At 36.4% G+C, this 72,089-nt stretch overlaps 1 protein-coding gene across 1 annotated transcript; it reads right to left on the reverse strand.

Moving 5' to 3' along the window:
• Positions 1 to 4,846: 4,846 nt before the first annotated feature.
• Positions 4,847 to 32,216, reverse strand: LOC131029749 (gamma carbonic anhydrase-like 1, mitochondrial). Its single transcript, XM_057960393.2, has 2 exons — positions 31,713 to 32,216; positions 4,847 to 5,410 (listed from the first exon to the last, which is right to left on the reverse strand). Exons 1-2 carry the CDS (start codon positions 32,104 to 32,106, stop codon positions 5,034 to 5,036), a joined length of 771 nt encoding a protein of 256 aa, XP_057816376.1. The 5' UTR covers positions 32,107 to 32,216; the 3' UTR covers positions 4,847 to 5,033.
• Positions 32,217 to 72,089: the final 39,873 nt, after the last annotated feature.

Consider the following 72,089-nt stretch of genomic DNA (forward strand, 5'->3'; position numbering starts at 1 on the left):
TAGAAGCGTTAACATGGAGATCAACATTCTCAACCTAGAAGAAAATCATGCAACATGCAATCTTCTTTTATAGCAATGAGCAATCATTGTCGCTATTCTAATGAGACTAGTTTAAGAAGAAATGAGAACTATGACTTACTACATGCTCCTCAAGGTCTCCTCAACAAGCATTTGAGCTAAAGCTCCAAGCTTCACTCGCAATGTGGTAGTACAAGATATTCAAGTGGTGAATGACTCTATGGCAAGCCTTTCATTCATAGGCAAAGGAGCAACAATAAGAGGAAAACTTACTAGAAACTTCCCAAAACACCTTGCTACAAACGATTAATGCCCCCCAAAAATAATCAATGCACAAAGTTGGATGCCCCAGTTTGTCACTACCTGTGACATGTGATTGCACATTCTCTAAGTCATCCCCTTTGCTCTCTCAAAACATAATGCCCAAGCTTGGCTTGTAAACATGAACCCAACAATTAAATGTTTTTACAATATTGAATGCATTATGAAATAATCCCAATTCATTAAATGCATTCCTCCAATGAGCCTAATTGACCATATGCTCATTGAAAACCATGACCCCCAAATGAGCCACCCATATCAAATACATTTTCGAAGCCAACTACATTTTGTACAACATTCGTTCCTCCAATGAGCCTAATTAACCATATGCTTAATGTAGCATGACACCCCAATGTGCCACCCATATCAAATACATTTTCAACACCAACTATCTTTTGTACAACATCCCCTAGGAAAATATTTCACAATCCCAATGTGTGGTGTCCCACAAAGACTTGGACCACATCATTACAAAGAATTAAATAGTTTTATCAATGATGTGTAATAATACCTCCCCAATGAAATAATTTGTAAATGAGAAAAACTTTGTTTTATATTTAACAATTATCTTGTCCCATAGCTTCTTGGTTGATACTTCCCTTAAGACATTCAAGACCATTGGACTACAAAGGTAGTATCTAATAGTATATCTAGTGTTTCTATCAAGTTTGGCAGACATCTCCATTAATAAAAGAAATCATCACCATCCATTGATCATGGTTCCTCAATAGGTCTTCCATACAAAGCTTCAAAGCTCATTATTTGTTGCATTACACTTCTCGATCTCCACTCTAGAAGTACCAATTGTTTCTATACTTGCAAACAAAATCCACCTACATAGAGCTCCCACTCAAACTAAGGTTAATATCAAGGTCAAAATGTCCTCTCCTCACATGGACCTAAAATCAAGGTCAAAATAGCATCTCCAACGAATCTAGGGAAAATATTCTTATACTGATTGAAAGGAAACTACACTAATCCTATAAGAGAAATAGTGCAAATAGCTATAAGATCTAAACAAATGTTAGCAACATAATAGCATATAACACAAGTTTTACCTTAGGAAACCATTTCATGAGAAGACCTAACACCAATACCTCACTTAAATAGTATTAATCAAATTAACGAGGTTATAACACTATTTCTCAATACTATCAATAAAGATCCTCAACACTATCTTGAGAAATCAATTAGGTAACATATCATTTAAGTAAAATTCTCATACAATCCCCATCCCAAGTTGTCAATATATAGACCAAAGAAAGCCAAGAAACCACCAATGGTTTGCCAAAACCATAAACTAAATCTTGGTCCAACTTGTCCAATTTGAATATGTGCAACCCTTCTGTAAGACTTAATCCTCCTAGAACAAAAAAGTAACTCCCTGTGAATACTTTTGATTCCTGTGACCAAGGGTTCATATATAACTTCCAAGTGCTTTGCATTGTAGCACTAACCAAGCTTACAACTCTCTTCAATGTTCTCTTGCACATCATAGTACAGCTTACAAGTGGCATTGCATATCATACAAGGAATATTATGAATTCCTCCAAGGATGGTGCCAAATTCCATGAGAGCTTGAATATTATAACACCTTGCCATTAAATAATTACATTGTTCCTAGGATTTGCAAGGTGTCCAACTACCAACCCTAACAAATGTAAATGTTCTAGTTTCAATACAAAGCCTTACAAGACACCCAACAAAAGTAATAAACTTGAGTGGTTGAGATAACCATATTCTAAAAAATTAAAAAAACAAAGTAAGATTTCGCAATAGAAGAAAGTGGCTTCATTATCCAAAAGGAATGATTTTTCTCTACTACTCTTAATGATGTGTTCCCATAAAGGGGGCACAAAAACCTACACAAAGCAAAAGGTATAACCACAAATCTTCAAAATTTCTCAACAATTGATCCACTTCCACATATTGGCCTAAACCCAAGAAGGAAGAAGTAAGAAGGATTCTCTATAACACTATTTTGTATCCATGAATATTTAGACCTAATGCCAAACAATGAGAGTCAAGAAACTTCAAGGTTTGTTTATATCCTCTTCATCATCAATCATGACAAGGAACAAATCATTAACAAAATGATAATTGGCAAGTTGTTTTGAGTTATCATGAAGGAGAATCCATAAGCAAACTTTTAAGAGATTGCATTTGCTACGAGATAACCAAACTTTTCAACACCCAGAACATGAAGTGTTGTTGCTAAGAGCCATCCTTGTATGATAGAACTAAATAGTTCAAATTGGTCTAATCGAGTGTCATTCATAGTCATACAAGCAACTTTTGTTGATTGGCTTACCTTAGGACTTTGAATGAAATGCCTTTAGATAAATGTGGAATAAGTTGTGGCCAACTATGTCCCCAAACAATTTGTAAAGGTCACAAGAAAATCAATTACTAATATAAAACTATAAATGTAGAACAATTATGACCAACTTCATCCCCAAACAATTTGTAGAGTTCGCAAGGAAATCAATCGTTAATAAAAACTATCATTGACCATGCTAAGGATTTTGTGGAGGTGGATCTAGGAAAATAATCTTATCACAAACAACTCATCAAGTCATTGTTGAATGCTTAATTTTGCGCCTAAAAAGGCTATTGAGCTTGAAAAACTTTCTAATAATGATACAAAAGCTTGCAACACTTTGCCAATCTTGTCAATTGCTTGTCAACTACTTATGTCTTTGAATTTTTGCACAAATTTCCTAGCCTGAGGGGATTGAAAATTTGTTTGGATACTTTATTACCAATCTTTAAATGAAATCTAGCTTTGATATAGGCACCTCTACCATTATGAGTATCTAGCATTCAAAGTTGGTGGCAAAGCTTTACCCCTTAAATTTGCAATGGCTCGGGGAAGCGTTAATCTTTACATTTAGTAGAGGTGTGGTTGAACTAATAGACCACGGATGCAGAAGATTGATACATATACAAGCTAGTTGGTGGTCATAGATGCAAATGAACCAACCGATGCAAACAATGTCATACAACAAACAAGCAATCCAACTAGTGTCACATTACAAACCCAACACAAGATTCCTAACACATTGAATGTGTGCAACCTTGGTCGCATGGCAACTCCACAAAGAGAGAATAACATGTAACTAAAGAAAAATACAATTGAGATGAACTTGTGGCCCTATCAAGCCTCTTGATTACACTTTTTATCCATGGTGGAGGTTAGACATGGTATACCACACCATGTATTCTATTTCGTAGCCTAAATTAGGATCGCAATGGTTGAATTTTAGCACATGTAAAAATCACGCCTCTCTCTCTCCCTCCCTTTGTCCCACTATAGACTAACTTTTTATCATTTGTGTAGCATCATCTTTAAAGAAGTGGACCTCAAACCCTATATCTAGACGTAACTTACCAAGTAAACCAGTGTAAAAATAATCGTCTTACTAAGTCTCTCCCTATGATTTGAACTTTGTTAATGGGCCTCCCTATGGTAGATGTATTAATGTTCAAGGTTTAAGAAAACTTGAAGTTGTCTTCTTTACTCTTAAGCTTTCTATCATGCAAATTTGTTAGTTCTTTTTGGTATAATACTTTTTTTAAGCATTAAAAACGCAAGTTCCAACTCCAATACTTACTATTGGATACCGATGCTGGGAAATTCTTCTTTGCCACTTATAAATAACAAAGCAGACAACTTTCATGATAATATATTTATCTTATAATGGAATTTCAAACTGCATCAACAAGTAGGCTATAGTTACAATCTGCTACAAACTATAGATTATCATAAGCTCCAAAATAAGAGTTTGACATTAGTTGAAAGTCAAAATAACATCCACGGCAGCTGAGGAAAAACAATTAATTTCCGTTGGAGAAAACCACATGGATTAGGTAACAAATGATAAATAGTACAAATTCACATCCTTTTATGTAATTTTACTTGTAAGGAAAATGTATTTTCAAGTTTTTTAAACATGAAGAATTGGTTAAAAACGATATTATTAATTTTCCCAGCATTATTTCAAAAATAGAATCCAGAAATCATTGTCACACCCATAAGCTTTCGTGCAATTACATATTGCATTTTCTAAATTGTGCCTGTATGGATCGTTGCTTTGCACGCAACTTAGCCAGCTCTTAAGATATTTGAGGATTTTTAAAAGAATCCACTAAAACAAAGATAGACGAGTTGTGGTTAAAAATCCTATTTGGTTTCACAAGGCTCAATGGCTCAGTTCCCTTAAAAAGACTTATCGTTCATTTAATAAAAATACTGTAAATAGTTGACCATAAAGAAACCAATTGCTTGAAGTTAATATATCTTGACTGGGCTACTACGGTTGTCATTCAAACATCCAGCAGGCTATCCGTCAAAAAAACTATGATTTGTGTTCAAGTACTGAGAAGATACAATTAGTCATGGAATAGAGATGTTTGCAGTGTCCCAAGAAAATATCAACAAGATATTTTTATCTATTTCCAGAATATTAAAAAATATTATGAATTCTTCCCTAAGTTGAACTCGTACTAAATACTAAATGGGTCTAATAATTTATTGTGGTTTTCAAAAACTTCATGGAAAGATAAACTTCTACAATCACTGACATGTCTAGCAAAAATTCTGCAACTGAATGGAAACACAAACTTAGTTAGAATAAATTCAATGAGCATATGAGCTACCCATCAATTATCGACATATCAAACCAAGCAATTACTCAGAGAGGAATGGAAAGGGATTTTTTCAACTTTTCCACCTCCAAATATGCTGTAGAGTAGGGCAAAAATTCAGAGGCATGATCTTGTGCAATATAACTAACAGCTTTTGCAATCTTAGGGATTTCTGCAACTTCATCAGGTGTTAACATCCTTACAAACCTTGCAGGATTTCCAGCCCAAAGTTCACCTGAAGGAATTCGGCGTCCTGGAGGAAGAACCGATCCAGCTTCCAAGATTGCATGTGTTTCTACCAAGGAACCTTCCATGAGAACACAACGTTGCCCTATAATGCTTTCAAACTCAATATGGCATGATCGTAAGAGACTGTATGCACCAATTGTAACAAACCTATCAATGAATGTCTCTGCAGGAAGGCCTGATTTTTTCTCCAGACAACAAAACACAGTTTCACTCAAATCAGGATACAATATAAATTTATATGAAGCAACTGAGCAGTAAGCAAGATTTAATTACTTCCCATTTATTCTTATACCAAGAAATCTTAACAGGTTAAGTGTATGCGTCAGCTGGTTCCAATTAAACCTGCATAAAATTATCAGAATACTCGAGTGTACCAGTGAATAAGCCTTGTATACAAGCACATGCTCGAACACCACATGTCTTTCACGGGTTTCAAACTCAATATGACACAATTGCAAAAGTTTGTATACCCTAATTGTAACAACCTATCGATTTGCTTAGCTATGACCTTGGTTGGACAGTTTGCTGGGTTTAGACCTAACATCGATGTCGTTAGGAACTTTATAAGAAGAAAATGGGTTCTCAAAGGTCAAGTGGATGTGGCGGCTTTGCCTAGGGGTTTTTTTTCCTTTGCTTTTAACAATGAAGAAGATATGAATAAAGCGCTCTGTGAAGGGCAGTGGATGTTTGGCAAGTCAACCTTGACTTTATAGAAATGGGCTCCTAACCTCCCTTTGAATGATTCATTTTTTGTGTCAGCGCCTGTGTGGACGCGTTTTCTTGGCCTTCCATTGGAGTTCTGGAATGAGGAGGTCTTTAAAGGGATTGCAGGATCATTTGGTGAAATTCTATCGATCGACCCAATGACTGCAACTAAATCTGGTTGGTTTTTGCTCGTATTTGTGTTAATGTTAATCAAATGACGGATATGCCTCAAACTATTGAGATTTTGTCCAAATTGGGAAAATGGACCCAAGTGATTAAATATGAATCTCTCCCGTTTGTTTGTTTTCATTGTAAAAAGTTGGGTCATTGGGCGAAATCCTGTCCGCTCAAGAAGGGTAAGAATGGTAAAAATGATAGCAACTTGAAGCAGAAATGGCAAACGAAAGGGAAGAATGATGATCCACCCTCAGAGGTTGTCCCTGAGAAGGAAGTGACCGAGATGGAAAACAAGGAAAAGAAGGGTGTGAATAATAACAATGAAAAATCAATTTGTGCCTGTTCTAACAGTCAAAAAGAAAGTAACAAGGAGGAAGAGTATGGGAATGAAGAAAAGGTTCAAAAATCTGAATCAGAGGATTTGAAGGTTGGTCCTATCATCTAGGGTAAAGTTGATGAGTTTTCCTATGATGATGCTTCAGCTTCATCTAATAATAAGGAAAATGAGGAAGACTTTAATGAAGTGCGGGACTGTAATATTTCGGATACTGTGCCTTTGTTGTTACTAACCAATGGAAGTCCTAAGCAGACTGGAAATATTATCCTGAACTCCAAATGCAAAACTCCTAAAAGTTTGGAAATGGTGGCTCTTGAGGGAGATCTTAGGACTTTCGGTATTAAAGAAGGCAAGTCAAATAATGGAGGACCCAACGGAGGTATTTCAACCAAAAGTAAGAATAAGAAGGTGGCAAATGTTGGAAGTCATAGCAAAAAGCAGGGCAGACCCTCTCTAAAGAATCAGAGGGAACAGGAAAGGTGGAAGAACCGAGCTGATGGAACACAGAGCTCCATTGAGTCAGCCTTATCCCCGGTTAAAGTATGAAGATAATTTCATGGAATATTAGAGGGTTGAATGCCCCCCATAAGCAGGATGTGTTGCGTAATATTGTAAGAGACCATAAACTGGATGTAGTCCTTATTCAGGAAACTAAGATGTGTAAGTATAAAGTGGAAAGGATTAGAATTTTCAAAAGTAATGGGGTAATTGGAACAAATTCGGAGGGTGCCTCTGGAGGTACAGCTATCTTTTGGAATCAGAATACTATTAAAAATAAGGAAATTGCTTCAAGGGTTAATAGGAGCTCAGTTTTGCTTGAGCATATTAAGGATAACTTTGTATGGGTTATCACTAATATCTATGCGCCTAATTCTAAAGCTGGAAGCACTAAATTTTGGAGGAGCCTGGCTGAAGACAGACTTAGTTTTGCTGATAAAAGTTGCATGATTATGGGAGATTTCAATACCCCTTTAAAAGAGGATGAAAAGATGGAAGGCCTTCTTTGCAGTTGGAGGGAAGACAAGACCTAATGGATTTTATTAATGATCAAGCTTTGATGGATGTGGATCTCCAAGGGATTAATTACACCTGGACCAATAGAAGAACTGGTTCTGATCTTATTCAAGTCAGGTTGAATAGATCCTTGATTTCTCCTGATTGTCTTTCTAAGTATAATTGTTCTTCGGAGTCTATCATTAAGATTGGTTCTGATCATTACCCTATTTCTTTCACTGCCAATTCAATTTTCGCGAAGCGAAATTTTCCTTTTAGATTTGAAAAAGCTTGGTTTTCCCACCCGTCTTTGGAATTCTGTGTTGCTGAATGGTGGAATTCGGAGGTTGAGGGAACTGCCTTATTCAGAGTGGCCAAAAAGCTTAATATCATCAAAGCCAAAATTAAAATCTGGAACAAAGAGACTTTTGGAGATATCTTTAAAATGAAAGCTCATATTAAGACAGATATTAAAGAAGTTCAAGATAAAATTCAAGAGGAAGGGCTTTCTGAGGATTTGAGGAATGTTGAAAATGGGTTGCTGTCCAAATACCATGAAATTATCTCTAATGAAGAAACTTTTTGGAGACAAAGATCAAGAGCGTTGTATTTGAAGGAAGGTGATCAAAACACCTGGTTTTTTCACATGACTGCTCTTAAGCATAGGGCGGCCAACAAGATTTCCAGTTTATCCTACAATAGGGGGATTTTGTCGGATGAAAATGAAATAAGAAAGGAAGCTAAGGATTTCTTTAGTAATCTTTTGGGAGGTGAGGAAGTTCTAGATATCAGAAATCAAAACCTTCTAGCTCAAGCTATCCCTTCCATTTTAAATGAGGATGACAATAAAAATCCTTCTCAGATCCCTTCAAATCAGGAAATCAAAAAGGCTGTATTTTCCTTTCTTGGAGACAAGTCTTGTCTCTTGGTCCGGATGGTTTCCCTATGTTCTTCTTCCAAAAATTTTGGCATATAGTGGAGATTGATATTTGTAATGGAGTTAAAGAATTATTTGGTTCAAGGCGGCTTCTAAAAGAACTCAATGCTACCTTTATCGTTCTTATTCCTAAGATCTCTGGAGCTGACTCTCTAAATAAGTTCAGACCTATCAGTCTTTGTAATTTTGTTTACAAGATTATAGCTAAGGTTCTTACTTCTAGAATGCTGGATATTCTCCCCCTCATTATTTCGGCTCAGCAGAATGGTTTTGTCCCTGGCAGACAAATTCTGGATTCTATCATTTATGTTCATGAGAATATTCATTCTTTAACAAATGCTAAAAAGCAGGGCTTTTTTCTTAAGTTGGACGTGTCCAAGGCCTATTACAGAGTGAATTGGCAATTCCTTTTCAGAATTATGAAAGCTTTTGGGTTTGGGGAAAAGGTGATTCAGCTTTGTTCTCAGTTGACTGGCACTTCAACCTCTGCTGTTATTATTAATGGATCCCCTTCCAGTTTCTTCAAAAGTTCTAGAGGCCTAAGACAGGGGGATCCAATCTCTCCTATCTTGTTTACTATTCTGGTTGAAAATTTGGGTAGATTTATTATAAGAAGTGTGGAAGAAGGGAAACTCAAAGGCCTTAAACCTTCTTCATCCAGCTTAACATGTACTCATGAACAATTTGTTGATGATTCTATCACTATGGGAGAAGCTACCATAAGGGAAGCGAGAAACATGAAGAGTGCTATGGATTCCTATGAAGCTGCTTCTGGTCAAAAAATAAATTGGGATAAGAGTTCTTTATTCTTCACCAATACCCCTATGGATAGACAAAGAAGAATGGAAAGAATTCTTGGATGTAAAATTGTTGAGTTCCCATCTACTTATTTGGGTCTCCCTCTGTGCTTAAAGCCTTCGGAGAATTTCTGGATGAAGCTAGTTGATAGATTCAATTCCAAACTGGTTGGATGGAAAGGAGCCCTCCTTAGCCAAGCAGGTAAGGTGGCGTTGCTTAAAGCTACCCTTCAAAATTTGCCTATCTATGCCCTTAGTCTGTTCAAAATCCCCAGGAAGTTTGCTCAGGCCATTGAAAGAATTCAAAAAAAATTCTTATGGTCGGGAGTGGAAGATAAAAATAGAATCTCCCTTATTGCTTGGAATGATATTTGTACTCCTAAAGCTTTTGGGGGTTTGGGATTAAGGAACATTATAACTATGAATAATGCCTTGTTAGCTAAACAAATTAGGAGAATGAAAGGGGAGGAAAGGGAATGGAATTCAATTTGGAAAAAGAAATACCTTTAAATGCAACCATCTGAGGAAGAATTTATGGAAAATTCTTTTTTTGTGGAAGGCTCTGCAATTTGGAATGCAATTCAAACGGCTAAAGCTTGGGCTGCAACTGGAAGAAAGTGGAAATTGGGGAATGGGAGAATTATTAGATTCTGGGAGGACAGATGGCTAACAGATAAACCGCTGGAGGAAATCCCCATTCTTAAGGAATGGAAAGACTAGTTCAAAAGCAGGTTTGGAGTCTTTGTTAGAGACAAGTGGAGAAATGGGAAGTGGATTGAGTTCAGCCAGCTTTGTCCGGGATTAAAAATTTTAGAGATCTTGCTTTCTTCCAAAATCTTTATGGACAATTCTGAGGATTGTTTGATTTGGAGGGAAACTTCTGATGGGAAATATTCTGTGTCTTCAGTGGTGTCTATCCACAACAAAGTTCTGGAAGAGATCCCTTTGTGGGCTAAAGTGTGGATAAAGAAGTTGACGCCCAAAATTAATATCTTCTTTTGGATTTTTATCCAAAATAAGGTGCTAACTCTTGATAATCTCCATAAGCGTGGATTTGTTTTTCCTAACAGGTGTTCTCTTTGCTGCAGGGAGGAGGAGTCTACTTGTCATATCCTCTACCAGTGCAATTTCAGTCAGGAAATTTGGAATATTATTTTTAGTAGGTGGAAGTTGAGTTGAGTTTTCCCGAACTCTCTGGAAGAGTTTTGGCAGCAATGGTATTGCCCTAGTTCCAATTCTAAGAATGTTGAGCTTTGTAAACTAACTCTCCCTATTGTCATATGGAACATCTAGAAGGAGCGCAACAACAAGATTTTTAGGGATAAAAGTGTGAATCCTGAAATGGTGGTGGATAAAATCTATAGAGGTATCTTTGAATGTTTATATGGAATTGATAAAGGTTTAGCTGCTAAAGAAGACTTTAATGAAAGTTGGAACCTCTCCAATAACAGAAACAGTAAGGATGAGGGTAGGGATGGTCTTTTCTGGTGCTTTCCTTCTCAGGGATGGATTAAGGCCAACTTTGATGGGGCTTCTAAGGGAAATCCTGGGAAAGCTGGTTATGGGGGCATTGTCAGGAACTTTGTTGGAAGTTGCCTTGTGGCTGTTGATGGCCCTTCGGGTAACCAAACTAGTCATTATGCTAAAGCCTCGGCGGCTCTGAATACTTTGATTATAGCAAAAAATCTCAATCATGATAATCTATGGTTGGAGGGAGACTCACTTAACATTATTAAATTCCTTAAGGGAGAAATTGAGCCTTCGTGGACTATAGAAAATATTATTTTTAAAGCTAGAGAAATTATTTCAAGCTTTAAATCAATTATTATTGAACATGCTTTCAGGGAAAAAAATGTCGTAGCGGACGGCCTTGCGAACCTTGGCGTAATTTCTGAAGCTCAAAGTATATGGAATGGGGAAGTTAACATTGATTTTAATATTAAAGAACTCATTAGAAAGGACAGATTTATGAGGAAAGAAGGATCGCATGTTAATCATGGAAGTATTAATGATTAATCTTCAAATTTTTAGAAAAGTGATGATAGCACGTCAGAAAGGCAGAGTCCTAAACAAGAATATTAATTTTCCGCACGCTTTGTGGGTGTGCATTTTCAAAAAGCCAAGTGTCATTTGGAAAAAAACTCTGAAGTTGCAGAAGCAGAGAAATTGTAAAACGAACTCTAAAATGGGGGGGGATCTAAGAAAAGAGGAACCTGATAATATTTTCAGATGGCGGGAGATGCCTAAGGTATGGACAAAGCTGGAGAAGGGATTCATGACGCATTTCATGGAAATTGTAGCTGACTATGATAAAGGCAAAGTAAACCTAGCGGTCACCAAAGTTACTGAAAACTGGATAAATGGCTCCTTCAAAATTCATGGTGTTAGGTTTAAGTTTGATGCGGACCTCATTTTGACGATCACAGGTATGCCCCATTCTGGTCTTAACTTCTTTAGGGACCTGAAAGTGTCTAATAATGCAGTAAAGCTTTTTCCGCGTAAAGAGAAGGAAAGAGCGAGATTAGGAAAAGCTATGGGGAGGTATTATGATGCTTCTAATATCAAAAAAATATGGGGTTGTGTGCTTAATGCAATTATGGAATATATTACTGTGAAGGGTCGTTTCACCAGGGTCCACACATACCATTTTGTGCTTTTAAATCACTTTAGACATGAGAAGAGGATTTCTCTACCCTATTACCTTTTCAAGTCTCTGTCGCAGTCTCTGAATAAGCATAGCAAGAATCCTTCTTCACTTGTGCTTCATTACGGCCTTATTTTGCTCATTTATGAGCATTGCAAGATTCTGGCTATCCAGGAAAACAAGAGGTTGTCGGTGTCGCCGGGGAAAGGAAAGAGGAAGATTGAGGAAGGTGGGCCCAGCAAGGATGAGTTGATACAGAGCAAAAAGGGTAAAAAAGCCATTGTGGAGAAAATTCAAGAGGACATGGATAAACAAAAGGATGCGGAGGTGGATTCTGAGGACATTGGAACAGATGGAAGCGAGATGGAGACCGATGAGTCTGACGGAGAGGAGAGCTGGAAAGAAGAGGAAGTGGGGGAAGAGGAAGGAGGAGTTGAGGATGTTTTTTATCAGAATAGCCCTACCTACAACGTGAGTATGGGTAATGTTAACAACCAGCCAATGGAGGAGCAAAACAATCAGATTAATAAGCAGGAAAGGGAAATGGAAACTAAGCAGGAGAGGGATAAGGAGGAAACGAGCAGGGAACAAGATAAAGCTGGAGATGGGATTATTCTGGATAAACTCAAAAATCAGTCTGAGGGTCGAATGGGTTTTGATAGGTGGGTATATGAAAGAATCAAGAATCTAAAAAAAATTGATAAGTAGCAGAAAGAGCAGGGAAAGAAAGATGAAAGTAACCAGGAGCAGTGGAAAAAGGGTATGGAGGAAAAAGTGGAGAAACTGGAAGCTCAGATTAGTAAACTGGAGGAAGGAAAAACAGCCATGAAAAACTTTTTGGTTATGATTCCGGATATCCTCACCTCTGTGACTAAGAATATAGAGGAAATTGCCAAGTTCCTTGATGGCTCCAGTACTTCCAAACCTGTTGTGGACCTAGATATTGATGAGGATGCTACTGAGGCAGGAACAGTAGAAAGTGCTCCTGGTGGTGCCGCAAAAAGGACTAGGGCGAGTATGAAAAAAGCTGCTTTGGCTTCTTCCAAGGAAATCCCTATACTCAGGGATAATATTAAAGATTTGCAAGGGATTAGCAGAAATTTGGCTAATGCAAGAATATAGCAACATAAGAAAAGTTATGAGAGCCCCCCTAACCTGACTAACAAATGTATACATGTATAGTAGTTTTGGCTATGGGACATGTATGACAACCATCTTATATCAGACAACAATAACAAAAAAATTATTGAGTACAGCAATCATTCAGCTACAGAATAAAGCATAAAGCAGAGATAATAAAAAAGAGGTCCCTAGAAAAGGAGGGGTCAATGCAAAAGGGGTGACTTCTATTTGGAGTGACTGTAATGCTCCAAGCAAATAGCATACATACTAGAGTACAGGGAGATAAGAAAATCTATCAGAGCTACCCTAACCTGACCAATAAACATATACATATATAGTAGTTTCGGCCAGGGGGCATGTCAGACACAGCCATCTTATACCAGACAATGATAACAAAATAATCATTAATTACAGAACTCAATAAGCTATAAAGTAAAACAAATGAATATGGCATTAGGGAGATGGAAAAGTCCCTGAAAAAGGAGGGGCCAATGTTGGTGTGAAAGAGTTATTTTACCTAGCTAATTCATCACCTAGGTCTTATTCACACTTGTTACTTAAGTTTACTTAGGATACACATAGGATAGTTATCACTTTATGTCTCAAGTCATAAGATTCAAACACGTCATAATCTTAAGCAATGAGCAATTCTATGTTCACCTTGGCTTATATTAAATCAATTTATCATTCACTTCCTTTGATAGAATAGCATTATTCTCTCATAGCAGATCTCTCTTATGCTTTCATAGAAGTTCCTAGATCATGGGTGGCTACAATCTTCAACCAAATATTCCATAGTATAGACTATAGAGTATTCTATACAAAATCTTACATGGTAGCATAACTTGTGGGATTGCTTCTTGTTGGTCTTAATTGAGAGATCTAGGTTGCAAAACTTGGTGGATTTGAAAAGTTGAGTATGCTCTTGTCTTTCATTGAATGATGACATGATGAATCAGAAAACTTGATAGAAATACCGAATTCGGGGGCTTCCTCCTTGTGGCTTTGTATTGCAAGTTCATTTTGGAGCTTCTTGGTGTAGATTTGAGTTCACGGTTGAGTTCAGAGGGTCCAAAAAAGTCGGTTTTGTCTTTTTTTGGGTCCAAATTGGACACCTGAAGCTAGATCTACAAGGCTTTGAAATTGGCAGGTGGTTGCCAAACCTAGAAGGTAGCTGCAATTTTGGAGCATTTCGAATCAAAACAAACTTTGCCATTGCATCCAAAAGGCTCAACAACCCTAAGATAAATTGTCAATTCGACAAAATCAAAAACTTTTGCCTTAGGCCCTCAAAAAAACTTCAACCCCCCCATGTTGTACTGTCATCCATGCAATCGTACAAACGCTAATGTCATTGTAGCCGCATGATTAATCGCAGCAAAATATTTTTTTTTATTTTTCAGAATTTTTTAAAACTAAAATATAAAAAAATAAAAATTAAAAGTTCGCAAACCATACCTATGCAAACAGGGTTGCTTACAGACACAGGTACAGGCGATCCTTAAAACACCAAATGGTGCATCAGAAACAAGACACACATACCCCAGCCAATTTCCATCTTCCACCAACCTTTTGAAGCATATTTTGATGGTATCTCAAAGATTTTATTGACTGCCAATAGAAAATTGGGGGAATCTACCGAATATTCCAATGCAACGAGAAAAAGAAATATTCTGAACATCTTCATAGATTATGCCAAACGTGTCGAGAATATTCTGACAGGAGAGGCGAATATTTCGTCTGGTTGACTGCTGATGTCAGCAGCCCTTTTCAAATTTGGCCCCCCTCACCAATGACAATTTTGGTTTCACATTTCAACCTCAAACAACCATAACTCAATCGTTGACATCCTTATTTCAAATTTTTTTATTTGAGGTGGAATTTCATGCTCTTCACTATGATGGAATCGTTTTTTATTTTGGTGCCTGGTTTTTCCAGAAATTGCAAATTCTCAGACATGGCAGACATGGCTGAGTGGTTCTCATATTAAGAACTTTCAAGGATCCATTCTTGCTCCTACATTAACATTTTTAGGTGCAATTTTTTTTAAAAGTGCATAATTTTTCATGTTCTTTACAGTTGTGTTATCAAATTGATCCCATTCTATGTGAAAATTGTACTTTGATTCTATAGCCTAATTTGGCATCTGTAAGCACTAAGATCAAATCTAATTTGTTGTTTTTGGAAACTAACACCTATAATCACACTAAGCATAAAGAGCCAAATCAAATATTGTTGGGGGATCCTTGAGTGAGTAATTTGGGGGGTTAATCTTGTGGTGGTTGATTGCATTCTTTTGTTTGTTGTGTGTTAATGCAATGGGAAAATTTCAAATTGAACTCCTAACTCCATATAATTATGCTTCATGGAGAAAAACAGTATGGAATTTTCTCATGGGAAAGAGTTATCTAGACTATTTAAAGAAAACCTATTGATGTTAAAGAACTGGCAATGTAGGAGATTGATCATGAAAAAACACTTGGATGCATATGTTCATTAGTCTCTTTTGATTAACAATTTCATATTGAATCATGCGAAACACCTAAAGAAGAATTGGGAATCTTTTGAAAATTTGTGTGGTAAAACTAATAAGATTAGGGGATATCAAATTGACAATGATTTGATGAATCTTGATTGAAAAGAATTTGCCCACATCCAAGACTACATCCCCAAGATTAAGCAATTAAAAAACAGCTCAAAGATTGCAATATTGTTAAAGAGGATATACAATCGATCCTTAATGTGTAATCCAAGCTCGGTCTTGAGCATTTAATGTTTGTTTCTAGCTTTCATATCCATTGGCTTTCTATGGGAGCATCATATGTTAAGTATAAGTTTAATGACTTTGCAAATCTCCTAATCCAAAGAGGAAGGAAAGTAAATTCAAATGGGTCTAATCAAGTCTTCTCAACCATAGTAACATTAAATGTTTAGGGAATTAATCGGCAAATCAAAAGTATAAGATTTTTTGAAAAAATTAGGAAACAGTCGGGAAAAAATCGGATTTACAAAAAACCATTAAAAATTGAAGAAAAACAATCAATAACTACTTTTTTTTAATATTTAAGGACATTTCCATAACATAGAGATATTGTAAGCAAATAAAAAATAGACTTCAACACATGAATTGCAAAGTTGCATGGAGAAGGATACCAGTACAAAAGTATCCATACGAATATTTTTCAAGACTCTCTTATTTATATATATATCCTAGTAGCAAAAATCTTTTGGGGAAAAATTTGGCAAAACAAAAGTATAAGATTTTTTCAAAAAATGGGGGAAAAAAGGAATTGTCCAAAAACATAGAAAAAGAAGGAAAAACCTACTATTTTTCAATTTAAAGGCATTTTAAAAGCATAAAGATATATATAGAAAAATAAAAAATGAACGCATAGGGTGGCAACTCCTAACATGCCCAGTGGCTTTTCATTGAAGACTAATGAATAATGTTCTAAATTAAAATTAAATAATTTTGGAATAAATTAAATTCTCATAAAATAGTTTTCAATAAAAATAAAATAAATAATATAATTAAAATAAAAATATTTAAATAATTTTGAAATATAATAAAACAATTCAGATTTTGCATAGATGTATATAAGTTTTTATATTAATTTTTATTTTACTTTAAAATATTTAATTCTTATTTTATTTTATGTATATTATTTATTTTTGAAGAATAATTTTTATTTATTCAAAGCTATTTATCCATTTCAAAATTATTTTATTTCAATTTAAAATTATTCAAATATTATTTTACTTTACAATAAAAAATTTGGCGATAATTTTTATTTATTTATAATGTTGTAATATTTTTAATTTTTTTAAAATATGAAAATTAATATTAATTAAAAATATAATGTATCTTAATTTATAAATATTAATAAATATTTTAAATTTAAATTTTTTGGGAGCCATATTAAAAAGCTACAAATCTTATTTCATATCTATAAAAATAAATAGGTAATTAAATAGTTTAGAGGAATACAAAGCTATTTTATTTTATTTTGGAACTAATTTATTTTATAAAATGACACTTGTAAAATCATTATGAAAAACAAAACAAAATATTTTTACATACTATATATTCTTTTTATAGAACCAAAGACACTAGCGGGAGAAAATAGATAAATAAATTTTAAATTAATATATTTTTATTTATTATTAAATGTTAATTTTATGAATATATTAACCCATTTAGACCAAGGAAGCAATGATCGGCAAAAAATCGCGATTAATCGGGAATCACGCTGAGTCCCGATTTTTTCCCCAAAAAAGTCGTGAAATACGCGTTGACCGCGGGTCAACGATTTTTTGCCGTTTAAACGCGATTAATCGCGATTAATATCTGGCGATTAATCCGAAAAAAATAAAATCGCACGAAAACCCTAAAAACACGAAAAAGGCGCCAAAGTTTTGCAGAAAAATCTACAAATGGACGCCGCCTCCCTATTGTTTTTCGTCCAAAGTCTGTAGGTCGAAAATTTGAAGTCTTTGTTCGTCATTAACAAGGGCCAAAGAAGATCACCAAGCCGACTGCGCAGAGGGATTTCTTACGGTGATTGAAGAAGATCACCAAGCGGGCTGCGCAGAGGGATCACCAAGCTGCAAGCCAGCACTGCATTCATCCAGCCTTCCGGGTATTTACAAATTATATTTTTGTTTTACAAATTTTTTTTTTATAGAATTTAATTAATATTATGTTTGTTTTATTTAATTTCTTAGTTTGTTTTATAGAATTTATTAAATTTAATATACTGTGTAATAATTTAACTGTTAAATTTATTATACAATATACAATATATTTAACTGTTAAATATACTGTATATTGTATAATAAATTTAACAGTTAAATATATTTAACAATATATTTAAATTCTTAACTATATAATAAATATAGTTTAATTTAATTTATTCGTTTGTTTTATAGATAGTATAAATTTAACTTTTAAATTTAATATACTGTTATATTAAATTTAACTTTTAAATTTAATATACTGTTATATTAAATTTAACTTTTAAATTTAATATACTGTTATATTAAATTTAACTGTTACATATATACAGTTAAATTTAATATACTGTTAAACATATACAGTTAAATTTAATATTAAATTTAACTGTATATATTTAACAGAATATTAAATTTAACTGTATATATATTGTGAGTTAAATTTAATATACTGTTAAATTTAATATTAAATTTAACATACTGTTAAACATATACAGTTAATTAACTGTATATGTTTATATTAACTGTATATGTTTAATTTAACATACTGTTAAACATAAACAGTTAATTAACTGTATATGTTTAACTGTATATGTTTAACAGTATGTTAAATTTAATATTAAATTTAACAGTATATTAAATTTAACTCACAACATATATATTTAACATTAAATTTAACATACTGTTAAACATATATAGTTAATTAACTGTATATGTTTAACAGTATGTTAAATTTAATATTAAATTTAACAGTATATTAAATTTAACTCACAATATATATATTTAACAGTATATGTTTAACAGTATGTTAAATTTAATATTAAATTTAACAGCAGTATATTAAATTTTAACTCACAATATATATATTTAACAGTATATGTTTAACAGTATGTTAAATTTAATATTAAATTTAACAGTATATTAAATTTAATTGTATATATTTAACAGTATATTAAATTTAACTGTATATATTTAATATACTGTTAAATATATACTAATAAATTTAACAGTTAAATTTAACAGTATGTTAGTATATATGTAATAAAGTATATTAAATTTAACTGTATATATTTAATATACTGTTAAATATATACTAATAAATTTAACAGTATGTTAGTATATATGTAATAATATAACAGGTTAACTAATCAACCCCTAGCCTAAGCACATGGTGTTGGAAACGTTTAGAGGCTTTGGAGGAAGCCATGCAGCAGCATAATATCAGTGCACCACAGCCTCCTTCACAGCCCACAGGGAAAGGTCATGCTCTTTCTGCACGAGCATTGTCCTCTGCATCCACTTGGATTCTAGATTCTGGTGCTTCTCACCATATGACACACACAGAGGATTTGGTCACCGCTCTTGCCCCTACCGGCACTCGACATATTGCAGTTGGTGACTCAGCACAACTTTCCGTTCAGGGTTCTAGTACTGTTTCATTGGATGGTGGTTGTCTTCAGGATGTGCTTTTGGTTCCTGACATTTCGACAAACCTTCTATCCGTTTATCAGATTTGCCACTCTGGCTCTGGTAAGACAGTTGAGTTCTCACCTCATGATGTAGTTATTCGAGATCTTCATGATCCTGACTTGGTTGTGGCTACTGGGAGTGTGGATTCTGCATCTCACTTATATAGTTTTGATGGCTTTGAGAGTTCAGACACTGTTGGTTCCTCTCTTATAGCACATGCAGATTCAGTGAGCAGGCTTTGGCATGAGCGTTTCGGCCATGTCAATTACAGATATCTACAGCAGATGAGTACACAGGCACTTGTGATTGGGCTTCCATAGATTTCTTGTACAGATGGTGTATGTCGTGGTTGTGTCCTTGGCAAACATCATCGAGATCCTTTTCCTAAGGGTCGAGCCTCTCGTGCTAGGGCAGCCCTAGAGTTGGTACACAGTGATCTTATGTCCTTTTCGACTCCTTCCTTTTCAGGGGCCCGTTATGTACTCACTTTTATTGATGACTTCTCCAGACGTACATGGGTGTACTTTCTTAAGTACAAGTCTGATGTCTTTGACTCATTCAGGATTTTTAAGACATTTGTGGAGAAGCAATCTGGACTTTCTATCAGGCGGATACGCACCGATAATGGGGGGGAGTATGTAAATCAGGCTTTCAGAGATTTTTGCACTGAGCATGGTTTACAGCATCAGTTTACAGTTCCTTACACCCCTCAGTAGAATGGTGTTGCTGAGAGAAAGAACAAAACCTTACGGGAGATGGCTAATTGTATGATACAGTCTCGAGCTATGAGTTCTTCATTTTGGGCTAAGGCAGTCAATTGTGCCAATTATATTCAGAATCGGATGCCTCATAAGGCATTACGACATATGACTCCTGAGGAGGCTTGGACCCATGTCAAGCCTGATGTTTCTACATTCCGAGTTTTTGGTAGTGAGGCTTGGGCATTTATTCCTGATGCTCAACGGATAGCCATGGAGAGGAAGAGCCGACCACTCATATTTGTTGGCTACTGTGAGGATGTTAAGGCATACAGGTTGTTTGATCCTGATTCCCGAGAGGTCCTGTTTCGGCGGGATGTCCAGTTTGATGAGTGCTATCCTCAGATGGATTCTCCATCCCCAGCTTCTCCCTCATTGCCTACTCCTTCCTCTTCATCTCTTGAGGATTACTTATCTCTTGAGAATGATGTAGATGATGATCCACCATCTCCACCACCACCAATTGCTCCATCTTTGCCGAAGTGGGCCTGTGATACTGTTGATGCAGCTGGTTCTTTGGCAGGTGATCCTTCAGATACTCGTCGCACTCGTGCTCAGACATCTGGTTCTAGTCTTTTGAGTCATGCCATTTCAGATGATCCTCAAAAGTTTTCAGAGGCGACCGGACACCTTGAGTGGGATAGGGCCATGGATGAGGAGTATTCTTCTTTGATGAAGAATCATACTTGGGATCTTTGTCCACTTCCTAAGGGAAGAAAGTTGGTTCGGTGCAAGTGGGTGTATCGTACCAAGTATGTTGCAGATGGTTCTATTGATAAGTATAAGGCCCGTCTTGTTGCGAAGGGGTTTTCTCAGGTAGAGGGTATTGACTACTCTGAGACCTTTGCTCCTGTTGCCAAGATGAATTCTATACGCCTGGTACTTTCACTTGCAGCTTCACAAGGATGGACAGTGTTTCAAATGGATGTGAAGAGTGCCTTCTTGCATGGAGACCTACATGAGGAGATCTATATGGAGCAGCCTCAGGGATTTGTGCAGGACACTTCTTTGGTTTGCAGACTTCGTCGTTCATTGTATGGTCTCAAACAAGCCCCCAGGGCTTGGTATGAGAAGATGGACTCATTCCTGCTTTCCTCTCACTTCACACGCTGTCATTCCGATCACACAGTGTATATGCAGCGTCAGGAGGGTGATCTTTTGATTCTTGTGCTATATGTAGATGATCTCATCATTACAGGTAGCTCATCCTCCATGATTCAGAGTGTTCAGAGAGCTTTGATGGAGCAGTTTGAGATGACAGATCTTGGTCTCTTGCACTTCTTTCTGGGTCTACAGGTTATTCAGTCTTCGGATGGGATTTCCATATTTCAGGAGAAGTATGCTCTTGATATGCTTCACCAATTTGGCATGCTTGATTGCAAGTCTGCCCCCACTCCATTTCAGTCAGGTGTTGTTTTGTCTTCCACTTGCTCTACTCCTTCAGTAGACCCCACTTTATACAGGCAGTTGATTGGCAGTTTGTTGTACCTGACACATTCTCGTCCGGATCTTTCCTTTGCGGTTGGTCTTGTCTCTCGGTTCTCCCATGATCCTCATGAGAGCCATTGGCAAGCAGCCAAACGTATTTTGAGGTACATTCGGGGCACCACCCATTATGGCATTCACTACACTTCAGGATCCCCTCACATCATTGGCTTCACTGACTCCGATTGGGCTGGTGATGTCAATGATCGGAAGTCTACTTCTGGCTTCGTTTTTTGCCTTGGTTCTGGTCCTATTACATGGTCTTGCAAGAAGCAGTCTGCTATTGCATTATCATCTACAGAGGCTGAGTACCGTGCAGCACTGTTAGCCAGTCAGGAGGTTTTATGGCTTCGGCAGTTGATGACAGAGTTTGGGTTTCCACCAGGTTGTCCCACTCTTCTTTGGTGTGACAATCAGAGTGCCATTCATATTTCTCGCAACCCAGTGGAGCATCAGCGGACAAAGCACATTGAAATCCACATGCACTTCATCAGACAATTGATTCAGGATGGTTCTCTCATCTTGGAGTATATTCCTACAGAGGAGCAGGTTGCAGACATCTTCACTAAACCTTTGGCATCTCCGCGCTATCTTCAGTTGCGCTCTATGCTTGGGGTGAAGGAAGTTGTCCTTGGGGGGTCTCAGTGAGGCCTTCCTTCCTTCATGTTTTCTTTTCAGCATGTCTCTGTATCTCTTTTTGGAGAGGAGTTTTTTTCCCACTGGGTTTTCTCCTTTACTCCGCTTTATAGAGATTCTCTTGTATTAGGGTACCTGATCAGGCCTTGTTGCCGGGACCCTCTTTTGCATTGTAGTTCCTTTGCTTTCTTCTGCATTGTTTGTAGCTGCATTGTAGCTCATCTTAAGGGGGGGTGTTAGAGTAAAGTAATTAATTAACTTTGCTCTCCTCTTAAGATTTCCCTTTATGCACATATTAGTCATTTAATAATTAATATTTAATTATTAAATGCACACACCTTAGGGTTAGGTTTTCCTTTTGGTGTTGATCTCCTTTATAAGGATTGATCTCTTGTATTATTCAGATTCTTGATTCATTTTTCTCGGATGAATACATTTTTCAGCTTTCAGAGCACCCTTGCTTGTTTGTCTCCATCTCTTCTTTCTGTGACAGGTTATTTGCATGCAGGTGATCTTCGGGGTCTGTGAAGTTGGCTTTCTCAACTTCTACAGTTATTTCATACTAGATTTCATACTACTTTAGTATTACTATTTCTAGAGACCAACTTTTGAATCAGAATTAAAATGCAATTATTATACACAAGCCCAACCCTAGATCCCTCAAAATTTTAAGACTGAGTGTAATGTTTTTACAGATCTGATTCTTGATCAGAATGTTGCGTCAAAAAGACTTTGCGTGGACACATTGCATAGCAGTTCCTGGTAGCACGAAGGTCAAGTGCAATTGGTGTCTAGAAGAGATCAGTGGTGGAATTTATCGTTTCAAATGGCATTTGTCCAAAGAACGAGAAAATAACACTGTGATATGTAAAGCATGCCCTGCAGATGTCTCGTATCAGGCAAAGCAATCTCTTGACGGGATTGCTGAGAGTAAGGCCAAAAAGGCAAGAATTGGGGTTGACCTAGGTTCTAGTTCTGCAGATCCCAGGACAAACCATTTGGGTGAGGAGGATGGCGAAGATGGGAGTTTCAGGGAATCTGGGTCAACTCCTAATTCTATAGCACGTGGACTAAACACAGGTGGAGGAAACATTAATTCTTTCTTCCAACCTCGTACTACACCAGGATCGCAAACCACTTTGGAGAGTACAGGATGGAGGAAAACTGTCACTGAACAAGCAAAGAAGGCAATTGCTAATTTTTGGTACGCCTCTCACATGGCATTCCATGCTTCGAGAAATCTATATTGGCAACCCATGGTAGATGCTATTGCAGCTGTAGGACCTGGGTTTCAAGCCCCATCCTATGAGTCATTGAGGGTTGGTATGTTGAAAGATGCAGTAGAGGATGTTCAAGATGTTGTTAAACAACATCGGTTACAGTGGGCTAGAACTGGTTGCAGTATCATGTCAGATGGTTGGACAGATAGAAAGAACCGAACTCTCATTAACTTCCTTGTCTCTTGTGAGATTGGCACTGTTTTTCTAAAATCTGTGGATGCATCTAATATGAAGAAATCCACAAATGCATTGTTTGAGATGTATGACGTGGTAGTTATGGATGTAGGGCCACACAATGTGGTTCAATTTATCACAGACAATGCTGCTGCTTGTGTTGCTGCAGGGAGACTTCTGACAGATAAATACCCTTCTGTGTTTTTTACACCATGTGCAGCACATTGCCTTGATCTAACCCTAGAGGACATTGGAAAAATAGAATGGGTTAAGGCGGCCTTTCAGAAGGCTCACAAGATTACCAAATTTGTTTATAATCACACAAGGGTTTTGGCTATAATGCGTTCTTTCACAGGAGGCAAGGAGCTAGTTCGACCAGGGGTGACAAGATTTGCAACATATTTCCTTGCATTACAAACATTATGTGAACAGAAAGGTAATTTGAGGCGAATGTTTGTTTCAGCTGAGTGGATGGAGTCTGGCTTCACAACTCAAACAAATGGCATAGCAGTGGCAAAGTATATGTATTCTACCACCTTTTGGGAATCAATTGAGCAGATTGTAGAATTTTCAGAGCCTTTAGTAAAAGTCTTGAGACTAGTGGATGGGGAAAAACCCCCCATGGGATATGTGTATGAGGCCATGGATAGGGCCAAGGAGGTGATAAGGAGTAAGCTGCAAAATAACAGGGATAAGTATATGCCATTGTGGGACATAATTGATAGGAGATGGGATGGACAGATGCACACTCCTCTCCATGCTGCAGGATACTTTCTCAATCCTTTGTTATTCTATAAGACTGACTTCTTGGAAATTGATGCTGAGATCAAACGAGGATTCTTCAAGTGCTTGGAAAAAATGTTTCCTGACTTGGAAAAATGTGATGCAACTACGATAGAGTTGGAAGTGTACAAGCATGCTAAGGGTTTTCTCTCTTCTAGGACTGCTATACAAAGCAGAAAGACTATTCAACCAGGTAGACTATAAACTTTTAACAATCTCTTTATTTTGCCAGCATGCTCATTAAGCTCGTTAAGATTTTAAGATATTAAATTAGTCTTACAATATCATCTCCATATGATGTGTTTTTCAGCTGCATGGTGGGCTTCTTTTGGAGACGAAATACCAAATTTAAGGTGGATGGCAGTGCGCATTTTGAGCCAACCGTGCAGCTCATCAGCTTGTGAGCGTAATTGGAGTGTTTTTGAACACATACATTCCAAAAAACGCAACCGCCTATCACAACAACGGCTGAATGACTTGGTATTTGTTCATCACAACCTTCGCTTGAAGATAAGGAAAGCTCAAGGTGAGAATATTAATATATAGTTATAGTTTTTGAAATTCTATTCACTATTCACTTTTCACTATGTTTTTCACTTGTAAGGGAAACACTAATTTCTACATGGGCAAAATCAGGAACTATTGTAATTGACATTTTTTTTGTGCAACGTAATCGGTGATATGAATATAAACAACAGAAATCTATTTCCTGCAATTCATGTGTTCAAGTGTCTATTTTATTTGCCTACAATATCTCTATGCTATGGAAATGCCTTAATATATATAAAAAAAGTAGTTTTTGATTGTTTTTCTACAATTTTATACGTTTTTTTGTAAATCCGATTTTTTCCCGATTTTTTGAAAAAATCTTATACTTTTGATTTGCTGATTAATTCCCCAAACGATTATTGCTTCTTTGATTTAGACCATTACACTTCACACTTGCCATTAAAGAAACATCTAGAAATAATAAGACTTCTACAATAAAATAAAATCTCTTGATAAATAACTGCTAATTAAATAAAAGAAAATAGATAAATAAATTTTAAAATAATATATTTTTATTTATTATTAAATGTTAATTTTATGAATATATTAACCCATTTAGACCATTACACTTCATACTTGCCATTAAAGAAACATCTAGAAATAATAAGACTTCTACAATAAAATAAAATCTCTTGATAAATAACTGCTAATTAAATAAAATAAAATAATTTTTTTAATTAATAATTAATATCAGTTATTTTTTTGACCTTATTTAAAATTTATTAATATATATTTTGTATATAAAAAAATATAAATTACTATTACCTATAAATAAATATTTCAAAAATACTTTTACGATAAATTTTCCCCTAATATACCATTTAACTTTTGAAAATGGGCAAATGGATATTTCAGATTTATATACCATTTAACTTTAAAAAATAGGCCTTTTCGTGAAAATCAATCTTGGACCATTCTGTAAAACGAGAGTTAATTACATTTGCCCTATCAAACACGATAAAAGCCTACTTCATGACGCATAAAAAAAAACCCTACTTTCGCAATTCTGGAGACTTTTTTATAGGTTATCGTGTTTTTATTGAGAGGCGTAAACTCTACTTCGTGGCGCAAAAAAAAAACCTATCGAAATTTATAAAATATGCCAATGAAATCTGTTAAAAACATTAAAATCATGCGTAGATTTTAACCTGCAGAAGAAACCAGCGAAAATCGTGTTTAATCGTAAGCATATTGAGTTAAAAACCAATCAAAATCGTGAGTCAAACATTTATTTAAAAAATCGCGACTTTAACAGGGAAAAAATCGGCAAACATGCCAATCCGTGATTATTCCCGTATAATCGCATTTTTTTCGCGATCTTTGCTTCTATGTTCTCAACCACAAGCATTGAGAGTATTTTGTTTTCATATCTCTTTTGGCAAGGAGTTTTGTCGCACTGGGTTTTCTACTTTTTTCTAGTTGTGAGCGATTGCATTTGTGCATGGCCATGCAAACAAGATCCATTTTTTGCATCTTTGAATTAGGTGCATTATGCACTTCTCCCTAAGTTGCACTAAGGGGAGTGTTGGTGTGAAAACGGTGTTTTACCTATCCGTTCATCACCTAGGTCCTATTCACACTTGTTAATTTTATTTAGGGTACACATAAGATAGTTATCACTATATGTCGCAAGTCATAAGATTAAGACACATGCATAATCTTATACAATCCTATGTTCACCTTAGCCTATATAACCAAGAGGTTCCCTTTGTAATCTCAATTCATTCAATCAGTCTATCATTTGCATCCTTCCGTAGAATAGCATTATTCTCTCATAGTGGGTCTCTCTTGTGCTTTCATCGAAGTTCCTAGATCTTGTGTGGCTACAATATTCAGCCAAATTTTACATGGTATAGAGCATTTTACAGCCAATTCAAAAGGAGTGGCTTCTAATTAGAGTGGCTGTATTGCTCCAATCAAATCAGACATGTTGTTCTAACTCCGACAACTCTTACCTCAAGCCACTTCACCACACCTGAGTGCTTGCACTTGCTCGATCATCTTTTCCAAATGCTTCACTGGTATTAGTCCCTTCTCTTGAGTGTGCTAGACCCTCTGCATGGACCGATTAGTCTTTCCTTGTAGATTTTCCTAGTTACTGTCAACCTGATCTCATGCATTGGTCATTTCATCAAACTGAGCTTGCACAGCTGCCAACTTCTCTAAAACACCACTTCCCTATCCTTCTGCCCAGTGGGCTGAGTTTGTCACCAGAGCTGCTCCTTAAATCTTTAATTTTGTTTCTCCATTTTATTGTGCATCTCATCTCTTTCCCTCACAGCCTTGTCCATTTCTTGTGCCAGTTGTTCAGACGCATACCTTCCTCACTGTAAAAGATTAGCAGTCGAAATTGCTACTCATCACATGCAATTATTTAAGAGCTTTTCACAGGGACAGATGTAGTGTAGTGTGTAACATTGCCATAAGCCATTCCTCAAACATCACCATATGGTGTATCAGCCAACCTTTACTTTCATAAACACATGCAAGTTTTCTATATTGCAATCCTTGAATATAAATTTCCAAACCCTCAACACCCTCATGGAAGCATGGACCTTAATTTTTTTTCCCTGATGAAGAGTCCAGTTGAGAGACCCAAAATGTCAGAAGCTAATACAACTACATAGTTTATCCCGGAAGATCACAAATTGCAAATTGACACACTGCAAATAAAACGCTCTTAAACATAAAAAAGAGGTGGGTGTTTATTTTGCTAGACTTACCAATCAAGGATTTTTTGCTACAGATTCAATATCTACCACTGCATTGAATGTTGGTCTAATCTTCTTCACAAAATAGTGAAGTGTGTCGTAGCGATCCTTGTTCTTGTTCATGGCAAATACATATATGCCTACAATAAATCAAGCCCTATTGACCCTTGTACCCTCCTGTGTTGAAAATAATTGCTAGCTCGGATACCTGATTATTGCATTCTAAATACAGATGTATTATCTCTCATGAAAATCGAATTATTTTGGGCTAGACCCAAACATGTAACGTGGAGGCACTTAATTGCAACTTTGGGCTGGACCCAAACTTGTAACGTGAAGGCACTTAAATGTAAATAAATCAATTAATTAAATACAAGCCGACTTGAGGGTTGACGCCAAAGGTGATATATAAATCCAGCAGCAAATGAAGTCATTACATCATCAACATCTCATACAAATGTTATCTGCTCTCCAAGCAGCAATCTCTCCTTAACTCATGCGAATTTAAATAAGCCCATTGTGCGAACTCTTCAAGGTTGATTGTGTGTGGCGAAGTTGTCAAAGATCTTCATGCGAACTTTGATAAAGACTCCTCTTGTGCGAATCTGATCCTCCTAACCATCTGCTGTTGATAAGGGCTGCAATCTTCATTGATATATTGAACAGCAATCTGAGATAAGTTTGTTGACTTGTAATTGCCTACATTTGAGATAATACATATTGTATTTGAGGCTGGGTTTTTCACCTCCAAGAGGGAGGTTTTCCCAGGATATTGGTGTCTTTTGTCTTGTGTTTTATTGCTGTTACTGTTCATTCACAGTCTGATTATAATCTAATTGCTTAAATTAACATCTGATTGCTTAAAATTAACATCCTGCACTGTATATGCATATGAAGAATCATCATCCAGGTTCCAAATTATTCTCAGCCCCTACTCTTGCAGTGGACCATCCTCTTCAATATCACCCTAGTGCTCCTCCAGGTGTCACTGCCAAATCATCATCAGCCAAGAATTCTTCTATAAGATCACCCGATTACTGAAATGAATTTTAACTTGAATAAATCCATCTCTTTGATGAATATGGTCTCTAAATGGGAGCCTAGTTTGGAGCAGCCCCCAAATCAGTTAAACAACCATTAAAATACTCATCACCTGTTATGCTGTGTGAATCCTCTGCTATGGGGACACATAAAGAGGAAGTATATTGCAGTTTTTAGTTATGGAACAGTGCAAACTGCAAACTATAGCCCCTCTGGGAGCCTCGCTATGCTCATCATCTGACACCACCATGTCTTTGGCTGCAGCCTTTGTTCCCTTAATAATTGTCTTTTTCTCTCCCACCACTTTAGACTTCTTGAACAGGATACACAAGTGTGTTCACGTATTTTGGCTAACAACAACTCTCCACTAAAATAGATTTTATGGTTCCCCTTACAAATACTTATCTAGTTGGTCATCCAGGTAGTTATGTCATGCGGCAATCTCACTCCTATAAGCTGTAAACTGATCATGTCAAGTATGCATCTCTATACTTCATTCGTATAAAGTTCTTTATTTATGCCTATATTTCCTTGCCATGTATGCTAGCCAAGTCATCTGTGGTCAAATCCATAAACAATTGTTGTATGGCATAATCCTTCTGCGCTACTGTGCTTAATAATTGATTGTTTGACACTTGTCACTCCAATCACTCATGTGGTCTATAAGTGACAGTTACCACTTTGTTACCTTAGTCTTTTTGTTGGGCCTTGATCCTCATGTCTAAGGTGCATTCTGGACCTTGATCCTCATATCTAAGATGTTTTATGGACCATGATCTTTGTGTCAAAGGATTTGTGGGACCAAAGATGTTTGCACCATTTTTTGAGAAGGCTCAACTGTTGAAAAAAGGATTAGTCTTCCCTGCCTAAGTTTTCCAAAACTTTTGAAGACCTAAATCCAGCAAATTTGTTTAAAAAAAAATTGTTCTTACAGTTTAAGCACCCCTGCCTTCACCAGAGGATTTTGTGTCAATCTATTCTTGTCAACCATGGTTATTGTTGCAAATTCTAGCTTAGTTCTTGTTCTGAATTCACTTAACCAATCCAATATTGCTCAGGTTTCACCACAAATTTTGGGTCCTCCATTGGCCACCAATGATTTAAACAGCTGTATGAAATAGCTCAATTTCTCACCTTTGTTGCCATCTGAATCAATTTACCAAATCATTGCTCCTGAGATTTCACCTCTCATAAATGTGAATCTTTGAATTTATCTTGTCTTGAATGAATAAAAGAATCAGTTTTCTCAATTGCTGAAACAGTTGTTTCTTCTTCAAAGCTAATAGCCAATGGATATTTGTTTCAACCTGGTTAATACCCATGTTCTGTGCTCAGCAATTTATACAATATTATTTCAATAACTGTTTCTTTGGTGAAAATATATTTGAAAGTTTCAACTCTGCTCACGTACAGCCTATATATGCAAAACTAAAAATATTATTTTATGAAAACAATTGGAAAGATTTTTTGTAAGATTTAGAGGCAAGGATCATACGATCTATAAAGTTCTTCACACATTGTTAGATTGTACAACCTATCACAAAAGCATTATACAAAGGTGAGCTGCACATTATGGGAGCAAACTAACCAGCCATCAAAATCATTTTGTAGAGTAGTGCTTATGAGTGGATCATACAACTCCCAAACTGTTTGGTGAGAACCTAAGGTGCAGTACACCTACTACGTACACATTGTAAATATATGTAGTGTTTACATAGTCAAATTATAAAATAGAACATATAATCTGATAGGTAAGAAAGAGCGAATGGATGACAGATTATTTATTTGCATAAAAAGGGCGCATGTGATATGACGTGCCCTTTCAAGGTGATAGGTTGCATCTCTTGGAGGCAACTATAAATAAGTAATAACTAATCAGCCTTAATTAGGTCTACAAAACATAGTTTACTGGATCTGTGATTCAACAGTAAAGCTGCTACTAGAAGCCATATGGCATCTATGAAAGCGTAGGCACATTATCCATAGCAGTCCCCAGGGATGTCAAATCAGCAGCTCATGGTGTCTAATGAATTGAAAAGGGTGCAACAGAAGTTGTCTGCTGTCTATATGCAATTATACAACAGTCTAGATGGGTATTGTATAAAGAAGAGATCTTGGGAGCATAGAATCATACAAGAGGGGCAATCGTACATTTCTCCTTGAATAAGATTTAAAACCTTTGACTTTCTTTTTTCTTATTTTTTAATAATTTTTCATTTCGTCAAGTATATGAAGGCATTTTGTTAGTTCTTTCCACTTAAGACACTCTTATCATGGACAAGCCAAACTTTCAGAGAATATAGTATTGCAAAGAAAAGCGAGGGAGACCAGAATAGGTCTCAAGAGTCTTGGAAAGTGGGACTTAAAGGCCAGGAAGTGAACAAAACAAAGTGATACTCCAAAGAAAGAAAAGATAAACTCTTCCCCCGCTTAGTGTTTCATTAAGCTTTTGTGGGACCAAATGCCTCAATAAGAAGGGAGATGTGATCAATAAAGAAAAATCAATTCTTGAATTTTAAGTTGAATTCGAAAAAATGAAAAAAACAGAGACTTCCATAAAGAGCGGGAACATTTCTAAACTTTTTAGGTCACACCTGCAGGGACGAAATCTGCACTTGCAGATTTGACCTCTGACCATTGGAAACTCAAAATTGGAATGAAACAATGTCCTTTCCAGTTCCATCTTCTTGAGGATTCTTCTAGGGCCCTAGGGATGCTCCAACATTACCAGCAACTACAAATAGAGGTCGAGAATCTGGGATTAGGGATGAGTTAATAGACTTGAGTATAGTATTAAGGAGAATTAGAAGAACTCAGTTGTTCATAATTTGTGAAGCTTGACAGAGTAGTAAAGGAGTACTATTGTTGTATCCACTTTTTGTACTTGTTCTTCAATTAATAAATCTTGAATTTTTCATTTCATTAAAAAAAAGATATAATTATCGGAAATCGCTCGATGGATCAATCTTTGGCGTCTCAAATTGTATAGTGGGTGAATCCCCAATGTCCATAAATTGTGTCATTGATTTAGGGTTGTTACCCTTGCAGAGGACTGAAATTATGAAACAAAAGGCGTAGAAAAAGTTGAAACAGCATCCGGGCAAGCGCAAAGCCAGCCCAAAAAGTAAGAAGGAAAAAAAAGAGCACCTGTTGGCGAAAAGGGAGCAGCGTGAAGAACGCATTTTTCCTGTACATTGGAGCAGAAGCCCACAAAAATTTTGTTAAGGTCGCCGCGGAGAACGGAACCGTACCAGATGGAGGAGGAGTCCTGCACCTCCACTTGCCCGCAAACCACCGCATTGGGCGCCACATACGCATCCACTGCGATGTCGGGCACCAACGGCCCCAGCGGCAGTGCCTTCCTCTGCCCTCTGTAGTCCCATTTTACCCGCCGCTCTACTACTCCTCCTCCGCTCTCAGCTGCCTGGGCGTTCGCTAATGCCGCTTCCCCCCTCCACTGATGATGATGATGATACTGCGAACGAGAATTCGCCAGCATCTGCGTGATCGCATTTCTTGCTAATCGCATATGCTTTGCCATACTTGCGCCCCCTCTTCAATTTCTAGGTTTGCCTCGCAGAAGAGAACCCCTTTGTTTTAATGAAAACCTTCGCAGTGAAATAAGTGCCAAAATATGATTATATTGTTCTAAACTAGCACTTGTAGCATATAAAGAGGTAGAATGGTTATATTTATTGTTCATCATATCTGTATTAGAATATTGAAAGAACAGAGAGATTGCAATGGAAGTTATATAGGACTGTATTATATAAAATAATATTTAAAATTAGATAAATGGTAAGATAGTTTAGTTTTTTTTAGTGGTACATTTATTTACATTTGAAATTATCTCGAAGATCAAGAGTCACTAGGGGAAAGGATCCAGTAGTTGAGCGCGTTTCAATTCTTGTGATAGAAGTTGTTGATTTAATACCCCCATACTTGTTGATTTAATGTCCAACCTTTGTATAACATTGCACCAATAGTTGTATGATAATTACCAATAATTGAATGAAATATACCATTTGTTGTGAAAAGTAACCAATCATGTGATGCCACATCAGCTGCACAAGTATTGGGACCCTTTTGCACACCTATTGGTCTCACTTTTTTTTTGGGCTGTTTTGGACACCTTGGCAAAAAGCATGCTGATGTGGCATCATATTTGATGATGTGGCCTTGAAACCTTAGTTATAAGCAGGGGACTTGCCAACTAAGCTGTTGTAAAAAAATTGGAGTGATTTGAAATTTCCATGTAGGATTTTGAGAAGCACGAAGTTAGGTTGCACAACTACTGGGTCCTTTCCCCTACTTAGAAGTTCACTTTTATTTAGAAACCACTTCCATATTAGAAGCCAATTATGGAATGTCAAGAGTCACTATTAGACGTCAATTATGGAATGTCAAGAGTCACAACTTAGAATTCCACTTTAGATGTCCCTATGGGAAATTGAACTTGAGTCTCCACAATGATAACCCAACATTTTAACCAATTAAGCTCAACTCCTTGGACGCTTGGAATATTTTTTGTTCTTATGTATTAAAACATAATGTTATTTAACCAAAGTTATTAATTTTTTTAGTTGTTTTTATTGTAAAATTTTATAGTGTAAACAATAAGAAGGTATTGTATAATAATTACTTTGAATAAAGTAAAGAAATTATAATTTGGATAAGGAGGACAAATCTATGTGTATTGGGTTACTTTTGACAAGTTTTCACCTATACATCACAAGGGTTTCAATGAACTAGTTAAGAATACATATTTTGTAAGTTATAAATCATAAAGACAAGAATGAAAAGAATAATCCAAAAAGGATATTTGGAAGAAGTTGGATTAAAAGTTGGTTAATTCTATTTGTCATAATGATTTGTTGTAAGTCATCTTTTTCTTGTGATAATTGTGACTAGACTACTTTGTATTATAAAGTGCAAATGAAGGAGAATATCGGTTCTACATTGTGGTCATATTTAACCCTAAATACATTAATAGTGTTATGCCTTGTATTTTTGTTTTACCAATAATGGTTGTAGTAGTGTTAGGCCTTGGGATTTATGTATAATAATTGTGTATGCCATGGATAATGGTATTTATGCATGGTTAACTAGTGATATAAGTGTGAGCAAAAAATTGTGAGTGAACAAAAGATTAGGAAAACAAATTGCAACATACACTACACAATCTATCAAGCCTACACTAATGATAAAGACGCTTACAAGGAAAACTAGATAAACAAAATAATAATCAATAAAAGATGCAAACTCTCAAGTTCTCCTTTGATTTGATAATCCTTTGCTTTGATAATCCTTTGCTTTGATATGTGCTCAATTGCATGCTACAAAGGGTACTCCAAAGTGCTCCATGATCATGCAATTAAAAAATCTATGCTTTAATGGTTAATGCAAAAGTGGATGATAAAAGTGATTAAACTGGCATTATAACGATGTTATGCAAGTGTGAGTGGTGATTAATGAGGGAAAATGAATGAGTTAAATAGGCATGGATGAGTGAATGAGGAGGCTTAGAAATATGTCACTCGTCTCACTTGAGGACAAGTGGCAATGCTAGAGATGAGACATGTCCTCTCAAAGGCCAAGTGTCATTGCCCAAGATGACAAGTGTAACAAGGGACATGTGTCCATTTGGGAGAGAAACACCCAAATAAATTTGATTATTTTCCAAATATTTGAAAAATAGGGAATGTGTGCACATGTGACAAGGGTGGTTGAAAGGAGAGGGTTGGTTAGAACCCAAGGTTAGTTAGTGGACTAGGCTTAGGAGATGGGTTAGAAGGGGGCTTAAAATTAGGAGCCATGTGCTCTAATTGAATTATCTGAATTATTTAATTCAAATAAAAAAGACTGAGAAGAAAAAGGTGACATGAACTAAATAAAATAATTATTTATTTTATTTGGTAGAAGAAGGGTAGGGGAATTACTTAATTAAAATATTCCACATGACATATTAATTAATTAATTGGGTGTGGCTTGATTAATTGAATTAACTTAGCCAAAGATGATGCAATAATCAATTAAATGATATTAACTATGAAGGAACATGATTAGGTCATTGAGGGGGGAGGGGGGCAATTTAAATCCAATTGTGCAACACTAATTATGCAAAGATATTGAAGACATAGACACAAAGGCAAATCACACAACACAAGCTATATGAGGAAAACCGACAGTGGGGAAAAATATCAGTGAGAAAAGTTGCTGGAGTCTACTGCTCCAATTCACCCTCACAATGAAATGTCTAATTACAATATATTTTTGGGCACCAACCCCTAAATTTTGAACACCTACTTAAGGAGCACCTACCCCTACTCTGAGTACCCACTTAGAGAAATACAAATACTTACAAGGTTAAATTTGAATATAATGTGTCTCCTTACAAATGAATTTTGTAACCCTTTGAGTCCAAATGAAATACACTCTTTGCTACTCTGAAATGTTGTCCCTTTGAAGTCTCTTTTCCCTTTTGATCTTTGCAACTCAAAAACAATATTTTGATCACTATCTTCAATTTCTCTCTCTCCAACTTCTTCTTTCTCTTCTTCTTCTCAAGCACCTCACCCTTTTGCACACACTTAACAATAGCTTCCAAGATATTTCTTTACTATTATTTGCCTAAGCAATTAGAACAATAACTAGACTTAAATTCCTAACTCAAGGATTGGTCATCCATTTTGAGTAGCTATCATTTCAATGACTGAGGTTCATTTACTTGTCAACCCAGGGACATATTACTTGAAATGGGCTTGCATTGTATATGCACTAAGTTCTAGTAAGAACCATTCTACACTACCTGCAGCAACTAAGTCTATCTGAAATAACAAGCAAAAATATAACAATTGAATGGCTATAGGAAATCTTAACATTAACAAAGGATTCTAACTAAACAATTGTTATCTAAGTTCAGAGCTAACAAACAGGAATTACTCTGTCTACTTCAGTTGTTCTACCCTCTACTCGTGATCTCGATGTATGCCTAGTCCTATTCTGAGGACAAGGACATTGATGCAAAGGGGGGTCCTCTGCAATAACAAATAAATTGGTTAAATTCAAATCATTTATTTGTTACAAATATTTCATTAATTTAAAGAACATAACCATGACGCTCTTTACCTGGTGGGTCCACATCATCTTTGAAATCATTTTGTCTAGCCTCAACCTCAACATGTTGAGCACCCTCTAGATCCTCTGGAGTTGAAATACGAAAGGTTACATTAATCAATACACCAATTGCAATTAAATATATTTAAAGGAATAACAGTGGTTCTCTTTACCTGACTGGGGAACATCACGTTCCTGATGTTGTCTACCCGAATCATGCTCCACTTGGTCACCACCAAATTACACTATATGTAATAATAATTTTAAAGTACCTGGAACCTTATGTATCTTCAAGGGAATCAATTCTTCATCGCATACCACCAATGTGGTCTGCAACATTCCCATACTAGCAATACAAAAAGATCCAGGAAATGATGGTATGTTATCACTAGTATTCGCCTCTGGCGCATCCTCATGTGCATCTCCTACTATAGAAAATGAATCCACTATGAAATGCCCCCAAGAAAGAACACTTCAAGGAAAATAAACACATAACAAAAGAGAGAACAAAAGAGGGATCTACCAACAATGGGCGTGTCAACATGATGAGCAGTAGAGGATGTCTGCATGCTGCTTGTTTCTAACATTGTAGTCGGCAATACAGATGGGGATAACCTCGAATGAGGCGACCTTTCCATAGGAACATTGACAACACTTGAAGAATAATATATTTAATATATGAAAATTACAAGAATTGTAACACAAGGATGAACCTTTATTAAGAGTTGTAAAGAAATATGAACCTTTATTAAGTGTTCGATGGTAATCTTAATGATACAACAGTATGAAGGAGAATAAGGAAGGTATGTTTTGATGCAGGACAAAGGTGTGGAAATTTGTGACAAGAGGGTAGTGTAAGTGATAAACTAGTAGAGTCCTTACAAAAGATAGTCCATGGAATCTATTTATTTAGATTGCTTCAATGTGCTATCTCATGTTGTCAAACTTCACGCTATCTTATTGGTCTTTGTAATGTCCCTACTTTGAAATATAATTTAATAATAGTAAATTAAAATACAAGTGATCAGATCAATTCAAATGAGAACTTCTAATTGTGCAACTAAATACTTTATTAACAATTTCAAATTGGGAAATGGCGGAATCCCTGGGAACAGCGAATCTCCTGGAGATTGCAGTTTTTCTGGGATCGGAACTGGCGATCAGGTAGGGGGTCAGGCGCCTCAAGGGTCAGAAGAGGACAAGGAAAAAGAAAAACTGGGAGAGGACAAAGATTCAAACCCCAGGGACCCACTCGACAGAGGTAAAAGAAAAAAATGGTCTTCGCTCTTCGGAGTGAAACCGCTGGTTAAATCTGGGCTCCCGGAAGTAACAAACATTTCAGACCATGCCTCTAGACAATTTGTTATTTCTATTCCAGACAAAGTGGTCGATATGACTGCTTCTGGCCTTTCTATGACATTAGTAGGATGATTCTTTGGCTTTAGGCCTAACATTGATGATGTTAGGAATTTCATAAGGAGAAAATGGCTTGTGAAAGGACAAGTGGAAGTGGTAGCGCTGCCCAGAGGGTTTTTTACCTTCGCTTTCAACTCTGAAGAAGACATGAATAAAGCTCTTTGTGAAGGCCCTTGGATGTTTGGCAAGTCATCCCTGGCTCTTCATAAATGGGCCCCGAATCTCGTCCTCAATGAGTCCTTCTTTGTTTCTGTGCCAGTTTGGATGCGTCTCTTGGGTCTTCCATTGGAACACTGGAATGAGGAAGTCTTCAAGGGTATTCTAAAATCCTTCGGAGAACTCTTGTCAATCGACCCAATGACGGTGGCTAAATCAAGGTTAGTCTTTGCTCGCATCTGCGTAAATGTTAATCAAATGACAGATATGCCTCAATCCATAGACATCATTTCTAAACTTGGAAAATGGTCCCAAGCTATTGAATATGAATCTCTACCGTTTGCTTATTTCCACTGCGAAAAATTGGGGCATTGGGCTAAATCTTGCCCGCTCAAGAAAAACAAGGAAAACAAGATTGATAGCAACAACAAGAACAAAAAGACCTGGCAAATGATAAATAAAAAAGGAGACTCATCAACATTTGAGAGTAACCAAAATAAGGATATGATAGAACTTTTGAATGAAGCCAAGAGGAATGGGAGTAGTAGCAACAACCAACCAGAGAGAACTAAAGAAGCAAAGCATGGAACTGAGTTGAACAATAAAAAAAACCCAGAGGACCAGGAGACTAGATCTATTAGTCAGGAAAAGGAAGAATCCACTCTAGACCAAGAGGCTGGATCAGTGAGTCAGGAGAAGGAAGAGACCATTCTAGCCCTATCTCTATCAAAACCGGCTGAGGAAAACTTTTATGAAGCTCAAGTCCCTTCTAATTCTGAGCCTTTACTGCTTTTAACCAATGGAAGCCCAAAGCCCAACCTCTGTAAAACCCCTTCTCATAGTGTGGATTTGCTGGATGGGAATCTCCGGATATTTGGATCGAGAGAAGGAAAATCGAACAAGGAGGAATCCAATGGAGGAATCTCAACTAGAAGCAAGATCAAGAAAAAGACAAATGTTGGAAGTCAGAACAAAAAGCAGGGTAGGCCATCCCTTAAACATCAAAGGGAACAGGAAAGCTGGAAGAACCCGTGCTGATGGAACACAGTGTTCCATTGAGTCAGCCCTATCCCTAGTTAAAGTATGAAAATAATATCCTAGAATATTAGAGTGTTGAACGCCCCTCATAAGCAGGATGTGTTACGGAACATCATCAGAGATCATAAATCGGATGTAGTCCTTGTTCAGGAAACAAAGATGTCTAAAGAAAAAGTTGAAAAGATTAGAATTTTCAAAGAAAATGGAGTCATAGGATCAAACTCGGAGGGAGCTTCTAGAGGAACTGCGATTTTTTGGAACCAAAAAACCATTACTGGAAAGGAAATCATCAATGCTACTAATAGGATCTCTATTCAGCTTGAGCATATTAAGGACAACTTTGTCTGGGTGTTATCTAATGCCTATGCGCCTAATACCAAATCTAGGAGAGCTAAATATTGGAAAAGCCTTGCAGCTGACAGACTCCAGTTTGCTGATCAAAGCTGGATTATTATGGGAGACTTCAATACCCCACTCAAAGACAAAGAGAAGATGGGAGGTATCCCCTTACAACTTGATGGGAAACAAGACCTCATGGACTTCATTAACGACCAAGCTCTCATTGATGTGGATCTTCGAGGCATCAATTTCACTTGGACCAATAGAAGAACCGGAGCTGATCTAATTCAAGTCAAGCTTGATAGATCTTTAATATCTCCTGACTGGCTTTCTAAGTATAATTGTTCCCTTGCCTCTGTTATCAAAATTGGTTCTGACCATTACCCCATCTCCTTTATTGCCAACTCTTTTTCGGCAAAGAGAAATTTCCCTTTCAAATTTGAAAAAGCTTGGCTCTCCCATCCTTCTCTGGAAGCTTGCATAGCTGAATGGTAGAACTCTAAAGTGGAGGGCAAGGCTCTTTTTAGAATCGCCAAAAAGCTCAATATCATAAAAGCCGAATTTAAATCCTGGAACAAAGAGTTTTTTGGGGACATATTCAAGAACAAAATTCAAGTCAAAACTGAAATAAAGTATGTTCGGGATAGAATCCAAGAGGTGGGGTTGACTGAAGATCTTAGGATGGCTGAAAATGATCTTTTATCTAAATACCATTCCATCATTTCTAATGAAGAGACTTTCTAGAGACAAAGATCCAGAGCTTTATTTCTAAAGGAAGGTGATAAAAATACCCGTTTCTTTCACTTAACTGCTCTTAAGCATAGGGCAGCCAACAGAATATCCAGACTAAATTGCAATAAAGGCATCTTAATAGAGGACTGTGACATAAGGAAGGAAGCTCTCGAGCATTTCAGTACCCTGCTGGGTGATGCGGATATCCTAGATTTCAGCAAGCAAAACACCCTTTTACAAGCTATCCCTTCTATCCTGTCGGAAGCTGACAACCACCTTTTATCCCGCATCCCCTCTAATTTGGAAATCAGAAAGGCAGTGTTCTCCTTTCAGGGTGATAAATCCCCTGGTCTGGACGGCTTCCCCATGTTTTTCTTCCAAAATTTCTGGCACATAGTGGAGGCTGACATATGCAATGGTGTTAAGGAATTATTTGGCTCTAGAAGACTCCTAAAGGAACTGAACGCTACCTTCATTGTCCTAATCCCAAAGATCCCCGGAGTTGATTCTCTTAACAAGTTTAGACCCATCAACTTGTGTAACTCTGTCTACGAGATCTTATCTAAGGTTCTGACTTCCAGGTTACTGGAAATTCTTCCAAGGATTATATCTGTCCAACAAAATGGCTTTGTCCCCAGAAGACAGATTTTGGACTCCATCATTTTCATTCATGAAAACATCCACTCCCTGAAAGTGGCAAATAACCAGGGATTCTTCTTAAATTTAGACATGGCTAAAGCTTTTGATAGAGTGAACTGACAGTTTCTCCTTAGGATCATGAAAGTGTTTGGTTTTGGTGACAAATTTATTCAGCTCTGCTCTCAACTTATGGAAACTTCCTCCTCTGCTATTATTGTCAATGGCTCCCCATCCAGTTTCTTCAAAAGCTCTAGAGGTCTCAGACAGGGGGACACCATATCCCCTATCCTGTTCACTATTCTTGTTGAATACTTGGGAAGGTTCATCCTTAAAAATGTGGAAGATGGCAATCTTAAGGGCTTGAAACCCTCTTCTTCCAATGTTGTCTATTCTCATGAATAATTCGTTGATGACTCTATCACCATGGGGAAGCCACCATAATGGAAGCTAAAAATATGAAGATTATTCTGAACACTTATGAATCTGCCTTTGGCCAAAAAATCAACTGGGATAAAAGCTCTCAGTTTTTCATCAATACCCCGGCTCAAAGGCAAATAAGGATTGGTAGGATTCTGGGCTGCAACATCTCTGAGTTTCCCTCTACCTATTTGGGGCTTCCTTTATGTCTCAAGCCTGAGGATTCCTTCTGGAACAAGCTAATTGACATAATCAACTTGAAACTTGTTGGCTGGAAAGGGGTTATCCTAAGTCAAGTAGGAAAAATCACTCTGCTCATAGCCACTCTCCAAAATCTTCCTGTGTATGCTCTTAGCTTGTTCAAAATCCCCTCAAAGTTTGCGGAAGTCATTGAAAAAATCCAAAAAAAGTTCCTTTGGTCGGGAGTGGAAGCTAAAAACAGAATTCCCCTTATTGGCTGGAACAAAATTTGCTCCCCTAAGGCCTCTAGTGGGTTGGGCTTAAGGAACATCGGTTCTATGAATAAAGCTTTACTAGCCAAACAAATATGGAGATTCAAAGGGGAAGAAAGAGAATGGAACTCTATCTGGAAAAACAAATATCTCTATATGCAACCTTCTAAGGAAGAATTATTTGACAACTCTTTTAATGTTGAAGGATCTGCCATATGGAATGTTGTGCAATCAGCTAAAAGTTGGGCTATTGCTGGCAGAACTTGGAACCTTGGAGATGGGAGGAAAATAAGATTTTGGGAAGATAAATGGATCCTGGATAAACCTTTGGAAGAAATCGCAATCATTAAAGATTGGAAAGATCGATTCAAAAGCAGGTATGGAGAAATGGTAAGAGATTACTGGAGAAATGGGAAATGGATTGACTTTAGCCAGCAATGTCTAGGACTCAAGTTCCTTCAAATAGCTCTCTCTGCCAAATTCCCTAAAGACAACAAAGATGACAGATTGATATGGAGGGAAACTCTGGATGGGAAATACTCTGTTTCCTCTACAGTGGCTATTCACAGTGCCCTGATGGAAGAAATTCCCATCTGGGCTAAAGTCTGGAACAAGAAGTTAGTTCCTAAGGTCAATATCTTCTTCTGGATTTTCATCCAAAATAAGGTATTAACCCTCGACAATCTTCACAAAAGAGGTATTATTTTTCCTAACAGGTGTTCTCTTTGCTGCAGGGAAGAAGAGACAGCTTGCCATATTTTGAATCAATGTACTTTTAGCCAGGATATCTGGAAAATCATCCTTTCCAGATGGAACCTGAGTTGGGTCTTCCCGAACTCTCTTGGTGACACCCGGCTTCAATGACATTGCCCTAATTCTAATCCTAAAATTGTGGAGACCTGGAAACTTACTCTGTCAATTGTTATCTGGAATATTTGGAAAGAGCGCAACAACGGGATCTTTAGGGATAAAAGGGCTTTTCCTGAAGTGGTTGTAGATAAAATCGTTAGGAGTATCTTTGAAAGCCTCTACTGCACTGATCAGGGACCTGCTGCTAAAGATGATTTTAAAGACAGGTGGAACCTTTCTACCACTACCACTAGTAAGGAGACTGGAAGAGAAGGTCTAGTCTGGTGTTTCCCCCCGCAGGGATGGATCAAGGCCAACTTTGATGGGGCCTCTAAAGGGAACCCAGGTAAAGCTGGATATGGGGGCATTGTTAGGAATTTTGCTGGAAGTTGTCTTAAGGCGGTGGCTGGTCCTCTGGGGAATCAAACTAGTCATTTTGTTGAAGCCTCTGCAGCCTTGAATACCTTAATTATTGCCAAAAGTCTAAATTATGATAAAATATGGCTTGAGGGAGATTCACTCAATATCATAAAGTGCCTAAAGGGGGAATCGAAGCCTTCCTGGTCTATTGAAAATATCATCATGAAGGCTAGGGAGATCATTGCCAGTTTCAAAGAAATCATTATTCAACATGCCTTCAGAGAGCAAAACAACGTGGTGGATTGCTTAGCGAATACTGGAGTTAACTCTGACTCCCAAATGATTTGGCGTGAGGAGGATCTCAATTTAAATATCAAAGAGTTCATTAGAAAGGACCGTATATGGGGAGAGAAGGACAATTTAATCATGATAAGTAAAAAGCATCATTTATGCCTTGCTGGAAAGGCCATCATTACTTGGCACCGCGACAGATCCTCCATTATCTCTAATAAAGTGTCACACACTTTGTGGGTTACCCAATTCGAAAACTTGAGCAACATCGAAAAAGAAGGTGATAACTTGCAGAGAAACAGAGCAAACAACCCATATCCGAAGATGGGAGGAGACCTAAGGCGGGAAGAACCAGACAATACGTCGACCTGGAAAGCGATGCCTAAAGTTTGGGCAAAATTGGAGAAGGGCTCTCTTACCAGCTTCATGGAGAAACTTGAGGACTATGACAAAGGTAGGGTTAACTTAGCCGTTTCCAAGATTTCTGAAGACTGGTCTAATGGCTCTTTTAAACTTTATGGAGTTAAGTTTAAGTTGGACGTTGGGCTCATTTCCACTATGACTGAAATGCCCCACTCTGGGCTTAATTTCTTTCGAGACCTTAAGGTCTCCAACAACGTGGTTAACCTGTTCCCGCGAAAAGAAAAAGATAGAGCTAAAATTGGCAAGGCTACTGGGGGCTACTACGAAGCTGCAAACATCAAGAAGTTGTGGGGTTGGGTTCTGAACGCAATTATGGAGTACATCACAGTTGAAGGTCATTTTTCTAGGGCCCACACCTACCACTTCATGCTCTTAAACCATTTTAGACACAACAAAAAGGTGTCCCTGTCATACTACCTCTCCAGGTCCCTCAACAAACACAGGACTAACCCTTCTAGCCCGATTCTCCACTGCGGGCTTCTGCTGCTCATTTATGAGCATTGCAAAACCCTCGCCCTGTTGGAGAATAAGAGGATTTTTGCCTCTCCGGGCAAGAGAAAGATGGAAGAGGGAGAAACTAGCAAGGAGAAGGCGTCCTCCAGCAAAAAAAGGAAAAGCGTCCCTAGGTTGGAAACAGAGGACTTTGCCAAGGAAAGCAGTGGAATGGAGACGGATGACTCCAACGGTGAAGATAGCTGGAAAGACGAGGAGCTGGATAACGAGGAAGAAAGCGGCAATAATGAGCCTGGTCAAGAAAGCCCTACCCTCAGCGATCACCCTGGTAAGGACAACAGCCATTTGATGGAAGAAGCGGAACCCAAGGATAACAAGGAAACTAGAGGGAATTCTGAGAAGGAAATGAACAAAGACTTTGAGAAGGACTTGACTAAGGATAGGGATAGCGAGGACAAGGAAAGTGCTAGTAAAGGGCTTATCTTAGATAACCTCAAGAAGCTCTCTGAGGCCAAAATGGATTTTGATAGATGGACCTATGAGACCCTGAAAAACCTGGATAAGAAAGGGATTAAAATGGATGAAAAGAGGGAGGATGAAAACAGAGAGCAGATTAATTGAAAGCAGAAAATGGAGAATAAGATAAAATCGTTGGAAGAGGGAAACGAAGCGATGAAAAATCTGATGGAAGTTATCCCAAGTATCCACTCTGCTATCATTAAAAACCTGAAGAACATCGCCAAGGTCATTGATCATACCTGCACTCCTAAACCGGTCATGGATCTTGACCTAGAAGAAGAGACCATCCAGACTGGAAGTGGTGATGCTAATCTGGTGGGCGGTACTGCGAAGAGAACCAGGGCCAGTATCAAGAAAGTTGTGGCTGCATCAGCAAAGGATCCCCCCAACTTCAAAGGCAACATCAAAGAGTTATATGATATCAGCAACACCCTGGCTAAAGCCGTGGAAAAAATCTTATTACAGGAAGGCCTGCTAGCTTTTTGGGGTTTTTTTGGGTTTTCTTCGGTTTCCGCTGGTTTTTTGTGGTTTCTATTCTTTTCTGTTTCTCGTTGCTTTGTTGTTTAAATTCTATTTGTAAAGGGTTTCGAGGCCCCTTCAAAACTTGCTTTTACCTTAATAAAAAACAATTTAATAAACTTTACAATCATATATACACACAAAACTTATTATTATTCATTCTAAAGAGAGAGCAATAGTATAGATAGGGAAAGGCCTGTGTAAATAACACTAGCATTAAAAAAACAAGTTCACAAGTCCAAAAAAGGAGTAGTTTTAATGTATAGAACATGGTCATCACCTGCACTACTTGCAATACCCTAATCATGTCCACCAGGTTGATGATGACACATGAAATTCTGTAAAAACAACATGTACATATTTTAGTTAGTGACATAAAAGAGTATAAAATATAAACTATTATTGAAATTTTGTTATAATTAAAGCTCTCATTACTGCTTACTCGCATGTTTTCAGCTGCTTGCATCAATTGATTCACCCTATCTTTTATCTCATCAGTCTGAGGGGTCATGCATACCAAAGCAACAATCTCTTTTTTAATTTTTGTGATAGACATTTTTATCACTTCTACAGGGTTTGTGGAAATTGTGTAGTCCTCATCGCTTAATACTATGATGAGGTGTTGATGTAAGGGAGGTTCCTTTCCCTTTCCCTGAACATCTGTCTATGACAAGAATATTATTAACACTATCAAAATTACTCCAAAATACTAAAAAAAATAACATAATAATGTAACAGTTTGCTTCTATCTAATTTGTACAATTACAATGAGGTTTACTTGCTCAGTAGAAGTGTCGGGACCTACATCCCTCTCTATGCTATGTGACGGATCTAGGTCGCCTTGTGACAAAGAAAAAATATAAACACGTTAGAGAAATGAAACCAATAGACTTAGCAAAAAAACTTAATAATAAGATGGTATATTGGAGTCATTAATTAGAGGTTGGTTTAAATGGTATATAGTACGTACCACCCCCATGTTAGTAACTTTGTTTGTATCTATACGATTCAAATTGTAATCGATTAGCAGCTCTTCCCCTGCACTTATTGATTTTATCGCACATACAAATACATGATTTCCCTCGTGCACCTCAAATATGCAATTGGGTTGCTTATTAGTTGACCCAGGTCGCGTACTATTTATAAAACCTGCAATATTCCCTGTTGCTTTTGACCTTCCATCAATGTATATAGTTACTCATTTACTTTTATCATTATCTTTATGTTGTATATAATTTGCTGACAGTGCATACCTACACATAACTTTTTTTTATATCGAACAATCTGCATCCAATTTTTGTAATTGTAACAAGGTCCGACATACTCCATCAATTCAGCAACTTTGTTGTAACAGACCTTTATGTCGTCCATGGAAAATAGGCCCAAACCATGTAACGATGAAGTTGCTATGCGATATATCCTCTCGTTAACAAAAAAAATTAGTGTTTATTGGAGGAAGTTCCTTGGGTACCCATTGTTTCTCTAGATGTTTGTACCTCAAGGGCACCTCAATGTCGCCTTTGGTCTCATCCTCATAAGAACATGACCCCCCTCGAGCAAGGAAAAATTCCATGTATTTATTGAATTTTATTCTAATCTTTTGACCTCTAGTTGATCTCCCTATTTTAGACCTACTACATGTCTCACTTTTGTCGACTATTCCTACATTTCCCTCACTCAAGGAAGACACATCCAACAAATACCTATTTGGTGGTACCTGCACCACATCAAATGAGAGATTTAGTTGGTAATGAGAGAGATATTTTGCAAATGAGGGTAATGTTGTTGAAGAAGTTGGCCCTGAAGTTGATATTGAGATTAAAAATTGAATAAGTCCAACTAGGGCCTTAAGTGTTGATAACTGTATTAGATTTGTTGCTAATGTCGAGGTTTGAAGAACCGAGGAAGTTTGTTTTCCTAGTAATTTTATAAAAATAAACTATTTCTATAGGGTGTATTGACTTATACTTGTCGACCCATGAGACTGTGTAGGATCCTCGTCAAAGGTGTTCAGGTTCCTGCATCTCTAATTCAATTATCTTATTTTTAGCTAAAAATTACATGATACGTATACCAAAAATTACATAGTACACAACATGAACAATATGCAATCATCATAATCATTGTATATTTTTTTATTCCTTACCTTTACTTTATGTAGACTGTGCAGGATCCTCAACTAAAAGGTTGACAATGTCCATAGTCAATTCCTTGTTTACACCAAGGGTGGCAACATCACATAAAATATATACATGAAATTAGCACCAACAATTGAGCATCATAAGAATTACATTTGTAATTTGATAAACAATAAATACATATGTATCATGAGCATCATAAGCATCACATATGTATCATCATATATGTAATTGAGCATCATAGGCATCACATATGTATCATCATAAACATGTAATCTATCACATATGTATCATAAATCACCATCTATCGCATAGCTAATAGATAGTCCACATTTCATAAATAAACACAAAGTTAAAAAAAAGTCAAATGTATCATCATAAACATGCAATCCATCACATATGTATTTTAAATCACCATCCATCACATAGCTAATAAACAGTCCAAATTCCATAAATAAACACATTTTTTTTTAAAATCATACATTTCATTCATGTCATTGATCTTCTTCTTCATCCAAATCATCATCATGACCATCGTCATCGTCATCATCATCGTCATCGTCAGCAACAACAACAACATCATCATCATCTACATCATCTTCTACTTCTTCAGTGTCTTCTTCTTTCATCTCATTATACTTTATCAGTCTTCATCTTGGATCATGTCTAACAACAAATGACCAACCCAATTTATGTGGAACCTCTGAGTAAAATACCTGCTCACATTGGCTTGGAAGAACATAAGGCTCATCCCCAACTGGCTCAAACGATATTGTATTAACCATTGTAAATCCATTATCATTTTCAATAACAGTTCTACCAGGATCATTTTTATTCAGTCATAACCTATACCATTTGACAACGAACATAACTAATTTGAAGGAATTAAAGTCACACTCAAGTATATCATCCAAAATGCCATAGTATCGATTTTGAGACTCTTGAGGATGTATGTCATTTCTAGATGAAATATTGGTCACCTCAAAGACTACATTTATCCCAGAATCACAAGTTTTCTTCGTGTCATCCAACTTTTTGATGCGAAATTTATGACCATTGCAGCACATAGTCTTGTGGTGTTTGACCTATAATATGTCTAACATGTTAAAATTATTGCATCTTGAGTTGATAAACATACGAGTGATTAATAAAATTATACGTTCCTGTTTATCTCTTAAATCATATGCTAAATCAATTTCCCTTTGTGTAACATTGGAATCTCCATTACGATGAGCTTCTTTAACCAATGAAGCCACACCTTCCCATGTTAATGTGCGACCAAAATGTTGACATCATTCAATCCACATCGTCATCCAATCAAGATTGTTTACAATATACAAATGTAGCGCATCCCACTCCCGACCAACTATACAAATAATTAATAGATGACTTACAACCGATTTATTTAGAAGATTAATAATTAATTAACCACAATAGCATCTTATAATTACCTCTCACTTTCCTCAATCTACCTTTCCCCATCAAGTACTCCCCTTCAAATTTGTTAATGGGGTTGGGATCCCAATTGCGATCTACGTGGATCTCTGCTGCAAAGTTAGGAAGATATTCAACAATGTACACCATAGTTTGGTATACCATATATCCCTTCACCATATAACCCTCAGGATGTGCTCTTTGTCGAACCAAAGCCTTCAAAAATTTCAAGTGTCTCTCAACCTTCCACATTGACCTAGTGTGTATAGGTCCACACAATTCAATCTCCTCAACTTGGTGTATGAGGTAGTGTTCTTGTGCATTGAAAAAAGTTGAAGGCAGACACTTTTGCATTTCACACATTAAATGAGGAATTTTTCTCTTCCAATATTTTATCTTTTTTATGGATTTCTTTACATGACAACCACCTAGAAGAGATTCAAGACGCAAAAATATATAAATGAGACTTTACAAAATAATATACAATATATTACATAACAAGTAAAACAAATCGCAAATATATTATCTATACAATGAATTGAACAAATATCACTACTTACCTCATGTATTTTCCAAGAGCATATGTGACTTGCTTGACATTATTGTCAAAGTTGTCTAGGACAGATAGAGGTAGAACGTACTGCAACAATTATCAAATGATCTTTTCATTGTTTTCTAACATAATACAATGAAAAGTACATATGTAGTATACAAATATTTAGTAAATACACAAGAACATGAATTACCTTAATGAAGGTATGCCAATCATGTGTTTTCAGCCTTGGCCCAAATCCAATTTTCTTTGATATGAGATTGTTTATGTTCGCAGCAAATCCTGTGGGAAATTGAATTTTTTGTATGAATTATTTTATAGCATTGCTTTGCTGGTCCGTTAGTAACCAAGGAAGGGCACTTATATTAATCTGGTCTCCATTGCTATTTGATTGAATGACATTTTTCATTGCATGATTGGATTCTTGAATGTCACTGGGCCTTCCCTCCAATATTTTCCATAATGTCTCTGTTATATTCTTTCCAATATGCATAGTATCAAACAAATGCACAATTTGTAGCTGCTTGTAGTAGGGAAACCTACTAAATTGTCTCGGATAACTTTTTAGTCCCTTTGGAAGGTGGTCTTTAATGGCTTGATGACCTTCACGATCATCAATTACATCACCAGTAAACAAAACACAATAGAAAAATACAAATTCCAAACATAAACCATTAGATGGAATGACATTACCTTGACAATTAATTCTATTATATTCCAACTTCCATAGGCAAGGTGTCATTCTTCATGGCTTTGAAGTAGTCTCTTCTTTCCCATTGAAAAGATGTTTTTCAGTATTTTGATACTTATGATTTCTATGGAGGAAGTGCCTATACTCATCAAACATCTTCTTTCCTAAACTTTTTGAATGACGAGATTTCATCTTTGGACCACAAACTGGACATGCAAATTTTCCCTTTGTTTGAAGACCTACAAGATAATGTATAATTGGATTAAATATGTTAATTTTTATAATTATAATTATAGTGCGCAACTTGAACACTATAACATACCACAAAAATGTGTTAGTCTTGGGGCATCATGTATTGTCCATACAAGCATTGCATGGAATTGAAATTGTCTTTGTCCTATTGGTTTAGAGATGTCGTACATAGTGACACTATTACATAACTCTAGCAACTCGTCAATAAGAGGCTCAATATACACATTCATATCTTTAACTTGGTACTTACCTAGTTGAATGAACAAAAACATTACATAATTAATATGACCATTTTACTGCAATATTTATAATTAAATGTAGATGACTATTAAATGTTAAAATACCTGGAACAATCATCACCAACATTATTGTAAAGTTCTGATGCCAATAGCTAGTAAGATGAGAGGGGGGGGGGGGGGGGGGGTGAATCATACAAACTTAATCTTCCATAAAATCAACAGATTCAACCTCGGTAACTTATACTTCAGCAATATAACCAAAAACTACTAAACATGCTAACTCATAAACACATAATCATCATAACACATATAACACCAGATTTAACGTGGAAACCCAAATAGGGAAAAACCACTGTGGGATTTCAGACCCACTAAGAAATATACTCTTATAGAGTATGCTCGGTTAAAAGCAAATCCTGTTAAAGATTACAAACACATTGCTAGATGTGACCCGGTTAAGGGATTTCCCTCAGATCTGTTAGGATCTTCACTTTGTTAGAAGTGACCTTGTCAAATGATTTCAAACACTCATGTAGAATGTTACCTTGCTAGAGGATTTACAAATAAGACTGTTAAGTCCACTGGGTGAAGAGATTTTCTGTCACTTTACAAAATAATAGTAATAGAAATATATCTGCAACTTCACATCTAAAATGCTAAAGCAGATTCTTATTTTCTCAACACTTGTTTAGTCATAGGAATTATCTTGTCCCTCTGCTGGGCTCCCTACTCTATTATTCAAACAGGTCTTCAAGCTTTTGTGCTCGGTAATCACTATGTAGCATCGTTGTGCTTACACTTGCCCGCATACATTGTTTATCAACAATTCCTTATTTATAAACAATTTGCTAACCATTGAATCTCCTTGATCACATTTCCCATGATCAATCTTGGCCATCAGATCATCAATCTTGACTAGGTTCAATGTATCCTTCGATCTGAAAATGTTTTACCTCACCTTGGAACTTGCATTCCTTCCTAGGAACTTGTGCTAGGTTATTGCGGTTCAATCTGTGCTGTAGATCTTCCTCTTGATTTTCCATTGTCGTAGATCCTTAACAAACTTCATGCACGACATACCAATCGTCTATTCATCTCCAACTCATCAACATCCTTCATTAAATAATGCTTTTATCCATCCAATGTGATCTGTCATAACTCGATTGTTACTCGGTAAATACTAAACTTCACTCGGTAGACATTCTGCCTTCTTTAACCGATATCGATAACCTTAGAGTTTACCGACTAGGTTCCTTAGGGTTTACCGACTAGGTTCCTTGCTCGGTGATATAGTATAGTATTAACCTTACAATCAACAACATATGTAGGATATCAAAACAATCAAAACAACATGATCTCATCATTCTCTAACTCGGTAATAGTTGCCCAGTGAATAACTTATTTCTCCCCTTATTCATCACATTCTTTTTGTGTCACTTACCGACATCTTAATTATCATCAATACATAGTTCTCAAGATATGGCAACATCATACTAAATCAAAAAATCAATTTCTTGACATCAATGACAAAATAATATTATAAAGACAGTAATCATCCTTCTTCAGTTATATCAATAATCTCCAACAACCTTCTCAATATCCTTAATGAAATGCCAACAATCTCCTTTCTATTGTAATGCCAACAATTATGTGCTCCCTCTTTATTGAAATCCATGGAGGAATGTTATTTTTGATAACAAAAACTGGCCACACTGAGTAAACATATCTTATCTCTCCAAATGGATTGACACCGTCTGTTGCTAATGGAAGATTGAGAATACGAGGTTCTTCTTTAAAGTGTGGTCACTTTTCCTTTATGTCCATAAATTTTGAACCATCTGCAGGCATTCGAATTATGTCATCTCGACTTCTATTGCGTGCATGGTAATCCATAAATTATGCCAAGCTAGTGCACCTGAATAATCATTGCATACGTGGAATAATGGGAATATAACAAAGAACCTTGCAAGGCACCTTTTTTGTTATTTGATCTGTTCGATATCTACTGATATGACATTCAGGGCATTCTGTTGCAAATTCATGTTGTTTATGATATATAATATGATCATTGGGACAAGCATCTATTTCTTGATACTCCATTCCATTATCTTTCAGAATGGAAGATAATTCTCGGTATGAGCGAGGTAGAATATTTGATGGTGGTAACAAAAACTCACCTATCAATCTACAAAATATTAATTTGTTAATATAAAGAATATTAATGGTACATGATTCACCCTTTATTTACTATAAAGACATATACAACATACCTTAACATACGTGAGATTGTTATGTTGGATAAACCATTCATAACCTTGAAGTTCACTAACAACAATACAACGGAGAGAAGAGTTGTATGGGAGCCTTCATAAAGGGGCTTGTATGCCTTCTCAAGTACATGTAAATATGAACAACATCAAAGTCATCTTGATCATCATGATTGGCTGCGCCAATAATAAATGTGTCATGGATCAATGTATTTGTACCATCATCTTCAATTGTGTTTTCTAGCGCATGATCGTCATCTTATATGGGATCATTATCTTCAGCTTCGATATTCACACCTCCATGTTCCTCCACTTCGAAAAACATATTCTTTGGGTTGTGTTGGTCCATATCATGTGCCCTGGGGAGCTTGACCTATATAAAAATGATCAACATAAATTAACCATGATCATGATCTCATCATGAAGTGATTTCTTATGTATATAAATTGTTAAAATGATATAATGAATAGCTTACCAATTGATGATAATCATGTCCCCCTTCAATGTGACCATGTTGCCTACAATGTTTCTTAGCTGTTTTGATTAGAAGTCTTCTAGTCTTTAAGCCCTTACAAATTTTGCAGGGGCAATAAAATTTTCCATCACCTTTTCTTTTTAGGTTAGACCACAATCTAGCAATTGTCTCCTTATTTTGTTCTTCGCCAATATTTTCTGACATGGTCTTTCTTCACACGCAAAAAAGTCGGGCTATCGAAACTTCGGTGCGTAACCTTCACAAACTACGTAAAAGGATATCGCAAGTACATAATTCTTCTTACAGCTGGTTATATAGAAGTTGAAATGTTACTTAAACTTAGACACTCTTCAATTATGAAGACTATTTTATTTAGATAGTTTTCTTGGCTAAAAAAGAAGCTTGATTTTGGCAAGTTGATGAAAAATATTTGAGTTTTAAAAAAAGAGAAACCTTTTTATTGTGTCATCTAATAGAATCAACTTAGGAATGATGAATTTACAAAGAAGTCAACATGAAACCAACTTCATATGAAACAGAATTGAATTGACTATTAGAATCCAAAATATGAAGAAACTTGAGTAGTTACATTTAGAGTTATAATCAATTCTTTTGTTGCAACCCTGTCAACAAGGGTTTTATGATAGTTTTGACAAAAACCATTAGAACTTTCTTTATAATCAATGGATGACCTTCAAACCTGTCTTGAATTAAAGATAACTCGTCATTATACAACCTCAAATAGGTTATTAGGGGCGGGATTCAATCCAAATCTTATTAGGAAAAACATCTAAAGCAGTAAATAATCATGACTATCAAAAACAACAGTTAAAAGTATTGAACAAAATATCAATTTTCTCATTGAATCTTCATCAAAAACATTTTCCAATACATACTTTATACCAATACACTTCCTTCCTATTTATCCAACAAACAATTACATGGAAGTTTTACTTTCAAACTGATATACAACCCTGCAACTGTCACAACCTTGCAGAATTAAGTGACAGTCAAAGGCTTTATTTGATCTAGCCTTACAAGACTTTCCTCCAACTTTGTCACACACACTTAATCTAAATAAATGATGGATTTTATAGCCTCTCATGGTTCTATAACTGTTCCAACTTCCCCTAAGACCGAAATATACAATTTGACAACATTTTATGCATTGTTGCATTACAACTTTTTAGTGACACCTTGACAACGTTTGCCTTTTGACATGAATGACCACTAAACATTAATTAGATACTTTGAACACCTTAGAATGGACTCAAAAAACATATTAAACCTTTATTACCCTTCCATGGGTACATTTACATTATTTGAACAATTAAGACCTGGATAGGACTATTTCACAACTTTTGACAAAATGGCTCAGTTAGCCTTACACATTGATTTCAAGCTTGACAAGCTTGTTTATTTCTCATTACGCATGATGAGTATGCAGCTTCTTAATCTTAGTACCATTTAGTTCTCCATTTTCTTTAAGAAAAGAGAGAGTATGGATGTCTAGAAGTGGAAGAGAAATGGAAGAAGTCCATTAGAACTCCACAAGTCTGCAAATCAAACCATCGGTGTAGCCTACCCTGAAGAAATCACCCTACCAAAGCCAAAGGTCATCGGGTAGTGATTTAATATCACTAAAAAGGGATAGGAGTTATCTTGATACCCGATAGACACATCAAGAGGATATACACCGACTGAGTCATTACTAAAGTATCATCAGCGTGACTTTCGCTATCAGAACATGCAAATTGTTGTCTTGTCGATAGCCGATAAGGCTATCGGTAAGACTTACACCGATAGGAAGAGAATCCTTAGTCATCGGTACAACTTAAAGAGATTGGGTTGTAACATTTCAAGCTATCCCGACGTCCGATGGAAATAATAGAGCAGGAGATTCATTGGGGAAAAAGTAACTATCGACAGAGGTTGTTAAAGGTTATGTTGATACCCGATGGAGGGCTCGGGAAGACACACACTGATAAAAAACAAAGCGACTTAAGAAATGAAATATTGCCGATGACGCCAAGGGAGTAATTTGTCGAGAAAACATATACCGATGAGCTATTATAGATACAATACAAAACTGAAACCAAAGCAACCTGTATTTAATGTGTTGAATTGAGTAGATTGATGGCTCACATGAGGCAAATTAAGAACCAAATGCAGGTTGTGTCTTAGTAAAAACACACAAGGTGAGAATTATTGCTCATAATTCATCACGCATCACAGAGGCTACAAGTTCATCAAGAAGAAAGAGGAGTGCTAAGGGCTCTGAATCCATGTCTAAAAAATCCAAAACAACGGAAGTCCCTCTTGCACGGAAACTGAATCAAGATATCATTGATCAATTGCAGTCCCTAGGCCCAAAATCAGGGAGGTCGAAACAACATTTTCCTAGAAAAGACCAGCTTGAGGACATGTTTAAAGGGGTTGGAGATGTGTGGACAAAGGTGAGAGGTTATGAACTCTTCCTGTTTCATTTTCTGAGAAAGGACAGAGAAGTGCCAATTTGTAACCCGTAGATAAACAACTTAGGTAAACCAGTTGTTCCAAATATTTTCGTAAATATTAGATTGATGGAAGTCTTGGTCAAAAATTTCAACTACATGAAGAGATGAATTCAGTTTCCATATGGCGAAGTGTTTATCAGATTTAGTTGTGGCACCATAGATGAAGTTTTTAGCTTAGAGCCTAACCCTGATGTACCCTTGTCATTTGAAGAACTAGAGGAGGAATTTGTTAAAATGGATACTACTTATAAAGGGTGGAACTTATCTTTCCACATGGTTTAGAAGGGCATTATAACCTAAGAGGATGGTCCCCCATTCAACATGGATATTTTCAGACACTTCTTACATTACACCTATATGTCATGCAGATAGGTTGGAGGTATACAGGTCCTTGATGTAGCTAATATTGGGTCGCTGGTGTTAGCAGCAAATGTACAGATGTATGAGCCAAGACCCTTTGATTATGCTACTTATATTGTAGAAAATAAACATGAAGGTTTCTTGAACCTCAGAGATAATAGGGAGCCCACTTTCAAGTTTTACTCGTTGTTAATGCAATTGATTTTATTCTATGGAAGATTTAGGGGTATGTGGCCAATGAATTTAAAATTGAACACAGTGGACAGAGTAGGTAAAGAACAACCAGTACAGATGTGGACATCAGTTTGGGATTCATGATATGTGAAATCAAACTACATCAAGTTTTAAGAGCTAATAGTAAATCCATTATACCAGATGTATGGTGTCCCATGTGAAGGATCTATTTCCACTGAAGTTAAAAGATTTCTTAGACCTGTTGTTTTTTATGAAAGAGGTATTGTCAATCACAACTGGGGCGATTGGTTTGTTCACAAGGATTTTACTTGCTTCAGGATTTATGGTTTTGAAGGAACCCCATATATGTTGCCAAAACTTGTACCACTATAACCCCTCAAAGGGGAAGACAAATTCTTAGTGAAGTAGACATCATCATCTTTCCAAGATGGGACATGAGTACATCATTTATTTTTGATATCACGTTAGATTCTGAGAATAAGGATTTTAAATTGGATACTCAGGGGGTAAATGATGTGTATGTCGGCTGTAGATTTGACCAGAATGAAGAGGCTTTTCTTTTATGGGCTCTTTACCCTCCAAATAAGAGGCCAAAAATCATTGATGTGGATAAAGCCTTTGGTCACATGATGAAATTGAAAGTTGGTGAAGTAGATCCCATTGTTATTGCTGATATGGTTATTGATATTTGAAAATTTAATAAAGCACAATTGGTCAAAGTGATCAAAGAAAGAGATCAGTACAAGGCATTATATGAAGAATCGCTAAAAAGAGGAGGACAGCCTGTGCCACAAATCCATGATGGGTCTCAATGGAAAAATAAATGTGAGGAAGTGCAACTAGAAAATAAAAAGTTGAAAAGGCAAATGTAGAGTGTGAGGGCTGACATAACCTTTGTTTTATTAACTAAGAGATTTGAAAAACTACAAGGTTTCCTTGAAGATTTCTGGGTTTGTCATCAAAAGAATATGGATAATGCATTATCTCACAACCAGATTTATAAAAGAATAGGAAATCTATTGCATGATAAGACAATGGCCAGTACAGATGTTGAAGTCATTAAAGGAATACAAAAGCTGTTGAAAAAACATGAAGACTTTGACACAGAATTGCAAAATGAATTTAATTAATGTAAGGAAATAGTACAACGTGGTTTTCCAAAAATTGAAGATTAGAATGGACATATTAAGGATAAGGATAAATGGACTATGGAGTGCCAAATTCTTCTTAGTGTTTCCCTTAACATTGCCCGGTCTGATGTACTTGACATGACAGAGACAATCGAGCAGATGGAAAACTTCATCACTTTGGAGATTGTGGTCAAAGATATTATCTATGATGCAGATACCTACAAATTAGAGAGATATTTGAAGCACATTCAGAAGTGTGACCAGATGCTTGGAGACCAGCCATAGATATCAAAAGATGTTTAAAGATGTGACTTTGTATTTTATAATTTTAGTTTGTTAGGGCAGTTTTTAGGTAGTTAGTTTTTTTTCTTGATTTTAGTTTAATGAAAGGGTATGCCCTTTCATTTTTCAAACCGGATCCTCATCTATATGTGGAGGATCTTTTAGGAGAGAAAGATATCACAAGTTTATAGTTTTTTTTATCAAGACAATCTCTATGCATTTTGTTATGAACTCGTTGTTTGAAAGTACCAAGTTGATGGAGGATATAAACTGAAATCAACTGGTTTAAGTATTTTATTTTCAATATAATGATTCAAGTGTTTCTCATTAATGATGGTATCTATCTTTTCAATGGATTGATCAGTTCCTTGGATAAATCTATTTACATAGGTTGTTTCATTGTGCAATCTTATGTTGTTGTAATTAAGATTGATTTTTAGTTTGAATATCAGTTTGAAGGATTGGTTGGCAAACTTAGAATTGTCTTATTGGTCTTTCAAAGTAAAGTTAAATTTAGTAAGACTAACTGGATGTCACATTTTAATTTCAATTCATATGGAAGCCTTTGAGATGATGGTCTTGTTATATTAACAAGTTATTAAAACTGTCTCTAAGGTTAAACGTAGGATTTTTCATTTGAAATGATATGAAACCAGTAAGGAATCAAGGCACTGGTCTTTTATTGATTTTATATATTTGAATCAAGTATTTCCAAAGCAAGTTTCATTAAGGAATCATATTTCCAATTCATACAATCACTACTTTATAAACATTCATTTACAAGAAATCAAGCAGATCGATTCTAGTATAGTAAATAGGGTTTACTTATTTTTTAATTTTTATACAATACTTTTAGCCTTTATCTAACATAATCGATAATTGGAAGACTTTTCAATAACTAGGAACTAAAGCATTAGGAAAGTAAAGAAAATAGATAAATGAGAACATATTAGTAGGATGACAAGCTCAAATTTATGAGACACACACTCTGAAATGAACTTGTCTGCAACCAGCTTTACATAATTCAAACACATAACCTGCAAGTCCACAGGAATTTACAGGCATGCAAAAATCTACAAGAATTTCGCCATCTCCAATAGTTTGATACCCTCCAAACAACAATATCAATCCTTTGATATCACCTGCTAGACAACCCAATTTGCAGAGGCAGAGGAAAAGGAAACGTTGAACCCGATTTGTAGAGATAGAGGCAGAGGAAGAGGCAAAAGAACCAAAGGAATTGGTAGAGGTAGAGGAAGTCAAGAGTTAATTTAATCCGTCGTGCGTGGTTTTCAAATGAACCCGCGCTCTTTTTTTTTTAACAATTCCTTTGGTTGTTGGAATTTTGACTAACACGGGCTTCGTTGGAAAATGTCGTTGGTATCGTCATCGGTATTTTGACGTTATCAGGCATTTAAAAAAAATTAAATTAAATTTGATCACAAAATGCCTTGTCCGTTGGAAACCTCCATCGGAATTTGAGGCCAAATGTATTAGTGCATACATATGTCAGATGCAACTATAACAATTCAAATTTTGTATATTCTATTATTTAGCAGTGAGCCTTTTTGTATCCAGATAGTGAGCCCTTCAAGTAGTGATCCCAAACCAACAATGATCTACCCCTTATACTATGTAACCGATTACATATTGCATCATTCCTAAGAGAACACTCTCTCCGTGGTTTTCCCCATATTGGGTTTTCCACGTACATATACGGTGTTATGTGTTAATTTCCTTTACTGCACTTAAATTATGTTATGTGATTGGTTAGTTAGAAGTTTTAATAAGTTTAAGGGAATACTGATTCACCCGTCCCCTCTCAGTATTTCGGATATTCAACAGTGTGTGATGTAGGATGTGATGACTATGCATTGATGTGTATGATACCTATATAAGATGCACTAACTTATCTATGATGTAGGATGAGATGCTTATGTACATTGAGGCCTATAATGCAATTATGCCTATATGATATGCACTAACTAATTTGTGATGAAGGATGTGATGTGCTTATGTATTGTTTTTTGTGATTCATGATGATATCTATGATATGGATGCATACAGAATGATTCTATGTGAATTTTCATGATGTATGACTATATGGATATATGCATGATGATGATGAAATACTGGCATGGATATGATGATGCAGGATGAGATATGTACGTCAACGTGTTATGATGCATGTATATGGATGTATGGATTTATGTACTAACCTATTCATGATGTAGGATGACATGCATGAAATGCCCATGTAGATGCAAATATAATGAAATACATGGATACCATGATGGATGAATACAAAATATCCTTGGGATTTCTCGGCGAGGACACCACCAAGGATGAAAGACATAGGGACACATGCACATTCCCAACTAAGATCATAATGGAAAAGAAATAGACAAATGTAATGCAACAAAAAATACAAATGGAAAAAATCATAGAGCATGAGCACTCTTGGAAATGGGCTGACATGTAGCGAGCACTTATTTTGATTTAGCATTGTATATGAGGCACTGAGGTATAAGGAACCAAGGCGATTTTAGAGTTGATGCATGGATTGACACAACAAACAAACAAACAAACACACAAAATAGTAGTATATCATCACATAGGGTCATGGAGACTCTGAGGCGAACAATGCTAGACAAACCACAAGCAGATAATGTGCAACAATGTAACATGAGATAGTTGAGACCTTGGGAGTGACACTCGCAAACGAAAGAAAACAAGACCATGCCTCTAGTTTCATCATTCATAGCACACCATGATATGAAGGATTGTGGCGACCATGAGGAGACAAAACAACAGAGCTCAAAAGAAGATAACCAAAGATAAAAAAGAAATCAAAGACAACTTGAGTGCCTTAAATATCTTTTGCCAAAATGATAACTAACAAACTAGATTTGATGCTATCTGACTAGAGGAAGGATACATCTTGCACAGACTGATGATAAGACATGACGACAAAAAGATATTGGGGACAATCCTAATGACAAAGTCGCTTTAATATGATTGTTGAAAATTCGCTGATGGGCCATGATCTTGAAGACACAACTGACACAAAAGGATGAGGCTCACTGACACATATACAGGTGACACGAATGTACAAGGAACATGGAAACCACTAAGCACACTAACAAATGTATAAGACCAAAGTAATGTATATATAAATGACTAATAACAAGAAAAACTATATACAGGTGACAATGACATAGATACCCTTGTGAAACATTTGGGCATGGTAAGCGCAAGAGAGGTGATGGGAAGGATGGGAGGGAGCACAAGGCCAATTAGGTGGTTGTGGAATGGAGGATGAAGAAGCTGAATAACTAGACCCTAAAGGATAATGGAACTGCCCTTTACACATGACACCTATTTTTTAGGTTTTCACATGTACCTGTCCAAGGTGCCACATGAAGCGATTTTCACCAAAGGATGAATCATTTCTCTTTACTATTTTTTTTCTATGATATTTTCTATTTTTTAAATTTTTTTTGTATTTTTTTCTTTTTGATAAGTAGGGTATCTTACCACAGACTATCATAGATTCTTTTTAGGTGCTATATTTTGAGGGGATCATGAAGAGGTTCCCCTTCTGGAGTAGACAACCGATAGGCCCCTGAACCATATTTGTAAGGAAGTTAAGTAGCATAACAACTTCCTACACTAACCTTGAGAGGAGGGTAATGCAAAAATTTTACAAATCGTCACAACAGTTACATAAAATAAAAATAGACATAAAAAAATTCAAACCATAACACAATGGTTTACATGGGGAAAACCCTTTCAGGAGAAAAACCCCACACTCCAAAAGCCGCCCAATATATTATTCAACAATCAAAATAGATTACAATATACTTATAGAGCAAGCTCTTCGCAAGAGTAATACTAACAAGAGATTCAAAGGTAATTCAATAGCCATAAGACACTTACACACAACCTCTATCTCATGCACCTCATATATAGGAGATATAATACAAGAACCCTCAAACGGTATTACAAAACCATGGGCTAAAACCACCCAATAAGGTGTAGCCGAACTTATCTCCCTTCTAGATGCCTTATGAGGTGTTAAAACACACATCAACACGTGTCCCTCCCTTTTACAACTCATTTATGTGTCTGATGTATTTTATATTTCCTATTTCAAGAGTACAAACTTTTGAAGGCCATAACTTGAGAACTGTGTGTCCTATTGACAAACCGTTTGAAGCGTCAGAAAGCTCGTGAAGTTCTCTATTGACTCGTAAGTACTATGCCCACTTTTCAAGGTGTTTTGAGCCTCTAAAGTCCTTAAAATTAAATTTAAACCTTTCATTGCACCCCTTCAAAATGGAAAATTTAATATCTTCAAAACTAGTTGTGATCTTGTGACTTAACTTTACCAGAATGCTTATCTAGCCAACCAGAAGCTTGAGGGAGAATTTCTCACCATTTCGTGCTCAAATGAAAAATTACTATAAATGGTAACGTCATGTAAATGAAAGGTTAAGACACCATTTTTCCCAACATTCTCCCACTTGTTGAACACCTTGAAAGAGAAAAGTGAGCATCAGAATCAATTTCTAGGGGCTATGAGGCCCATAGACTCTAAGCACCATCAGAACTTCTCTGTGCTCATAGCCTTAATTAAAGAATCTGCAACATTCATAAAAGTTTCTACCTTAACCAGCTTCACCCTACCATCTTCGACCATATCTCTGACAAAATGATACTGAACATCAATGTGCTTGGTCCGGGCATGAAATGTCGGGTTCTTAGCTAGGTAGATCGCACTTTGACTATCACAATATATTGTCACTGCTCCTTGTTTTGTTCCAATATCTAAACATAGTCTCTTAGGCCAAATAGACTTTTTACAAGCATGGGTAGTTGCCACACATAAGAATGAATAAGATCCAAACACCACAAGTTTTATGAGAACTCGAGTAAAATTGAACGTGGTTTTGTTTTTCATAAATGTAATGCTCACATAAATCAAGGTCAAGATTACAATCATTCAAACCTACAACAAGGTTTTATTTTTCAAGGTCCTTAGAACCTTCTCTCCAATGTGGCCAAGCCTCTAGTGCTATAACATAGTCTTCCCTGCAGGTAACTTTGCTTCAGAAGAAAGAGCACCCTTAGGTACCCAAAAGCCATTCCATCTATTGAAGGTGAAACCCTCAAATATTCTAATAAAGTATCCACAAATTTACTTTTTACAAGTGTTATTACACTCAATAGTGTATGTGTTTAGCTTATACAAAGTGTTGAACCTGACACCTCTAGCAATTACCATAGCACCCTTAATCATCTTACATCTTGCTTTAGAAAAGACTACCTACACACTTGCATCTATCAGTTTGCTCACAGATAATAGATTTTGTTTTAATCCAAGGATATGCAACACACCATTAATCCTTTTTATTCTACCATAAAAAAACTGATTCTAACTCTACCTTGATCAACAATGTCTAAATGTGAATCATCACCCAAGTACACCTTACCTCCATTAAATTCTTCATATTCAGAAAACCAATCTCTATTGGAAGTCATATGAAAAGATCCACCCGTGTCAATTAACTAGGCATCATTACTTACATGAGTCACCAAAGTTGTAATGAATGCATCACCATCTTCCTTCTCGGACTCAGAATCAGAATCAACCTTTTTATTTTTCTTCTTCTTTTCTTCTTTGTTGTCCTTACAGATGTGACACGGTTTACTGCAATTCTAGCAAATGACTTTGGACTTTTTAGGAGATTTTGATCTCCCTTTGGATTTGGACTTATCATGCTTCTCATTCTTCTTTCCTTTCTCCTTAGGTCTTCCACAAATTGTTAGAGCTTCTTTTGAACTGATGGATACCTTCCTCTGGATCTCTTCACCAAGTAGGGCACCCACCACATCTTTAGATTTCAAAACAGAAGTAGTACCGATAGCCATAACAAGAGAATCTGATGAATCAGGCAAAGAACAAAGCAAGATCTGACATTTCTCCTCTTCGTCCATCTTAACACCGATAGATACCAATTGAGCCACCAACATATTGAATGCTTCTAGGTGGTCTGTAATTCATCCACCCTCTTCCAATTTCAAGGAATATAATTTCTTAAGAAAAATTGATTTAATTAAGATTTCACTTAATACATTTCACCAAGCTTAGTCCATAGCTTCTTTGCAGAGTTTTCTTCATGGACATTGATCAAAACAGAGTCTACCAGGCACAGTTTGATGAGACCCTTGTCTTTTCGGTCCATAACATCACACTGAGCCGCCGCAGTAGGATCTAAGGGTCTTTGGATATTCACATCAATAGATTCCCACAGATCTCGATCTATTAGCAGATCTTCCATCTTCGGCTTCCACATCTCAAAATTTATTCCATTAAATTTCTCCACCTCTATTCTCCCTGACAAACTTGCCATCTGAAAATTCCTGCAACAAGATCAAAAAGTGTCTACTGCATAAGCTCCCACTCAAATCTGAATTAGTTGAAAAACCCCAACAACCCACAACTGAAACCAAATGCGATCAGGCTCTGATACCACTTGTAAGGAAGTTAAGTAGCGAAACAAATTCCTACACTAACCTTGAGAGGAGGGCAATGAAATTTTTTTACAGATTGTCACAAAAGTTAGAGAAAATAGAAATAGACATAATAACATTCAAACCATAACACAATGATTTATGTGGGGAAAACCCTTTCGGGAGAAAAACCCCACACTCCAAAAGTCGCCCAATATATTATTCAACAATAAAAAAGATAAAAATATACTTGCAGAGAAAGCTCTTCATAGGATTACCACTAATCAGAGATTTAGAGGTAACTCAATAGACATAAGACTCTTACACACAACCTCTATCTCACACACCTCATATATAGGAGATACAATGCAAGAAACCGTCAAACGGTATTACAAAACCATGGGCTAAAACCACCCAATAAGGTGTAGCCGACCTTATCTCCCTTCTAGATGCCCTATGATGTGTTAAAACACACATCAACACGTGTCCCTCCCTTTTACAGCTCATTTATGTGTCTAATGTATTTTATATTTCCTATTTTAGGAGTACAAACTTCTGGAGGCCATAACTTGGGAACCATGTGTCGTATTGACGAACCATTTGAAGCGTCAAAAAGCTCATAAAGTGCTTTATTGCCTCATAAGATGCTACACTACTTATTCCCACTTTTCAAGGCATTTCAGGGCTTGTAAAGTCCTCAAAATTAAATTTAAACCTTTCATTGTACCTATTCAGAATGAAAAAATTAATATCTTCAAAACTAGACGTGATCTTGCTACGTTACTTTACCGGAATACTTATCTATCCAATCAGAAGCTTTAGGGAGAATTTCACACCATTTCATCATCAAATAAAAACTTACTATAAATAGTAACCTCATGTAAATGCAAGGTTGAGACACCATTTTTCCCAATAATATTTAGCGGTAATCACATATGGACCCAACCAGTTAGCTTCAAACTTTCATTTCTTTTCTCTATCTTGTTGATTTCTTGGATTCTCTTGGAGTACCAAATCACCCACTTCAAATTCATGAGGGGGAACTTTCTTCAGATATTGTCTTTTGAGCCTAGTTTGATAGATCCATAGATGATCATAGGTCCTTTGATGTTGTTCATCAAGAAGATCTAGCTAAGCAAGCCTTGCCACTCATAGTCTTCATAAAAAATAAAATATTTCAGAGATATGCGTAGGGATGGCAATTCGTCCTCAATCGATAATAAAACTTCAATGCCATAAACAAGGGAGTATAGGGTGTAGCTAGTTGGGGTAGGGATACTGGTGCAGTAAGCCCATAGGGTGGGATTAAGATGGAGGTTCCAATCATGACTATTTTCATTGGAAACCTTTTTGAGGATACACAATAGAGTTATTGACTACCTTAACCTAGTCGTTACCTTGTGGGTAATACAGGGTGAACCAATGATGTTGGATATAGGGTTTGGAGTAGAGGTCACACATATGTTGGTTTTTAAAGGGAGTGTCATTTTCAGTGATGATGGAGGATGGGACTCCATAGAGGAAAAGGATATTGTAAAGGATGAATTTGGAAACTTGAACCCCAGTGGAGAGGGTAAGTGGAATGGCTTCAACTCATTTTGTAAAATATTTAGTGGTAGAAATGATAAACTTGTGTCCATCAAATGAGGGAGGGTGAATCTTACCAATGAGGTCAATGCCCCATGTATTAAAGGGCCAAGGCACAACAATAGTCTGCAAATCTTGTGCTTGGTTGTGGATGAGATCTTCATGTCATTGAGAGGGCACACACTTCTTGATGAACTCACAACAATCATGATCCATAGTGGGCCAATAATATCCCTCTCTCAAAATTTGCCTAGTAAGGACATATCCACTTGTATGAGTGCTACAAGATCTGACATGCACTTCCTTCATTGCAAGATTGACTTCATTAGAATCTAAACTTCTAGCAAGGATGCCATGATAGCCTCGATGATATAGATTATCTCCTATTATTATAAATTGGGCAAAATGATGGATAAGGTTTTGGTCTTCGTTTTGAGATATGCTTGATGAAAGGGTACCATCTTTAAGGTATACATAAATGTCATGGTACTAGGGTGATTGGGTACCAATAATATTACCCACAATCTCTGTGTGAAATTTCTCAAATACAGGATGGAGAAGTTGCTCAACTAGGAACTCATATTTAGGATTATCTAATTGAATATCTAGGAGTGCCCCTAGGTTGCCATTGCATCAATTGCATTATTCTATGCTCTTGGAATTTGATCAAATATGATATGATAGCCTAATTTTTTTTATTGAGATCATTTATCATTATTTTATAAGGTAACAACTTATCAGCTTTGGTTTGGTAATCATCGTTTACCTATTTGATAATGAGCTGGGAATCCCTATAAACTTGCAATCCTTGGATGTTCCATTGGATGGTTGTTTTGAGACCTGTGACGAGTCCTTCATATTCGACAATATTGTTGGTACATGGAAAAGCTATCTTAAATGACTTAGGGATGAGATCTCCTTGCAAATTGATAAAAATAAACCATGCCTCCAATCCTTTCTAAGTGTGAGAACCATCAAATATAGCTTCCATGGGGGTTGTTTGTGACGGTACAAACATATTCATTTGGAAAATTTGTAACTAATGGATAAGCCTCAACCAAGGATTTCAGCTTGTTGATTTGCTATAACCTATCCTTTGATAGCTTTTTCAGTCTATAAATTGGATGTCAAATTCATAACCTATCCTTTCATAGCTTTTTGGTCTACATATTGGATGTCAAATTCACTAAGTAACATTACCCACTTGGCCATGCGACTTGTAAGAGTTGTCTTTGATGTCAAAAAATTTAGAGTATCGATCTTGCAAATCAGCTTGACAATATGACTTTGCATGTATTCTCAAAGCTTTTGGGAGTAGAAGATGATAGCTAAACATGCTAATTCCATTGGTAAATAATTAAGCTCATATCCGACTAGAGTTCGGGCAATGTAATAAATTGCATGTTCCCTCCATTGATCATCATGTTGGGAAAGGAGTGACCCCAAGGCAACTAGAGTGTTTGAAATATATAATAGCAGAGGTTGACCAAGAATCGACAATATTAGTACTAGAGGATTAGCTAGATTTTTTTTTATTTTGTCAAATGCTTGTTGGCGAGAAACATCCCACTTGAACATTGTACCTTTCTAAAGATGTGTATGTTGGCATTTGCATGAAGATTGCATTGATGAACTTTTATGTTGCCATTGATGTCAAGTATAACCGATAATGATGTTGTAATAATGTTATTTTGCAACCGGTAGGAGAGCTTGTGAAGGAAATCGATATTACTAGAGAAGAAGTGAGATCAACCGGTAAACCCTACCTGTTGATATGCTAAACCCTAACCGATGGAGCTTGGTGAATCGGTTGTATTGGTTTATGATCAAATGATGAACGGTAATGATTATGCCACGTATGCATGTTGTATGAGAAGAGTTTCAAATGGTTTTTGGCGCGTAGAGATAACGGTTTTATCTTGGGAATGAGCAAGTTCATTGCATGTATAGGAAACCACGTGATGAGTTACAAAGTTTGATGAAGTGGTGATCAAGGAGCGGTCGAGGTTGTCTTGAATGATGTGCAATGATTGCTATGTAATATAATGGTCATACTTGAACCGATTTGTTTGTAATCTCTATGAGATCTTAGGTTTGTGATGTGTTACCGACCTATTGTTTTGTTTATAAGGTCGATGAGTTGTTTTGTTGTAGTGTTGGAAATTTTGGTTGAATGTATGAGTGAGTGGTTTCCGAACTAGATGATATATCTGCAGTATGTGTAAAGGAAGATAGGAGCATGAAAAAGATCTGATCGAGAAGAGTAGTCCTATTCACCAGATCAACAAACCCATGTTGTTCTCTAACAATTACAATAATCAAATCCCTTAATCGGGTAAGCTCTAACAAGCTTAGTGTTATCTAAATCATCTAACCAGGTGATCCATTAGCTTGGATTTCAAATCCTCTATCGAGGTTACTCCTAATAGGGTATTGCTTCTAATAGGGTATTATAGTCAATCCCTTAACCGGGTGGTCCCTAACAAGATCTGTTCTTAACAAGACTTATTGGAAAGCTTTAACAGGCTTGGCTCCTAACAGGGCGAAATTTAGAAGAGTTAAGAATACTTGGGGGTTTTCATCCCCATCGTGGTTTTTCCCATTTGGGTTTCCACGTCAAAATCATTATATCAAGTGGTGAATGTTTTTGTGGTTATGTTTGATATGGTTAATTTGCTTAATAACTAAATTCGCTTAGATATGATATGATGACTGGCAACAATCTGAAATGAGCTTTTACTTTTGTCAGTAAAGTATTTAGATGTTTTGGTCAAAAGGTTTGAGAGTTTCAGAGTTGTTTTACTATTATTCTGTTATGACAGTCAATCGGTTTACTTAACAATGATATTGCAATTTGAAAGTTCAGTGTTTGAACCAGTCAGTTTTGAGTTTGTCTTAAGTGGTTGTTTGTTTGGTGAAAATTTTATGTTAGTTTTATATCTACTTATTCACCCCCCCTCTTAGTAGTTGACCGAATCCTTATTGATTCATCATACCATCAGTATAAACTGTTGACATTTGTCTGCAAGTTGAGTGATGAAATTCCTGATAGACTGAAGTCTTCCTTGTAAGCTATGCAAGTTTTTCAGAGCTTTAAGAGGCATTTCAAGAATTGCTTTGACATTTTTGGGGTAAACTTCGATGCCATGCATGGAAACAATAAATCCTAGAAGTTTACCTGATGTAACCCCAAACACACATTTCTTGGGATTAAGGCATAGTTTATACTTGGAAAGACATTCAAAGACACGTTCCAATATGGCTGGATGTTATGTTAACACCTCGGATTTTCCTAGGATGTCATCTGCATAATCTTCTAATATTGTATGCATGAGGTTATGGAAGATCATTATCATAGCTCATTGGTAAGTGACTCTCCCATTTTTTAGGCCAAATGGCATGTCTTGATAACAAAAGGTTCATCAAGGAGTTGTAAATGTTGTTTTTGGTTGATCTTATTATGTAATTTTGATCCGATTATAACCTGAAAAACCATCAATGAGGGAGAGCATTTCATGTCTTGTTGTCAAATCAATCAGGATGTTGATGTTGGAAAGTGGAAAATCACCTTTAGGACAAGCTTTGTTGAGATCATGAAAGTTAGTGCAGACTTATATCCACATTGGTTTTAGAGACTACTACTATGTTATAAATTAATTCAGAATAATCAATTGGATAGATGAACTTGACCTCTAGTATCTTTTCTAATTTTGCCTTAACCAATAGTGTTATCTAGGGATACATTTTTCTTAGTATTTTTCTTAACAGGTTTAGCATTTGGATTGATAGCCAAGTGATGTACCTTAAGATTGGGGTCTAGGCCACACATGTCTACATAGGACCAGGCAAAATTGATAGGTCATTTGTGAAGGATGTTAGAGAATACCTAGAACTCTTCATTATATAAGGAGGTGGTCACATGAGTAATGCACAAACTTTTTCTTGTGCCCAAGTTGATTTCTTGTGTTTAATTTATGAGGATAGGTGACCTATCAGGAATCTATGTGTCAATGAGTTGAAGAGGAGAATCCTCATCTTCTAGCACCTCAAGGAGGTTTTTACCAAAAGATACACCCTTTCTTTTTACTATTTTGCAGTATATAGGTGCCTTAGAAATGTTTTCATCATTAGACTCTTGATTTTTAATTTCTTTTTCATTTTTGTGGTAAAGGATCTTCTCCTTCCTAAAGTAATCTTGAGGATCCAATTTGTAGATTGTATTTTTATTTGAGTGATAATATGGTGCATATTTGATCATGCCTAGAAATTCCAGGAGTGTTGCATCATTTTGGAATGTTTCAAGGTGTGCAATAATTTGGCCCCAATCAATGAGTTCAGGATGGTGAAATGGAAAGTCAATCAAGAGGATGGATGTATCAAAGAGGGTGGAAATACCAAAGGTGGAGGAATTATCTATATCATTGTATGCTTGTTTGACAACTTCCTCAAGTATGTCTTTGATATTGATTGAACCACTCTTGTCATTTCTAGAAGTGCCTGCCGAAGTTGAGGGTTTATGGGAGGGATGTCCAAAATCAAGCCCTTGATGGAAAACATTAGGAGTTAGGTCCACAGGTTTTCTGATTCCTTGCTCTTCTTGTCATAATCCTTCACCTTGATAATCCCATCATTTTGTGACTAACTTATGGGATGTTGGATATTTTTTTTTGAAGTAATCAAGGTGGGTGTCATTCTCCACATGAATATATTTATAGATCCATTTGATTAATATCTCCTTCTATAACTTCATGGTTCAGTTCACCATGAGATTAGAATATGGTCGGACCTTATTTTTTGACAAGTTCCTTCTTCTTCTATTCTTTAGTAGGTTTTCCATGGGCATGTGGATCTATAGGTAGTGCACCTATTGTGAAGGTTCCTCATAGAGCATACTCACCATGACCTGTGTTGTTGATCTTGAGCAGGGAAAAGAATGATGAGATGGAGGATTTTTCTTTAGCAGCGGTGACTATGAACTCAGAATCAACATATGATGATGATGGGGTGGACGTAGAGGTTTCAATGTTAATCCTAGGGCAATAATGTGAATAAGGGGACAAAGCCTCAAGAGCACTACAATACTCAAATGGTTGCAAGTTGCCATAAATGGTAATTTCACAACCTTGATATAGAAATTTGAGGCATTGATGGAAGGTAGATGGAACAACTTACATGGCATGGATCTAGGGGTGTGCAAGGAGGATATTGAAGCGAAGATCAAAATCAACAACGTGGCATAGTGTGTTTTGCATCACTAGGCACACATGGATAGGAAGATTGACCATACCCATTGAACATATTTTAGAATTATCGTAAGCTTTGACGGTGATACATTGGTTATGCATATCTGTAACAGTATACCCCACTTGAGTAACAAACTTCAATGTACAAATAATTTGGGTAGAACCATTATCAATCAGGACTCATTTCACCTTGTAGAGTGTTGCAATGACTTCAATATTGAGAGGGCATATGTGATTTGGATCGGGGACTATGAAATTTGATTGGGTAAAACTGAGGTGATATGTGGAAGATAAGTATGCTACCATGGCTTGGAATTGGGTAGGATCAATATTGCTCAGGACACAAGCTTCTTGCATCGTGCAGGTGAGGATCTCTTGATGGGAAGGTGAAGGCTTGAGAAAATCCAGGATGGAAATTTGTGCGGGAGTTTTCCCTAAATGCTCGAAGATATTATACTATGTTGATACAAGAGCTTGAGATGGGGTGGGTGTTGCAAGATCAAGAATTGTCATGCAAGCCCTTCTAGTAGGTTTTGCATATGATTATCAACCCCTTTAGCATAGATCATATTAACCTGACTTTTGGAATAGATAATACAACCAATAATATCACCATAATAAAATGTAGCTTTATTATAATTGACGTTGTTGGTTGTATGAGCTTGATCAGACACAAACATGGTAGCTTTTTCCTGATGTTTGGGAACAACATTCTTATACATACCTAGATGGGAATTTAGGGGCTTTCCTATGGTAGCATCAACATCAATCTTCTTTGTGTCAATGAGGTACTGAACCAAATGCTTAAGTTTCATGCACTTGTTTGTGGAATGTCCTTTGATATGATGATAGGTGCAATTTTCATTTTCTTTATACCAATTAGGCTCAGGTTTGGATTCATCGAATGGTTGTGCTTTGTGTTATACAACCAAATTTTTGCTACTTTGTCCATTTGAAGATGACATCGAGGGGTTCCCTCAATGGTGTGAAGTGACGCTTCGGGTTGTTATGACCCATTGGTTTTGGTGGAGCTTAAGAAACTATGATAGCATTAGTTCGATTGGTTTGAGTATGTTGCGCCTACTATTGAGGATTATCAAGTATTGGAGAAGAAGGATTAACATGTGTTTGTTGTGGGGGAGTGGTGTAAGTTGGTTGCGGTGGTGGCTTGGCAACCATAGTCATTTGAACGATCTAATTAGAATCGGTCACTCCATCTCTAACAATATTCTTATACTTGTTCCAATATTTTTGATTTATCATTGGTTGACTTATCTAAATGATCTTTACAAAGTTTGATGACCTTGTCATCGATTAAGGCCTTTTCAATTGATGACCCTTTGGACATGATATTGTGGAATGTGCTTGCACAATTTAATTGTATGTGATATGCAAGCCTTGGATGAAGGTTGCTAATGAAAATTAGGACCAATTGAGAATAAGGGACCTTGCATGGAAGATGGTCCATGAGATCTCTCCACCTTTGAATGTAATCTAAGAGACTCTCTCCTCTATTCTATTTGGCTTGATAAAGATCAAGCATAGAAATATCATTTTCCACATTATAGTGGTAATGTGCAACAAATTTCTCTAACATGTATGCAAATGTAGTGATTGTGTTAAATGGAAACTTGGAGAACCACTCTAAGGCAAGTCCGCTGAGACTTTTGGTAAATAGTCGCAATAGATAATTATCATAATGAGCTACTTATTGAAAAGCTACATAAAACTCTTTGATATGATTCCTTGGGTCACCTTTTCCCTTATATTTATCAAACCGGTGTTTCAAAATGTTTACAGAAGGAAATGGTAGTTTTTAACTTGTCAAACAGATAAGGGCAAAGCTCTTCAAATTCGAAAACCTACTCGAAGTTGTTTTCGTGTAGAGTTTTTCAGAGTTGCCTTCATTTCCTCCCATTCAGTGTTG

Source organism: Cryptomeria japonica, chromosome 9 (assembly GCF_030272615.1).
Source record: "Cryptomeria japonica chromosome 9, Sugi_1.0, whole genome shotgun sequence".
NCBI lineage: Eukaryota > Viridiplantae > Streptophyta > Pinopsida > Cupressales > Cupressaceae > Cryptomeria > Cryptomeria japonica.

Coding starts and splice junctions, on each gene's coding strand:
- LOC131029749 (XM_057960393.2), bottom strand. CDS start 32,106: ATGGCAAAGCATATGCGATTAGCAAGAAATGCGATCACGCAGATGCTG. Junction 5,411..31,712: donor TGCTCCCTTTTCGCCAACAG/GTGCTCTTTTTT, acceptor AGAAAAAATCAG/GCCTTCCTGCAGAGACATTC.